The following is a 72,089-nucleotide window of genomic DNA, read 5'->3' as shown; positions in this document are numbered from 1 at the left end:
CTTAAACACCACTCTCTTGTCCATGTCTCTTAGTCTCGTTTCTATGTCCCACCAATGTATGGAATCCTGCAGTTCTTGTTTTTTTCTGATTTACCTATTTCACTCCGTATAATGTTATCAAGATCCCACCATTTTGTTGTAAGTGATCCAATGTCATCATTTCTTATGGCTGAATAGTATACCATGGTGTATATGTGCCACATCTTCTTTATCCAGTCTTCTATTTTTTTTTTTTTTTACAGTGATTAAAGCCTTTAAGCAAACTCTTGGCCAATACAGCAAGAATGTACCACTCCTTTTTAATCCACTCGTCCACTGATGGACACTAGGGCTGGTTCCAGGTCTTGATTATTATAAACAATGCTGCAATAAACATGAGGGTGCATATCTTCTTTTGAGTCAGTGATTTGGTATTCTTAAGATATATTCCTAAAAGTGGGATACGTGGCTTAAAAGGCAGTTCCATTTTTAATTTTTTGAGGAAACCCCATAAAGTTCTCCACAGTGACTGCACAAGTCTGCATTCCCACCAGCAGTGCAGGAGGGTTCCCTTTTCTCTATACCCTTGCCAGCACTTATTGTGTGTTGATATGTTAATGAGCACCATTCTGACAGGTGTGAAGTGGTATTTCATTGTGGTTTTAGTTTGCATTTCTCTGATGATTAGTGACGTTGAACTTTTTTTCATATGCCTATTGGCCATTTGTATGTCCTCTTTGGAGAAGTGTCTATTCATTTCTTTTGCCCATTTTTTGATTGACCTTCATAGTGTCTTGCTGTGCAAAAGCTTTTTAGTTTGGTAGAGTCCCATTTGTTTATTTTGTCCTTAAAAAAAATCTTTATGTTTTCAAGCTAACCTTTTTTTTCTTTCTTTTTAAAAATATTTTATTTATTCATTTTAGAGAGAGGAGACAGAAAGAGAGAGAGAGAGACAGAGATGCAGAAGGGGAAGAAGCAGAAAGCATCAACTCCCATATGTGCCTTGACTAGGTGTTGGGCAGATAAAATGTATTATGCTCACTTTGTTAAAGAGGCCGTTGCCCAGGTGATATTAATGTGTGTTGGGGGTGGGCTAAAGGCAGGCAGAATCCTTGTAGCCTGGGGCTTGGTTTTGGGATTAAGCCTTTCCTACCCTTTTTGATGTAGGCCGGTACAATCCTATCATACCTCAGAGGGTGACTTTGTATTAGAGACTTCCTTGTTTTGTATATTGGATTAAAGGCTATGGCCCACCAGTTTTTGGCTCCATGGTTTCTTTACCGACTGTCCGAATCCAATGCGAACCTACATGGGCCGGGCTGCTGTGTTGGCAGCCCTGGCTTCTGGCTTTACATTTGGCGTAGTCTGTGGCAGGATTCGATACAGATCGGCAAGGAGCCTTTGAGCGGTGGAGTAGAGGACTGGCTAGTGTTAGGGTTCCCCATGGCTATCCTTTTGGGGATCGTAGGCTGGCTGACTTTTACAGCCATGCATGAGGAAACTGAGGGCTGCTGTGATAGTGGCCCCGGCCCTGCCTGCTGGCTTTACATATACCTTTGTAATTGTTGAAACTGTATGATTTTTGCTGTTGTGATTTGTGTAATGTTCTAATTTCCTTGCACAGGGATGCCGGTGGTATAAATTGTGGGTAGTAAAGTGAGCATAGGGGTGGATTGTTGGGCAGATAAAATGTATTATGCTCACTTTGTTAAAGAGGCCGTTGCCCAGGTGATATTAATGTGTGTTGGGGGTGGGCTAAAGGCAGGCAGAATCCTTGTAGCCTGGGGCTTGGTTTTGGGATTAAGCCTTTCCTACCCTTTTTGATGTAGGCCGGTACAATCCTATCATGCCTCAGAGGGTGACTTTGTATTAGAGACTTCCTTGTTTTGTATATTGGATTAAAGGTTGTGAAGCTACACTATAAAATGGGGGCAGAACAGGACTTGACGTTTGGTTCCTGAGGTTAGCATGAGAGAGCAGAGAGAATAGAGCCAGCAGCGGGAGGAGGCCACGTGGAGAAGGCCAGGAGAAGCAGCCAAGATGGCGGAGTGCTGAGTGAGATGCCAGTTTGTGTAGAGTTTGTATCTGGAATAAGGAAGGAGATGGGGAACTGAGAAGAATAAGTCTGGTGAGCTAGAAACCTTTGATTCTAGGAAACTCAGATAAGTCAGTGGCTTTGTGAGCACTGAGTGTGATTGGGTTTTGGAGCCCAGTGTGTATTTTTACTTGCCCGCCGGGTGCAAGGTAGGATTAAAGGCTATGGCCCACCAGTTTTTGGCTCCATGGTTTCTTTACCGACTGTCCGAATCCAATGCGAACCTACATGGGCCGGGCTGCTGTGTTGGCAGCCCTGGCTTCTGGCTTTACACTAGGCAAGCCCAGGGTTTCAAACCGGCGACCTCAGCATTCCAGGTTGACGTTTTACCCACTATGCCACTGCAGGTCATGTTGTTTATTTTGTCCCTTATTTCACTTGCCCATGGAGATATATCAGCAAAAATATTGCTACAAGAGATATCGGAGAGTTTACTGCCTACGTTTTCTTCCGAGATGTTTATAGTTTCACGACTAACATTTAAGTCTTTTAAACATTTTGTTTATGAATGTGAATGGTATAAGTTGGTGGTCTAGTTTTATTTTTTTGCATGTACCTGTCTAATTTTACCAACTCCATTTATTAAAGCGACTGTATGCTCTTACCTCCTTTGTCAAATATCAATTGACCATAAAGGTGTGGGTTTATTTCTGGGTTCTCTGTTCTGTTCCATTGATCTGTATGACTGTTATTATGCTAGTACCACGCTGTTTTGATTACAATGGTCTTGTAGTATAACTTGATATCAGGAAGTGTGAAAACTCCCACTTTATTCTTCATTTTCAAGATTGCTGAGGCTATTTGTGTTCTTTTTTGGTTCCATATAAAGTTTTGGAATATTTATTCTATATCTTTGAAGTATCCCATTGGTATTTTGATAAGCATTGCCTTGAATTTATAGATTGCTTTGGATAATTTAGACATTTTGATGATGTTTATTCTTCCTATCCATGAACATGGTATAATCTTCTAGTTGTTTGTATCTTCCTTGATTTCTTTTATCAATGTTTTATAATTTTCTGAGTACAAGTCTTTTGCCTGCTTGGTTAAATTTACTCCTAGGTACTTTATTTATTATTATTATTATTATTTTTTTGTATTTTTCTGAAGCTGGAAACAGGGAGGCAGTCAGACAGACTCCCGCATGCGCCTGATCGGGATCCACCTGGCACACCCACCACGGGGCGATGCTCTGCCCATCCAGGGCGTCGCTCTGTCGCCACCAGAGCCACTCTAGTGCCTGGGGCAGAGGCCAAGGAGCCATCCCCAGTGCCCGGGCCATCTTTTGCTCCAATGGAGCCTCGGCTGTGGGAGGGGAAGAGAGAGACAGAGAGGAAGGAGAGGGGGAGGGGTGGAGAAGCAGATGGGTGCCTCTCCTGTGTGCCCTGGCCGGGAATCAAACCCGGGACTTCCGCATGCCAGGCCGACGCTCTACCACTGAGCCAACCTGCCAGGGCTGGTATTTTACTTTTTTTATTGTAACAGTGAAGAGGATTGTTTCCTTAATTTCTCTTTCAGATCGTTTATTGTTGGTGTATAAAAATGCCACTGATTTCTGAATATTAGTTTTATATCCTGCCACCTTGCCGAATTCATTTATCAAGTCTAGTAGTTTTTTGACTGAGACTTTAGGGTTTTCTATGTACAGTATCATGTCATCAGCAAGTAATGACAGTTTTACTTTTTCTTTTTCAATTTAAATGCCTTTTATTTCTTCTTCTTGTCTGCTTGCTGTGGCTAGGATTTCCAGAACTATGTTGAATAAGAGTGGTGAAAGAGGACACCCGTGCCTTGTTCCTGATTATAAGGAGATTGCTTTTAATTATTTCTCATTGAGTGTGATGTTGGCTGTGGGTTTGTCATAGATGGCCTTTATTATGTTGAGGTATGTTCCTTGTATTTCCACTTTGCTGAGAGTTTTAATCATGAACTGGTGCTGGATTTTATCAAATGCTTTTTCTGCATCTATTGATATGATCATGTGATTTTAATCCTTCCTTTTGTTTATGTGATGAATAATATTGATTTGTAAATATTGTACCAAGCTTTTCCTCCCCAGAATAAATCCCACTTGATCATGCATGATGTATGATTTTTTCCATGTATCGCTGGATCCGGTTTGTTAATATTTTGTTTAGAATTTTAGCATCTAAGTTCATTAAGGATATTGGCCTATAGTTTTCTTTCTTTGTAGTGTCTTTACCTGCTTTTGGAATGAGGATAATACCTGCATCATAAAAGGAGCTTGGAAGACTTCCCTCCCCTTGAATTTTTTGAAATAGCCTGAGAAGGCTGAGTGTTAGTTCTTCTTTGAATGTTTGGTAACATTTGCCAATGAAGTCCTCTGGTCCAGGATTTTTGTTTGCTGGGAGGTTTTTGATAACTGTTTCAATTTCATTTGTTGTAGTTGGTCTGTTTAAATTTTCTGATTCTTCCAGATTGAGTTTTGGAAGATTGTATGTTTCTAGGAATTTACCCAATTCATCTAGGTGCCGCGGACAAGCACGGCTCCAAATAATGGTGCGGAATTGAGGAAACACACTTGTCAAAACAAAACCGATGGGACCGGGAGGACTCTTCAAACTGCCTGGCAGTATCTGAGTGCCTCACAGCCCCAGTTCGCTTTATTATATAGTTATATGCAAATCAAGGACCCTGATACAAAGTTGCACATCAAAGGCTAACACAGGAACTCTCCCAAGGCAAAAACAGGATACATTAGTGAAATTTACAAACATCTGAAACAAACAAAGAGTCAGAGGAAGGGTATGTATATTGCTTCCTGCAACCCAAGGAAGGAAGTGGAGTGGGTGCAAATACTCAGCATCAAAGCCAAATATGGAGATGGAGGGGGTAGAACTTAGCCCCCTGCCAAGCCTCGAATCTATAATGGCTTTTTGCCATTAACGGTCCACAACATCTAGGTAGTCAAATTTTTTGGCATATAGGTTTTCATAGTATTTTCTTACAATATCTTGTATTTCTGAGGTGTCAGTTGTTACTTCTCCACTTTCATTTCTAATTTTATTTATTTGAGTCTTCTCTCTTTTTTTCTTGATGAGTTTGGTTAAAAGTTCTTCAATTTTGTTTACCTTTTCAAAGAACCAGCTCTTGGTTTCATTGATCTTTTGTATTATTTTTTTAGCCTCTATGTTATTTATTTCCACTCTGATCTTTATTATTTCCTTTCTTCTACTTCCTCTGGGCTTTATTTGTTGTTCTTTTTTTAGTTCTTTAAGATGCAGGTTTAAGCTGTTTATTTGAGTTTTTTCTTGCTTCTTAAAGGTATGGTAAACTTCCCTCTCAGGACTGCTTTTGTTTGTCCCATATATTTTGACTTATTGTATGTTCATATTTATTTGTTTCAAGGAAATTTTTTATTTCTTCCTTGATCTCATTGTTAACCCATTTATTATTTAATAACATGCTATTTAGCCTTCAAGTGTATGAATATTGTAGTTGATTTCTAGTTTCATGCCATTGTGATCAGAAAAGATGCTTGATATGATTTCAATCTTCTTAAATTTATTGAGGCTTGTTTTGTGTCCTAACATGTGGTCTGTTCTAGAGAATGTACCCATGAGCACTTGAAAAGAATGTACATTCTGATGCTTTCGGTGAAAGGTTCTGAAGATGTCAGTTGAATCCAGTTGATCTAGTGTGTCATTTAAGGCTGCTGATTTTTTTGTTAATTTTCTGTCTGGAGGACCTATTCATTGATATTAGTGGGTTATTACACCCCCTACTATTGTAGTACTGCTCTCGATCTCACCCTTTATGTCCATCAAAATCTACTTTATATATTTAGGTGCTCCTATATTAGGGGCATGAGTATTTACAATGGTTATATTCTTCTGTTGATTACTCCCATTATCATTACGTAGTGACCTTCTTTATCCCTTACTATTTAGCCTTTGTTTTATTTTTTTTGTTTATTTTATTTTATTTTTTTATTTTTCTGAAGCTGGAAACGGAGAGAGACAGTCAGACAGACTCCCGCATGCGCCCGACCGGGATCCACCCAGTACGCCCACCAGGGGCGACGCTCTGCCCACCAGGGGGCGATGCTCTGCCCCTCCGGGGTGTCGCTCTGCTGCGACCAGAGCCACTCTAGCGCCTGGGGCAGAGGCCAAGGAGCCATCCCCAGCACCCGTAGCCTTTGTTTTAAAGTCTATTTTTTCAGATATAAGCATTGCTACTCCAGGTTTATTTTCATTTTCATTTTTGTGAAATACTTTTTTCTACCTCTTCACTTTCAGTCTGTGTATCTCTTTTTTTCTGAGGTGGGTTTCTTATAGACAGTATATGTACAGACCCTGTTTTTTTTTTATCCATGCCACTACCCTAAGTCTTTTGATAGGAGCATTTAATCCATTTACATTTAAGGTTATTATTGACATGTACTTATTTATTGCCATTTTATTCTTTAAATCTATATTCCTTTTTTTCTTGATTTTCTTCTTTCCTTTTTGCTCTTTTTACAGCAGGCTCCTTAACATATCTTGTAGTACTGGTTTGGTTGTAATGAATTCCTTGAATTTTTTTTTTTTTTTGTCTGGGAAGCTTTTTATTTCTCCTTCAATTTTATACAATAGCCTTGCTGCATAAAGTAGTCTTGGTTGTATGTTCTTGTTTTGCATCACTTTGGATATTTTTTGCCAATCCCTTTGGGCCTCAAGTGTTTCTGTTGAGAAGTCAGATGTCATCCTTATGGGGGATTTTCTGTAGGTAATTAACTGCTTTTCTCTTGCAGCCTTTAGTATTCTTTCTTTGTTTCTTAACTTTGGCATTTTACTTATGATGTGTCTTGGTGTAGGCCTCCTTTGGTTCATCTTTATTGGGACTGTTTGTGCTTCTTGAGCTTGTGTGATTTTTTCCTTCATCAGTTTAGGAAAATTTTCAACTGATTTCTTCAAACAGGTTCTCTATCCTTTGTTTACTCTCTTCTCCTTTAGGAACCCCTGTGATGCAGATGTTGTTTCTCTTCATGTTGTCACAGAGCTCTCTTAGAGTTTCCTCAGTTTTATTTGTGCCTCTTTTCATTTTGCTGCTCGACTTCTGAGCTTATGTTTATCTTGTCTTCGAAATCAGTGGTCCCCAACCCCTGAGCTGCGGACCGGTACCAGTCCGTGGGCCATTTGGTACTGGTCTGCAGAGAAAGAATAAATAACTTACATTATTTCCATTTTATTTATATTTAAGTCTGAATGATGTTTTATTTTAAAAAAATGACCAGATTCCCTCTGTTACATCCATCTAAGACTCACTCTTGATGCTTGTCTTGGTCACGTGATACATTTATCCGTCCCACCCTAAAGGCCAGTCCGTGAAAATATTTTCTGACATTAAACCAGTCCATGGCCCAAAAAAGGTTGGGGACCACTGTTCTGAATCACTGAATCAATCCTCTGTTTCATTCAGCCAGCTATTGATTCTTTCTAGTGCAGTCATCATTTCTAATATTATATTTGTCATTTATGACTGGTTCCTTTTTTATGATTTCAATGTCCTTTTTGATGTTCACTATCTCTTTATTTAGTTGCTCATTATGTCCATCCACTGTTGCTCCAAGATCCTTGAGCATTCTAAAAATTATTATTTTGAAATTTGTATCTGATAGTTTGGTTACTTACATTTCAGTTAATTCTTTTTCTGGGAATTTCTCTTGTTGATTGATTTGAATCACATTTCTTTGTCTACCCATTTTGTCTGTGTATAGACTCCTCTTTGGGTGTGCTGCTTGTGCAGCTACCTGAGTCTAGGGTTGGTGCTCTCTGCTACCTGCTACCAGTTGTATTTGTTCTAGATCTTCTTGGGTTGGTGCCAGCTGTTGTTTGTAACCTTCTGTGGGCTACTTGTCTGCAGCTACTGCTCTTTTTGCTGTTTGTGTCAGCATTTTCTGTGCCTGAGTAGTGTGGTAGGGGCTAACCTGTGTATAAGGATCAACTTCCTCCTGCTTAGAGATGGCAGCAGCTCTGTAAAAGCCCCAAGCTCTGTAATATTTGCCTCTACTTTCAGCTGCTCCTCCTCCTCTTGCAGCTGCCTGGTCTTCCCAGAATCTTCTGTAGAAAGACTTTAGTGTGGGCCCAGATTGGCCTCCCCCAACCAACCCCTCTACAGGTTGCAAGTTTGTTGGGTTAGGCCAGCTGAGGTTGGGAATACAACATTAGTGGTACCCCCTACTTTAGAGGTCTCTTGGGCAGTAGCTCAGTACAGGGATTGTGGCCCCTACTCCAGAGCCTAATCCCTCAGCCACTGCTGGATACTCAAATTTTTTCTCCCCAACAAGTTGAACAGCAGTTTCAGAGCAGGTGGGGCTGACAGTCCTCTCTGCAGAAGTCCTTACAGCTGATGAGACCCTGTTCTCAGGGAGGAAGACTGAGAGAGTCCTCTCCTGGGGCTGACTGTGCCCCCCAAGAAAGTGGCTAAGCCCCTTGACCAGATCCACCAATAGGCTTACAGGGACCCACACTTTGAATGTCCATGGTCCAAGCTTCTCTCCCTTCCCACCTTGAAATCTAGCCCAGCAGGGTAGGATACCCAGCACCCAGGCCAGCTGACTGTGTAGCTCTACCCTATCCAATGCACATGAGCTGCTGTACTGGTGCTGATCATAACGAGCACAACTCACTTCAGCTGGGCCAGGTTTGAAGTGCGCTTTCTTAGAATACCATTCTAGCAAGTGTTGTTAGGTCCTGAACTCATGCTCTCCGCAGCTGGCCAGTGGATGTGCCAGTCATGAACCTCCTTGGCAGGAACCTTGTGCAGACCAGTGGGAGACACTGCCTGTGAGTGGCCCTCAGCAACCTTCTTGGAGCTACAAGCAATTCAGAGTTTGTGGCTCCTTCTGGTGTGCCCAGGTGCACATGGAAATACCAAGCTGCACACTCAGCTGGCTTTTACCCACTCTGGGCCTGTGGCAAGGTCCGCTTAAAATGCCAAGGTTCCCTGAGTCCTGCCTCCTGCAGCCTCTGTCTGCTGGCTGCTTGTTGGACTCAGGCACTGAAAAAACTTCTGCTAGAGTATAGAGCAGTGGTAGTCAACCTGGTCCTTACCATCCACTAGTGGGCATTTCAGCTTTCATGGTGGGTGGTAGCGGAGCAACCAAAGTATAAATAAAAAGATAGATTTAACTATAGTAAGTTGTTTTGTAAAGATTTATTCTGCCAAACTTAGCAAAAATCTGACATAAAGTACTTGTTAAGTAATTATTATTATATGCTTTAACTTGCTGTAACTCTGCTTTATAAATTTTATAAAGTAAAGTTACTTCTCTACTTTATAAATCACCATTACTGTGGAACTGGTGGGCGGTTAGAAAACTTTACTACATACAAAAAGTGGGTGGTAGGTATAAAAAGGTTGTCTACCCCTGGTCTAGTTAGCCTGTGGCAATTCAGGGATTAGGAAGGGTGGTGGGTGTGGCTCCGCCCCTCAGCCCCAGGTGTCAGTCTGTCCAGACTTTTTTCACAGACCTCAGTAGCGTTTGTCTCCAGGAGTCTGGTAAGTGTGGACTCTGAGACCCAGAGATGTGGTCTGCCTGCACTCTGGACAGTTTTAACGGAGTTTCCCTTGAGGTGGAAACATCAGTCTTAGAGTTGGGAGTTTGTGAAAAAAAGCTTTGGCCTCAACACCAGAAAACTGAGTCACTGACATGCTCCCTGATTCCTGGCCTCTTGGAACGACCCTTTGCCATGACTGGGGTAGGAGAGACTCTCGAGGGTGGAACAGTTGCTTTTCCCCAGGCTGATGTCACTCAGAGGGGATTGTTCCACCCAAGAAAGATGGAGACTGCAGTACTGGAGAATGATTCAGCACAAGGGTTCTGGTGGCTGTCCCCCATAGTGTCTCTCCCTAGGCCTCCAGCTTTACACTCTCCTCATGCAACTCCAGTCCTCTCAGCTCTTCCTGTCCTGGAGCCCTGGGTAAGTGGCTGTGAATGAGATTTTCTGCACGGGCCCTTTAGGATAGAACCTGCATCTTTGAGAGCTCTGTCTCTTTCTTGGAGACAGAAACCTGGCTCTTTTCACCTCCAAATGCTGTTTGGATGCCTCTTCTAGGCTCTGGGCCTGTAGGCTGAGGCTCTGGGTCTTGGGCTGAGGCCCACACCTCTCAGGTGAGCTTCCCCCCCAGTGAGAGTCCCTCTGGACTCTCTGCTGCCGCTTGCTCCTAGGCACTGGGCAGCCTTTTCTGCGTCTCTGCCCTTTTTACCAGTCTCGGTGTGGTTTCTTCTGTGATCCTTGGTTATATATAGACTGCTCTTTGTTTAGTCCAAAGTTGGTTTTTCAAGATGATTGTTCTTTTTTTTTTTTTTTTAAATTTTTTTAAAAAATTTATTCATCTTACAGAGGAGAGGGAGAGAGAGAGAGAGAGAGAGAGAGAGAGAGAGAGAGAGAGAGAGAAGAGGGGAGGAGCTGGAAGCATCAACTCCCATATGTGCCTTGACCAGGAAAGCCCAGGGTTTCGAACCGGCGACCTCAGCATTTCCAGGTCGACGCTTTATCCACTGCGCCACCACAGGTCAAGATGATTGTTCTTAAATTAAGTTGTAATCCAGTTTGGTCCTTGGAGGTGGCCGTTGGAACGTCCTCCTACTCCGTTGCCATCTTGGTATTCTAAGATTTCTTTTTTTTAAGTTCTATTTATTCATTTTAGAGAAAGGAAAGAGAGAGAGAGAGAGAGAGAGAGAAGGGGTGTGGTGGAGCAGGAAGCATCAACTCTCTTATGTGCCTTGACCAGACAAGCCCAGGGTTTTGAACCAGCAGCCCCAGCATTCCAGGTTGAAGCTTAATTCACTGTACCATCACATGTCAGGCAGGATAAGATTCGATCTGAAGCATAAATTGATGATATAAAAAGTTCTTTATTATGGGGTTTGCCTCAACTTCTGGTCCCTGCCTCTGGCTAACCAGCTTCTTTCTGCACAGTCTGTACTATAAAGAACATATCATTAATAAGCCCAAATCAGGAATAATTTAAGTATCGTATGAACAGAGGCTAAACATATTTATACAAAATGATGTCAAGAACTGGAGCAAGTTTCTAGATAATTCTTTAAGAAAATATCAAATTTTCCATTTGTACATTATAAGGGAAGTACATAGACATTTTAAGTCTGGCATTATCATCATAATTGCTTCAATTGTCTATTCCTGCATGACATAAGTATGGTCAGAGTTCATTTGAATTATTGCTATAGAACTTTTTTCTCAGAAGACATTTTATTTACCAGTTGTGCCCAAATTGCTCATGTGAGCCTGTCTGAACAGGCTGCAGCACACCACTTCCTGAAGCTCATCTTTATAGTAAGATACTGTATTTACTCAATTTATGTTTTTTGGGTAGTGGGAGGGGAGAGGCTGTAGTGATGGAGATGATTAAGGTTGTGTGTATAAAATATTCTTAAGTTATCCCTTGGTCCTTCCCCTCTCTTATGGCCAAAACTTAGGAGAAATTGAGCCAAAGCAATCTTGAGAAAGATCTTGCTACACAATTTCAAACCACACTACAAAGCTATAGTAATCAAAAGAGAATGGGCTGGCACAAAAATCACAAACACACCAATCAATGGAATAAATAAAGAGCCCAGAAATAAACGTGTGCTAATATGGTCACTTAATCTATAACAAAAGAGTTTAAGAATTCACAATGAGGTAAAGACAGTCTCTCAATAAATGGTGCTGGGAAAACTGGACAGATACATGCAAAACAAAGAAAGAAAGAAAAAAGAAAAGAAACTGGATCATTTTGTGACACCATATACAATAATAAACTCCACATGGATTAAAGACTTAAATGTAAGATTAGAAAACATGGAACCCCAGGAAGGAGATATAAGCAGTTGACTTTTTGACATGGGTCTAAACCAGTGGTAGTCAACCTGGTCCCTACCGCCCACTAGTGGGCATTCCAGCTTTCATGGTGGGCGGTAGCGGAGCAACCAAAGTATAAATAAAAAGATAGATTTAACTATAGTAAGTTGTTTTATAAAGATTTATTCTGCCAATCTTAACAAAAATCTGACATAAAGTACTTGTTAAGTAATTATTATTATATGCTTTAACTTGCTATAACTCTGCTTTATAAATTTTATAAAGTAAAGTTACTTCTCTACTTTATAAATCACCATTACTGTGGAACCGGTGGGCAGTTAGAAAATTTTACTACTAACAGGGATACAAAAGTGGGCAGTAGGTATAAAAAGGTTGACTACCCCTGGTCTAAAGAATGTTTTTTGGATTTGTCCAGGCAGGGGCACCAGAAGTAAAAATAAACAAATACGATTACATTACACTAAAAAGCTTTTGCACAGCAAAGGAAACCATCAACAAAATGAAAAGGAACCTATTGAATGGCAGAAGATATTAACAGATGATATATCTAATAAAGTCTTAATATTCAAAATATGTAAAGAACTCATATAATTTAACATAAATAAAGATTTAAAAAAAGACAGAGATGGCCTTGGCCAGGTATCTTAGTTACTTCAAGCTATGTTTTTTAACCTCCAGTCTGCAGACGGGGTTTGGTCCTCCAGAAATTTTGTGCTGGTCTGTGGTGATTCAGTCAGCTGTTTTTTTCCCTTCTCTTAGCCCCATGCCCCGACAGCCCTCTGCTCTAGCCTCAAGAATCCCCATATTCTTTCTTGAATATGCATTGCTCCTTACTGCCACTGTGCCCTTTTTCTCTCTATCTGGGAATATTATTCTCTCAGTGTGAGCCTGACTCATGCCAACAGGGGGGCTTCTCATTCAGGCTCTCCCCTTACCCCATTCTCATTGTCCCTTTTTTTTGTGTGTGACAGAGACAGAGAGACAGAGAGAGGGACAGATAGGGACAGACAGACAGGAAGGGAGAGAGATGAGAAGCATCAATTCTTCATTATAGCTCCTTAGTTGTTCATTGATTGCATTCTCATATGTGCCTTGACTGGAGGGCTACAGCAGAGCGAGTGACCCCTTGCTCAAGCTAGCGACTCTGGGTCCAAGCTGGTGAGCTTTGCTCAAATCAGATGAGCCGGTGCCCAAGCAGGCGACCTTGGGGTTTTGAACCTGGATCCTCTGTGTCTCAGTGCGATGCTTTATCCACTGCGCCACTGCCTGGTCTGGCTTATTGTCCTTTGTACCGCAGTATATCTGCCATGTCTGAGTGCCTTGTGTGTTACCTGGACAAGGGTTTGTCTTCTTCATTAAGGTCAAGTATCTGAGCAGCAAGGACTTGGCCGTGTTTATTTACCTGTGTACCTCCCAGCACCTAGCACTGGGCTGGTTAAGTGTTGATTGAGTGCTCAATCTAACCTGAACCGATTTAGCATATGAGAGGCACACGGAATCTGCAAAGGGAATGTTGTTCTTCTCTGTACTTGGGAAGGAGCTGCCTAAGGAGTTTGACATTTTGGCATGAGCCATCACTTGGGAAACCTAAGGAACAAACCATCTGTGCTCCATGAACTGCAGTGGTGGTGGTATGTGGGTGACTGGCCAGTTGGCTTATATTTGTGAACAGCAGTGAAATTTGCAAGGCTACCCTTAGCAACACAAAGGCAAATAATTATCTCTTTTTATTAAAAGGAAAAAAAAAAATGTCTGCATGCCCAGAGTATTTTAGGTGGAGGACGATCTTAGTTTTCCCTACTCAGCTTTACAAAGAATCTCAGTCTCAATTGTCAGTAATGCCTGAGTGGCAGGTCCTTAATCTTTCCTTTTTCGGATTTCCTTCAAAAGATGGTTAAGGAGTCTTTAATTAACTATTAACACGGGTGTTCCAACATGGAGGACAAGATTTAGAAAATCCCTTTAATTACTGGAACTAGATTTTCTCCTGATTTATAAATACCAGTTTACTCCTCAACCAAATTAGGCTTTAATTAAACGGAGGTGGGAGGGTGGGGGGTGGCTAACTACTGAGGAGTGCCTTAATTTGCATCAGCAACCCCCATCAATGAAGTTGACTTAAGGGTGGGGATGAGAGACTCCTATGGTTTATTGTTTAAACTGGAAAATCAGGCAAAATGGGATTTGCTTTCCATACAGGAACTCAGGGAATTAGACACACCCCTGCCACCTCTGATTTATTCAAATACCATTGCGATAGGATTACCACGGGGTCCTGCAGTAGAATGAGTTTATGAACCAGCCATGCATTTCTTTCTTTCTTCTTCTCCCCCTCTGGATACATGAATCAGGCAAAACTAGGCTTTTGGTTGTAATGACAAGGAAAGAAAAACCGGAGCTTGCTCTACCCCTCCCTCAATTTAATGTTTATTATTCAATATGGTGCACAGTTTGTTGAGAAAATAAGGTACATGTTTTGTCATTCCCCTTATGGATTTCAGTCAACACATGGAGGTGTTTGAAATGATCTACTAATCCAGTTTCCTTTCTTGAACCATCTGGTTTGAATTCTACCTGCTTGGAGTGCACCAGTCTCGGCTGCATGTGCATATAAGGAAGTCACAACTCATGAACTGTTTAGGGAAAATCCCTGTGGAAATATACAACTTTCCTATTGTGGTAGGTTTCCTCTTGGGAGCAAATTAGATAAGACTTTGATGTAAACCAAAGAAACCTGAGGGGGTTTTGTACCACGTGAGTGCTTCTAAAAAATTAAACTAACTTAAAAGTTCTTATTTTAAATGGGAATGAAGTTATTGCATACCATTGGCTCACAAACACCATCACCTAACTACAAGTGGTCAAGTGTAGTGATGAGCAGATGTGGCTTTACTAGCTTCAAGAGGGTGCCCTTGATCTAATTTCAGGAGTGAGATTCTAGTAAAAATAAAATTAATGGATAATAACTGTGTCGCCAGTGCTTATCATTGGCTCAAGCAATAGACCCTGTTCAATCTTCTTGTTGCCTCCATTTTTTGAGGCTGGAAAAGCTTAACTCTCTTTTCCATCCTTCCTTAAAGGTAGGCATGTCTATGTTCCATGGTTTTGGCCAATGAGTTGTAAGGTAACGCTTGCTGGGCGCTTCTGGAAACTAGTTTTCTGATAAAAGGGAAAATCATCATTGGACCTAAGTCCTTCTCCTTCTTCTTAAACCCTAAAAAAACAAAAAAGATTGCATGTAGATGTGAAGCCTACAGCAGGCAATTATCTTATGCCCATAAGGAAAGCCTATAAAACTTGAGGATATCAGCCCTCTGGTAAGGTATTGGACCAAACCAGTAGCTGTCTCTCTCTAGACTTTGTCCTACCTATTTAAACAGCTTTATTGGTTACTTGCAACCGAGAGCAATTCTAACCAATGGGTATAAATCCTATACACTTGTATGCGCCCTGAGAAAGGTCTTCCTGAGTCGAGTAATTCAATCAACCTTCCTTCCTCCACTGTGGCACGCCGAGCCTCCAGTGGGTTGGGCTTCTGTGCAAGTCTGGGAAGTAGGGTTTGGGCCTGCACAGAGGTGAATGATGTAGTGTGAGTTGAAGTGACAAGTCAAAGACCCAAGGAGAAAGATGAAAGATTATTTCCCAGCTTCCACCACACACATGGGTAATACAGTAAGAATGTTGCAGTCTATCTTATATGTTGAAGTGAAAATGAGAAGTCAGTTCTTTCTATGGTGTTTGTAGCCCTGCCCCCACCACGGACCTTTTCTCTGGTTTACTCAGATAACCTCTTTCCCTCTACTTCTTCTCACTTCTTCCTTCACCACCAACTGGATCTCCTGACTCAGTCAATGTGATGATTTATTTTCTTATTTGTTTATATGTTTTGGCTGAACTTTGATGCCAGTTGAAACCCCTTCTCAATCCCCTTCATCTTTCCTTTTTTTTTTTAAACAGAGACAGAGAGAGTCAGAGAGAGGGATAGATAGGGACAGACAGACAGGAACAGAGAGAGATGAGAAGCATCAATCATCAGTTTTTCGTTGCAACACCTTAGTTCATTGATTGCTTTCTCACATGTGCCTTGACCGTGGGCCTTCAGCAGACCGAGTGATCCCTTGCTCAAGCCAGCAACCTTGGGTCCAAGCTGGTGAGCTTTGCTCAAACCAGATGAGCCCACGCTCAAGCTGGCGACCTTGGGGTCTTAAACCTGGGTCCTCCGCATCCTAGTCCAATGCTCTATCCACTGCGCCACGGCCTGGTCAGGCACCTTTCTATTTTTTTTTTAAAGCACTTTCCCTAAACCCCTTGTCTGATCTTACACAAAGTTAGTTCAAAGGTACATGCAAATGTGTATCTTACATTTTAGTCAAAAGAAACAAAGAAACAAACACCTTTGGTGATGAGGAAATAAAGAGAATCCTTAGGAGCAGGTGCAAATGTTGCATTTCCTGATTTAAAATAGGATATAGTATCAGAGCAAAAAGCTGTTATAAACATTTTTACTTTTCATGACCTGTGTTTTGTTTTGTTTTTTAAAGAGTGCTTTCTCTTGATCTAATATATTGAGTAAAATAGAAAATAAGGCTACAAAAATCTGTTTGTTTTTTAACTGTTTGTGTACTGCTCAAGGACAAAGAATCTTTTCTAAGAGGAGTTTTTCCTCTGTCCTGGAAAATTCAAAACACAGACCCCTAATTCAGTAGGTCAAAGTCCCACTTCACCAAAGGCAGGGCTTGGGCAGGAAATGGTGGATTTCCTCTTCACTAGGAACCTCAACCAGAGAAGGGCAGATTTGGAGGGGGAGGCAGCTGATTTTGACCACTCAAATTTAGAATTTAAATTGGGAGTGAGAGGTGAGATCCTGTCTAGAATTTGATGGGGATGGGAGAAAGCACTTCCTCTTTTACTAAAAATCTGGGAGGCTCCAGTAAGTCTGCAGGGCAATATTGGAAAGCCCTGACAACAGCATCTCCCAAAATGCCGTTGGTGTTTCATAAGACCATAAGATCGTAATTAGAGCTTTGCAAAAGGAACTTTCCTTGGCCAAATAAATTTGGGGGAAATACTGACTTAAACAACTTTCTTCACTACTGTGATTCTCTAAAAGGGGGTTTAGTATCCAGTATTCCTCAAATTTTCTTGATGGTGTTGTGGAGGAAAAATAATATTCCTTCTACCCTTCTGAATTCTTCTGGATGGTCAATAATCAAATCAATTTGAGACAGATTAATGGAGAAGATAACGGAACTTATTACATATGTAATAAGGGGTCCCACAAGGATGTAAGATCCCAGGGAACACTGGACAGTTGAGGCTTCTGTGCCATTCTGGACTAAGGAGAGGGAAGTGGGGATCTGGGACTTGGAAGGGAAAGTAGACAATTCACAGAGAGATGAGAAAGAGCAAATATTTGGTGAACGAATTCTTACCGGGGCCACCCAGAAACAATGGGATACAGAGGGGAATCTATTAAACAGTTGCTAGATTCCTTCCTGTCTACACCACTTAGTTCATACTATACTAAGGTGATAGCATCTTTCCTTCAAACTGGTCTTTCTGTCTGAATTCCTATGGGCAAGTACGGGGGAAGGTCAAAGATTCTTTGAGTCTTTTGTTTCTTAAAAATAATCAATGTCCTAAAGGTATATTGTGGGATGGCAGACTCAGCTTCCCCTCAGTGGCCAGCTTTACTGTTTTTGTTTTTCTTTTCTTTTCTTTTTTTTTTTTTTGTATTTTTCTGAAGCTGGAAACGGGGAGAGACAGTCAGACAGACTCCCGCATGCGCCCAACCGGGATCCACCCGGCACGCCCACCAGGGGCGACGCTCTGCCCACCAGGGGGCGATGCTCTGCCCCTCCGGGGGGTCGCTCTGCCATGACCAGAGCCACTCTAGCGCCTGGGGCAGAGGCCAAGGAGCCATCCCCAGCGCCCGGGCCATCTTTGCTCCAATGGAGCCTTGGCTGCGGGAGGGGAAGAGAGAGACAGAGAGGAAGGAGGGGGGGGGGTGGAGAAGCAAATGGGCGCTTCTCCTATGTGCCCTGGCCGGGAATCGAACCCGGGTCCCCCGCACTCCAGGCCGACGCTCTACCGCTGAGCCAACCGGCCAGGGCTTGTTTTTGTTTTTGTTTTTGTTTTTGGTGAAATAGCAAAATGTTCCTGAAACAGAGGCAGACAGTTTCCACAAGGCAGGAAAAAGCTACAATGAGAAATCTGTTGCTAGGATCCACCTACCTCCCCCTGCTCAGTCTTCATCAGCTACATAAGTCATATCAGTCACCCATATTTGGCCACTTGTACTGAGCATGTTCCTAACTCAGTTCTCCAGTGAATAAGTAACCAATTAATTGCATATCTGAAGACTTACCGGAAAGAATTTGGAGACCAAGTACATTGTTCTGCCCCCCACTTACCGACAAAACCAAGTTTAACTTTTTGAAGGGGGGAAAGCTCCAGAGAATATGGTACTATTCACACGGACATAGGAAATGATGGCCATACTGCAGAGGTACTGTTCATAGCCCCATGAATTACCCATTGCATTCGTGTAGAAAGCCAATAGCTTCCCCCTTTTTGTTTGGTCTTGAAACAAACCCTTGACTAATTCCTTTGTTGGGAGAGAAAAGAATTTGAAAATGAAATTCCTTTTAAAAAAGAAATGACTATTTTATTCTTTTTTTTGTCAGCTGGGATGATCCATGATTAAGATCTCTATTCTTTCTCATATCCTTGAAACACTAGATATGCTGACAGCTTGCAGACTGAACTCTCCACTCCAGAACGTTCCTTTTGAGCTCCAAACCAAGGTCTACAACCACCCACTGAACAGCCATTGCAGGATGTCCTAGAGCAGGCGTGGCCAACAGTTTTTGCTCCTGGGCCAGATTAGAAAGAAAACTTTTTTCACGGGCCGAAGAAATATTAAAATTAAAAAATGTTAAATACAAAAACAATTCGTTTAAGTAAACAAAATTTTATTATGTAATTTGTTTATGAATAAATGTGAGTGAAAAAATTAATATACAATATTATTTTAATAAAAATATTTTTAATAATATATTTTAATAAAAATATTTTAATAAAAATATATTTTAATAAAATATAATTACATATTGTATAAATATCCAAACTATCACAATCAATCAAAACAATATTTAATTAATAGAATGAGCTTGAAGGGGTTATATCACAAATAAAGCAATTATTTCATTTTACAAACAACCTGGACACGTTTTCAGTTATCAACTGCAGCTATTGTCTATGCTACAATGCCACTTGATTCAGCACACCTGGCCACAAAAATAACGAATTGTTTGACCTTGGGTGTGCACTGGCAAACTCAGCCTAAGAGAATGTGGGTTTCACATCACTGCTAAATGTCAAACAGTTCATATCAAGTACAGAAGAGTACAAAAGTTGTAAATCTTTATAATGAAATTTTTTTCTTTTTTCTTTTTCTATAATGGAATTTTTAAAAAAATAAAGAAATATCGTGAATCCATTAGACCAATGATTGGAAGTTAACCCTAGATTAGTCACACGCAGAATTCTTTTCCACATATCACTATCTTCTTAAATATCTTGATTTCCAATAATCAAAGACGCTTCTGCTTCTGAGTAGCTGAGATTTTAAAGTAGCAGAGAATATTAAAAATTTAATCGCAGGCCGCATAAACTCATTACATGGGCTGTATGTTGGCCTAGAGGCACCACAAATTCCCTGCTGTGACTCATGTTCTCCTCTGACTGTACCCCCATCCTGACTATTGGCACTGCTGTCAGAGCCCAAACCTGGGACTTCTCTCTCTCTTTCTCTCTCACTCGCTGACTTTTGCATCCATTGTCAAGTCTACTTCAGAATAGCTCTAAAAAATATCTGCTCTCCACCACTGTCTTTCCCTTAGTTTGGAAAAGACAGCCCCTGGTTTCTTCTTATCCTTAGAGATCTGACTCTTCCAGCCCTACCTCCCCATATACTCTGTCTCACCCTAGTTTCTGGACAGTTCTCCAGACTTGCCCAATTGTTTCACATTGCTCTGCCCTTTACCTGCTATTTCCATTTCTTTAAGTGCCACCTGCCCTTGCCAAGTGGACTTCTTCCCCATGTCTGAGGTTTGAGACCTCCACCAAGAGCTTTTCTTTTCAGAGTCTTCCCTGAGCTCCCTGAACAAAAGTGGCCACGCCTGTCTTTGTGCCACCACTGTTTTCATCAGAATTCTTGATTTTTACTTGGGTACGCAGAATTGTGAGAAATAATCCATGCTGTTTGTTTTGGGGTGAATTGGTATGCAGCAAAAGCAAGCTGATGCAGCCTGGCATACAATAGGTGCTTAATAAGTGTTCAGTGAATAAGCAAGTTTTGAAGACCTGAGAGTATTTTATTCTCCTCTACAAGATGAGAGAAAAGAAGATAATGCTTGTGATCAAGTTGTCAAACTTAGAAGTTGACTAATGGAGCAGTCATTGGGTGAGTGCCAGAGAGTTAGTAATTCTTTCTTGACCGTGTTGGAAAGTTCAGTGGACAGATGGCAGTGGGCTGCCTGCTGTCAGGACCCTTCTGCACAAGATGCCTTGAACTCCAGTTTCACAGAATTGGGACCAGATCTCACCCAGCTGGCATCCCACCTCCTGTAGCCAGTTGGGCATGTGAAAATTTTAAGCGATCCAGTGAGTGTTACATTTCCTAGTACAAAGCCTAACATAGAACATGCACTGACTAAGTATGAGTTTTCTTGTTTGCCATTTTCTTTGTTTTTAAAAAATGTTTATTTATTGATTTTAGCAAGAGAAGAAGGGAGAGAGAGAGAGAGAGAGAGGGAGAGAGAGAGAGACACACACACACAGAGACACAGAGAGAGAGACAGACAAACAGAGAGAGAAAGAGACAGGAACATCAATCTGTTCCTGTATGTGCCCTGACTGGGAATCGAACCAGCAATCTCTGTGCTTCGGGACGATGCTACAACCAACTGAGCTATCTGGCCAGGGCATGTCTTCCTGTTTTTTAAAAGGAAAAAATACAAAACTAAGTTGTTTTTTTTTGAAAATATATGAATAAGATGTGGGGAGAGGATGATGGCCAAGGTGCCGAATGTTTTATAATATGTTTGTCCCTCTTTCTCAGGCAAGTCGTCCCTCCATCCACACCATTCCTCTTGCTCTTGCACCCTGAGCCTCTCCCACTTCCCTGGCTCCCACTGCTTTGCTATGCAGAAGCCCAAGGTTCTCTTATTGTAGAGAACCCTCCTTGGTTCTGCTCTGTACCCACTCAGGCTACTTTCACCAAGACCTAAAAACAGGTCTCCTTTAGGGTCCTCTGACTCTTGTTCCTGTACTGTCCACTGCATACTGATTTCCATCCTAGCTACTCCACTTGTTTCTCCTGCTGTGGCCAACTCTGACCATATTGCTAAATTCAATGAAAGCTCAGTCCTTATCGAATTTATTGAGTCTGCTGCCACTGAAACTCTTCTGTTTCTCTCTTTGAAGCCTCATCTCCCCTTGGCTGTTGTGCCATCGCCCTGTCTCAGTCCTCTTCTTACCTCGCTGACAGTGTCTTCTCACATTGTTTCCCTTTTTCTCTACTCAAATGTTGTCCCATTTCTAAACTTACTGATTGTAACTTAATTATTCTAATAGTATGATTTTATATTAATGTTATTATTCTAATATTATTTCCAGATGAAATCAATATCTTTATCTCACCATATTTGTGAATAGATATTTAAGAGGTTTAAGAGGTGGCTGGGAGATGAGGCAGGGAGTTGGTTTGCTCATCTTTTTTATTCCTTTCCAGCCACTATCACATTTCCTGTACCTGATATTGCTCTTACTCATGATAATGCATTCTGTATCATTCAGTTCGATTTAGTTCATGAAGGTCAGTTCAGTTCACCGAAGCAGCCATGGTGAGTCTTCTATTGAGTGTCAGTGGTTGTATCAGGCTCAGAGACGCACCAATGAATGAGGCTCAATCTTTGCCCTTGAACTCTGAGTCAGGCTAAAGCTGGCTTGGGTAAGAACTACCAAGCCTTCACACTGAATTTGAGATTTAGGCTTGCAGACTACAGAATGGCCAGTCCAATGACATTTGGTGCATTGAAGGGATAATTCACTGTGGCCATAGTGACAGGATCTAGCATTATGACAGCTGAAAGCTCTGAGGTGACTGAGTTCTGCTCACACCAGTGAGATTGTTGGAGTGTGCTTTGTGTCCTAAGATCCCCTGCTTCTTCATGAGCACAAGGCTGATTCTGGTGGCCATAACTAGCTGTACTCTCCTATGAAGTTTGAAGAACATGTCCCCAGATGTCTCTTTCCTAAGTGATGAAAGAGAGTTTCAACTGGGTGACCTCTGTAGTCTCTTCTGACCTGAAAACTCTGTGATGGTACAGAAGGGCCAGAGGTCTGAGTTCTGGTGGCAGCATTTGTGTTGGCCTGTTTGGCTTGCTTGTGTTAGTCAGTAAATAGTTGCTAAGACAATATTTGAGAGGTGAATTCTAGTGAATTAAGATGGAGGTTGGTAAAAGAAAGTGTACTCTGAGGAGAACAATAGTTACAAGAACACATAAAATAAGCCAAGCTCATCAAGCACCTCTCTTGTCCCAGAAGCCTTTCATCCTTTAGAGCAGTGATTTTCAACTGGTGCATCTTAATGTTGAAAGCATGTGGTACCTGACTATTCAGTCAAGGGCACTGACCTCTTTCCCTTAAATTGTCAAATTAAAAAAAAAATGACAACAGCAAGCATAACAATAGCAACACGGATGAGAATGAGTCAAAATTATACCAAAATTTTTTTTGTCACATTGGCAAAAAATCTATTTTTTGGTGTGTTGCAGAATTTTTTTTTAATTTTTTTTACAGAGACAGAGAGAGAGAGTCAGAGAGAGGGATAAATAGGGACAGACAGACAGGAACGGAGAGAGATGAGAAGCATCAATCATCAGTTTTTCATTGCGACACCTTAGTTGTTCATCGATTGCTTTCTCATATGTGCCTTGACCGTGGGCCTTCAGCAGACTGAGTGACCCCTTGCTCGATCCAGCAACCTTGGGTCCAAGCTAGTGAGCTTTGCTCAAACCAGATGAGCACACGCTCAAGCTGGTGACCTCGGGGGTCTTGAACCTGGGTCCTCCGCATCCCAGTCCGATGCTCTATCCATTGCGCTATTGCCTGGTCAGGCTGTGTGTTGCAGAAAGTTAGTAATTAGTTTGTGTGCCAAGAAATGAAAGAGTTTGCAAATCACTGCTCTCTTGGCCCTTGGCTGCTATAGCCACTGGCCTTTATAAACTATTCTGGACTTAGAACAGGATAAGCCTCTGACCACATGGCTTCTCTCTCTCTCAAAATGGTACATATTTATTTTGTAACCCCCAAAGAGATTTTAATCTCCTTGAAATTAGGGGCTGTGTCTCACACATTTTTGGGAAATGCCCATAGTTTCGTAGTGGAGACAAAGTATGTGTTTCCTAAGAGCATGATTAACAGTGGGAAAATGAATGTTTCCAGGGACAGTAGCTTCAGCCTTCTGTGCTGGGCAGGCAGGCATGCTGCAGCTCCCCCCAGAGTTCCAGCTCCTGAGAGGGATCTTAGAGATGACCTGTGCTAGAGTTAGGTGATCACAGCAGTGCTTTCTCCAAAACTTGGGGGCCATCACATCCAATGCTAAGTATTGTTTTCTTCCCATGTGTAAATCAGTGACTCTTTACATGCATGATTATCCCCAGTTTACAGATGGAGAAATTGAGATGCTGAGTGATTAAGAACTTACCTGAGGGTAATGGCGAATAAGCAGCAAAACTAGCACTTAAACACAGGCAACCTGGTATGTTACTGATGCTGTGCTTCTCTTCAAAGTGTCCAGCTTTCCAAAAAGACTCTCCAAGAAGGTTGGAATGATAACTTTGGCCTCAATGGTCTCTAGGCACAGGGCTCACTCATGCCACTGCTGGGCTAGTAGGCTCTTTCTTGACCCCTGATGAGGAAGGTGAGAAGTTTGGGGGAAACCAGAGTCTTATTCCAGGCATGTTCAGGCTGTCCAAGTCTATTTAACTCCTGGGGCATCTGTGTCGAGCACCTAGTATCGGATGAATAATCAGAAAGAATCAAAGTCTGGTGATCTCCTGACTTATATTTCCCTTGTTTAGTATACTGCTCACAAAAATTAGGGGATATTTCAAAATGAATATGAAGCGATAAAAAAAGAAGCATTTGATTTTTAATTAATTAAATAAGAACATCAGAAAAGCAAACGACAAGTCAAAGAAAAGTTGTTTGATTATGCAAATGAGATGCAAAACCAACTTTTATTTCACTGGTGAAAATGCATTATACAAAAGGCTGAAAGTCCTGCAGTATCTGCATGTTCCCTGATCCCCTCCTTTTTGTAAGCAGTGTATATATTCCCAGGCAAGCTAATTTTTAGGAAATCAAAACAAAATGGAAATCAGAAAATGCAAATGTGATTAAAAGTCTCACAAGCAGAGGTGTTGTAGAACCTAAAATACAATTTAGCTAATGGCCTATGCCTTCCAAATAAAAATCCTTTTTAATATTAAAAGTCGATTATTTAAAAGATCCTGAAGTACAGTAATACCAAAACCCTGTCCATAAAACAAGTTTTGCAAGATTTACAGATGAGTAAATGGAAAGAGTTCTGTAAAGGCCATAAATGTTTACTAATGTCTAAATTCCGGAAAAGCCCTCAGGATGCTGCTGCTTTAACAACCTCTGTAAAAGGCCAAGATAACCGAGAATATTCTTTTTGCTTTTTGTAAAATGCTTTGCTGAGCACTCTCTCCCTAGATTGTTCCAATGATAATTGAAAGCCTGTTTTGCTTCTGTAAAACTGCTTTGGCTAGGTGCTCACCCCCTCCCCTCACTTCTTTTTACCTTTAAAAGCAAACCCCTGAGTTTGTTGGGGCCACATGATTTGGTAACTATAGTCCTTGCACATTTGCTAGCATTAAAATAAAGACTCCTTAATTTGGCTACTTAATTGTGTGGCAGAACATTTGTTTCCTTGCTGTCCAGATATAACAATCCAATCTTAAATAATTGATTGAGAGACCCCTCCCACACACATACTTTATAAACCACCCACTTCCTCCAGCCACACAAACAAATCAACAGAAGACACCAAGGTTGACAGGGCAAGCAAATTGCCCACTAATCTATCTAATAAGCTTTGAGGCTTAAGCAAATACTTGTACCTATTCTTTGGTGAAACCAGCTTTGCCACAACCTGAGTAAACACGCTCTTCTGATGTTGACACTGCTCTCCAGACCATGGGCTGCAGCAAAATGCACCAAGGCTGTGGCCCAAAGGGTGGGCTTTCCCACTGGCTTCCAGTCAAAGAGCTGTGGAGCTGAGGGCTGGGTTGGTGGTAGATTCTAGCTGACACTGAATTGATGCCTTTCTGGAATCCAAGGCCCCGAGGCTTTCTATCCTGGCCGGGGATATTCTCACGAAGCTGGAAATCCCCCTGCTTGCCCTCACTTTCCTTTTGCTCCCACTCCCTCTCCCCTAGGTGTGGCATTCCCACAGAGCCCTCTGTGGACCTGAAGCAATGTGAGAGTCCGGTCCAACCTCCCATGGCTAGCCTGACTTCTTGCTTCTGCCTTTGGCCCAATGGGCTATCCTAACAAGATTAAAAGTAGATTGTAGAACAGCAAAATGACTGAACCATTTCTTAAAGAAGACAATTAAAAATGAAGACGATTGCATTTCTTGAATAATTGTTATAATATAGTGTATTTTGAATTTGACATTATCTATTGTTCGGAAAAACTGTGGTCATTATCATGCACTTGCGATGGAAGGTAGGATACTTTTATGGATGATGATCTTTTCCTTTGTAAACTCTATGGCCTACCACTCACATACATTATGTCACGTAGTCTTTACAAGTGACCTGTGAGGTAAGCAGAACAGTGTCCTTATCACTATGTCACAGGCAGGAATCTGTGAGGCTGTGACCTTGCTAAGACCAATACCAGTTAGGTATAAATGGAAACTCAAATTCAGATCTATTACTGGATTCTGCATTCTTCCTAACAGTGCATCATCACACCAATGGTTGCTTTTCTAGTTGTTCCCTAGAATTCTTTGTGCCCAGGGGAAATCAAAAGTTTGTCCTATTGTAGTTTAAAATGTCAGAGCTTTCATTTGTCACAGAATTCTGGGGGTACAGGGTGGAATGGATGAGCAGGAGGCCTTATTTGCCATACCGAATGTCACACCCTCTCGCTCCCAGAGTAATCTTTAACTAGCAAGGAGTGAAGTAGAGTCACTAGGTCATTAATTCCAGTAACATCTCATTCCTGTGCCAGGAACTTAAGTAATGGAAATGAATTATGCGATTCAATTATACTTAGCGTAAGTAATTATAGTCAACTTCTGTCCTTTGTAATCTTTTCAACGTTGTGGTATTTCCTGACTCTAGCATAGTTTGGTGTGATTATATCTATCAGCTGGGATGATGACTAATTTCTTTAAGCTATTTTCTGTTTGTTCTTATTTGTGATGGGGGAACTATCTCTTTGTAAATCTGCACCAAAAAGACCAATTATTATTATTACTTTTATTGCTATAGCTTAACACAGTGCCTAGAACATAGTTAGTGCCCAATAAATGGTGGTTATAATAATAAAAATTCAAGATTTGCTCAGGAACCTGCTGAGCAGGTGATTTTTGAAGCACTAAAGTTACATAATAACTTAGGAAATCCATGGAAGCTTTTCATATGTGGCCACGTCAGAAATCCAAGGAAAAGCAGACACATAAAAGGTTAGCCATAGCATCTTTTTATTTATCCCTTTCATTTCTTCAATTCTTCCATGAAAAAGGCACATAAGGACTTTCCACATTCACTTTACAAATAGCACCTTTAGAATGATAATGTGAGCATACTTGCTGGGTTGGAAGAACTTTGACAGGCTTCCACTCATTATCTGTTATAAGTAAACCCCTCCTGAAAGACCATTCCAAGGACTTCAGATTAAAGAAACTTTCTCTAGAGGCCTGCCTTGAGCACTTGGTCCTGAGCTGTCTGAACCGAACCTGGCAGAAAATTAAACTTTCAATTCTTTTTCTTTGTTAGTTTTACTTTTCAATTATAATTCACAGTCAATATTATTTTGTGTTAGTTTTAGATATCCAGCGTTATGGGTAGAGAATCACTTTACAAAGTATTCCTTCAATTTTTCCAGTACCTCCTGACACTATACATAGTTATTACAATATTATTGACTATATTTTCTATACTGTACTTTGCATCCCCATGACTACTTGTAACTACCGATTTGTACTTCTTAATCCTTTCACCTTTTTTCACCCAGTCCTCCAACCCCCATCCCCTCTGGCAACCATTAGTCTGTGCTCTCTTCTGTGAGTCTGTTTCCATTTTGTTTGTCCATTTATTTCATTCTTTAGATTTCATATATAAGGGAAATCATATAGTATTTGTCTTTCTCTAACTTACTTCACTTAGCGTAATACCTTCTAGGTCCATTCATGTTGTTGCAAATGATAAGATTGTATTTATTTTTTATGGCTGAGTAAATATTGCATTGTGTGTGTGTGTGTGTTTCCTTTAAATTTTTATTGATTTTATAGAGAGAGGAAAGGAGAGAGAGAAAAAAGGGAAACATCAATCTGTTGTTTCACTTATTTGTGCATTCATAGATTGTTTCTTATGTGTAGCCTGACCAGTGATTGAACCCACAACCTTGGAATATTTAGATGATGCTCTAACCAACTGAATTATCTGGCCAGGGCCATCCAACTGTCTTTTGACGAGCACTTGGGCTGCTTCCATATCTTGGCTACTATAAGTAACACTGCAATGAACGTAGGTGTGCATACATTCTTTCAAATTACTGTTTTGGGTTTCTTTAAATATATTTACAGAAGTGAAATCACTGGGTTATAAGGTAGTTTCATATTTAATTTTTTTAAAATAATTTTATTTTTAATGGGGCGACATCAATAAATCAGGATACATATATTCAAAGATAACAAGTCCAGGTTATCTTGTCGTTCACTTATGTTGCATACCCATCACCCAAAGTCAGATTGTCTTCTGTCACCTTCTATCTAGTTTTCTTTGTGCCCCTCCCCCTCCCCCTTTCCCTTTCCCTTTCCCCCCTCCCCCCATAACCACCACACTCTTATCAATGTCTATTAGTTTCACTTTTATGTCCCACCTACGTATGGAATAATGCAGTTCCTGGTTTTTCTGATTTACTTATTTCACTTCGTATCATGTTATCAAGATCCCACCATTTTGCTGTAAATGATCCGATGTCATCATTTCTTATGGCTGAGTAGTATTCCATAGTGTATATGTGCCACATCTTCTTTATCCAGTCATCTATTGATGGGCTTTTAGGTTGTTTCCATGTCCTGGCCACTGTGAACAATGCTGCAATGAACATGGGGCTGCATGTGTCTTTATGTATCAATGTTTCTGAATTTTTGTTGTATATACCCAGTAGAGGGATTGCTGGGTCATAAGGTAGTTAGTTCTATTTTCAGTTTTTTGAGGAACCACCATACTTTCTTCCATAATGGTTGTACTACTTTACATTCCCACCAACAGTGTATGAGGGTTCCTTTTTCTCCACAGCCTCTCCAACATTTGCTATTACCTGTCTTGTTAATAATAGCTAATCTAACAGGTGTGAGGTGGTATCTCATTGCAGTTTTGATTTGCATTTCTCTAATAATTAAGAAGATGAGCATCTTTTCATATATCTGTTGGCCATTTGTATTTCTTCCTGGGAGAAGTGTCTATTCATGTCCTCTTCCCATTTTTTTTATTGGATTGTTTGTTTGTTTGTTGTTGAGTTTTATGAATTCTTTGTATATTTTGGATATTAGGCCCTTATCTGAGCTGTTGTTTGAAAATATCATTTCCCATTTAGTTGGCTGTCTGTTTATTTTGTTATCAGTTTCTCTTGCTGAGCAAAAACTTCTTAGTCTGATGTAGTCCCATTCATTAATTTTTGCCTTCACTTCTCTTGCCTGTGGAGTCAAATTCATAAAATGCTCTTTAAAACCCAGGTCCATGAGTTTAGTACCTATGTCTTCTTCTATGTACTTTATTGTTTCAGGTCTTATGTTTAGATCTTTGATCCATTTTGAGTTAATTTTAGTACAGGGGGACAGACTGTAGTCCAGTTTCATTCTTTTGCATGTGGCTTTTCAGTTTTCCCAGCACCATTTATTGAAGAGGCTTTCTTTTCTCCATTTTGTGTTGTTGGCCCCTTTATCAAAAATTATTTGACTATATATATGTGGTTTTATTTCTGGGTTTTCTATTCTGTTCCATTGGTCTGAGTGTCTATTTTTCTGCCAATACCATGCTGTTTTGATTGTCGTGGCCCTATAATATAGTTTGAAGTCAGGTATTGTAATGCCCCCAGCTTCATTCTTTTTCTTTAGGATTGCTTTGGCTATTTGGGATTTTTTATAGTTCCATATAAATCTGATGATTTTTTGCTCCATTTCTTTAAAAAATGTCATTGGAATTTTGATGGGAATTGCATTAAATTTGTATATTGCTTTGGGTAATATGGCCATCTTGATTATATTTATTCTTCCTAACCAAGAACAAGGAATATTCTTCCATCTCATTATATCTTTTTCGATTTCCCTTAACAATGGTTTATAGTTTTCATTATATAAGTCCTTTACATTCTTTGTTATGTTTATTCCTAAGTATTTTATTTTTTTTTGTTGTAATCGTGAAGGGGATTATTCTTTTGAGTTCGTTCTCAAATGTTTCATTGTTGGCATATAGAAAGGCTATTGACTTCTGTATGTTAATTTTGTATCCTGCGACCTTACTGTATTGGCTTATTGTTTCTAGTAGTCTTTTTGTGGATTCTTTGGGGTTTTCGATGTATAGGATCATATCATCTGCAAAAAGTGATACCTTTACTTCTTCTTTTCCGATATGGATGCCTTTTATTTCTTTGTCTTGTCTGATTGCTCTGGCTAGAACCTCTAGTACCACATTAAATAAGAGTGGAGAGAGTGGACAACCCTGTCTTGTTCCTGATTTAAGGGGGAAAGCCTTCAGTTTAGTGCCATTTAATATGATGTTAGCTGATGGTTTATCATATATGGCCTTTATCATGTTGAGATATTTTCCTTCTATACCCATTTTGTTGAGAGTCTTAAACATAAAATTGTGTTGTATTTTATCGAAAGCCTTTTCTGCATCTATTGATAAGATCATGTGGTTTTTGTTCTTTGTTTTGTTGATATGGTGTATTACGTTAACTGTTTTACGTATGTTGAACCATGTTGAGATTCTGGGATGAATCCCACTTGATCATGATGTATTATCCTTTTAATATGTTGTTGTATTCGATTTGCCAGTATTTTGTTTAGTATTTTAGCATTTGTATTCATTAGAGATATTGGTCTGTAGTTTTTTTTTTTTTGTGCCATCCTTGCCTGGTTTTGGTATGAGGGTTATGTTGGCCTCATAAAATGTGTTTGGAAGTATTTCTTCTTCTTCAATTTTTTGGAAGACTTTCAGTAGAATAGGAACCAAGTCTTCTTTGAATGTTTGATAAAATTCGCTGGTATAGCCGTCTGGGCCTGGACTTTTATTTTTGGGGAGGTTTTTAATGGTTTTTTCTATTTCTTCTCTACTAATAGGCCTGTTTAGGCTTTCTGCTTCTTCTTGACTCAGTCTAGGAAGGTTGTATTGTTCTAGGAATTTATCCATTTCTTCTAGGTTGTTGAATTTAGTGGCATAAAATTTTTCATAGTATTCTACAATAATTCTTTGTATATCTACGGTGTCCGTGGTGATTTCTCCTCTTTCATTTTGTATTTTGTTTATATGAGTTCTTTCTCCTTTTTCCTTGGTAAGTCTTGCCAAGGGTTTGTCAATTTTGTTGATCTTTTCAAAGAACCAGCTCCTTGTTCTATTAATTTTTTCTATAGTTTTTCTGTTCTCTATTTCATTTATTTCTGCTCTGATTTTTATTATCTCCTTTCTTCGGCTGGTTTTGGGTTGTCTTTGTTCTTCTTTTTCTAGTTCCTTAAGGTGTGAAGTTAAGTGGTTCACTTGGGCTCTCCCTTGTTTGTTCATATACGCCTGAAGTGATATGAACTTCCCTCTTATCACTGCTTTTGCTGCATCCCATAGATTCTGATATGTCGTATTGTCATTTTCATTAGTCTGTATATATCTTTTGATCTCTGCACTTATTTCTTCTTTGACCCATTCGTTTTTTAAAAGTATGTTGTTTAGTTTCCACATTTTTGTGGGATTTTTTTCCTCTTTTTTTGCAGTTAAATTCTAGTTTCAAGGCTTTATGATCAGAAAATATGCTTGGTACAACTTCGATTTTTCTGAATTTGCTGATGTTGTTTTTGTGGCCCAACATATGGTCAATTCTTGAGAATGATCCATGTACACTGGAGAAAAATGTATACTCAGTCACTTTGGGATGAAATGTCCTGTAGATGTCTATCATATCCAGGTGCTCTAGTGTTTTGTTTAAGGCCACTATATCTTTGTTGATTCTCTGTTTGGATGACTGATCTAGAGCCTTCAGCGGTGTATTGAGGTCTCCAAGTATGATTGTATTTTTGTCAGTTTTTGTTTTAAGGTCAATAAGTAGCTGTCTTATATATTTTGGTGCTCCTTGGTTTGGTGCATATATATTAAGAATTGTTATGTCTTCTTGATTCAGTGTCCCCTTAGCCATTATGAAATGGCCATTTTTGTCTCTGAGTACTTTTGCTGTCTTGTAGTCAGCATTATCAGATATGAGTATTGCTACGCCTGCTTTTTTTTGGATGTTATTTGCTTGGAGTATTGTTTTCCAGCCTTTCACTTTGAATTTGTTTTTATCTTTGTTACTTAGATGAGTTTCTTGTAGGCAGCATACAGTTGGATATTCTTTTTTAATCCATTCTGCTACTCTGTGCCTTTTTATTGGTGAGTTTAATCCATTTACATTTAGTGTAATTATTGACACTTGTGAGTTCCCTATTGCCATTTTATAGATTGCTGTCTGTTAGTTTTGTGTCTTGTTTGATCCTTCTCTTTCATTTTTCTATCTTTTGTTTTTATTTGGTTGTATTCCATACATCTTTCCTCTGTTGCTATCTTTTTTTAAATCATGTGCTTCTGTGGTGGTTTTTTCAATGGTGGTTACCTTTAAGTAATGAAAAGGGTTCCTACCCTGTTCATTGTAGTGCACTATTTTTTTTTTTTTTTTTCTGAAGCTGGAAACAGGGAGAGACAGTCAGACAGACTCCCGCATGCCCCCAACCGGGATCCACCCTGCACGCCCACCAGGGGCGATGCTCTGCCCATCCTGGGCATCGCCATGTTGCGACCAGAGCCACTCTAGCGCCTGAGGCAGAGGCCACAGAGCCATCCCCAGCGCCCGGGCCATCTTTGCTCCAATGGAGCCTTGGCTGCGGGAGGGGAAGAGAGAGACAGAGAGGAAAGCGCGGCGGAGTGGTGGAGAAGCAAATGGGCGCTTCTCCTGTGTGCCGTGGCCGGGAATCGAACCCGGGTCCTCCGCACGCTAGGCCGACGCTCTACCGCTGAGCCAACCGGCCAGGGCTAGTGCACTATTTTGTGAGTACTTTTGCAATCCATCGTCCTTTGCTACTGTTAATCTCCATCCTCTCCCCCCATTTCTTTTTGTTGTTGTCACAGTTTAAATGTGGTTTTGTGTTCTTCTTGGAGCTTTTACTTGTGGCTTTGTTTTTTTTTTGTTTGTTTGTTTTTTTGTTCTTTGTATCTGATTGGAGAACCCTCTTTAGTAATTCCTGGAGTGTGGGTTTTCTGATGATAAATTCCCTCATCTTTTCTGTATCTGTGAATGTTTTTATTTCTCCTTCATATTTGAAGGATAGCTTTGATGGGTATAGTATTCATGGGTGAAAGTTCCTCTCTTTCAGGACTTTAAATATTGGGGTCCACTCTTTTCTAGCTTGTAGAGTTTCTGCTGAGAAATCTGATGATAATCTAATGGGCCTTCCTTTATATGTTGTATTCTTTTCCCTGGCTGCCTTGAGAATTTTTTTCTTTGCCGTTGGTTTGTCCCAATTTCATTATGATATACCTTGGAGTAGGTTTGTTGGGGTTAAGAAAACTCGGAGTTCTGTTTGCTTCTTGAATTTGAGGCTTTAGTTCTTTCCACAGGCTTGGGAAGTTCTCATCTATTATTTGAGTATGTTCTCCATTCCATTTTCTCTCTCTTCTCCCTCTGATATACCTATTATTCTTATGTTATTCTTTTTGATGGAGTCAGATAATTCTTGTAGGGCTATCTCATTTTTTTAAATTTTTGAGTCTCTTTCTTCTTCTCTCTGTTGTGCCTCAAGTTGCTTGTCTTCTATTTCACTAATCCTCTCTTCTATCTGGCCTGTTCTATTAGTTAAGCTTGTTACCTCGTTTTTCAGCTCGTGAATTGAGTTTTTCATCTGTGTTTGATTTGTTTTTATAGTTTCAGTTTCCTTGGAAATATATTCTTTGTGTTCGTCAAGTTGTTTTCTGAGCTCCCTAAATTGCCTTTCTGTGTTTTCTTGTATATCTTGGAGGATTTTTAGGATTTCTATCTTGAATTCTCTGTCATTTAGCTCCAAGGTTTCCAATATATTAAATTTTTTCTCCATAGATTTTTCCTCATCTATCTGTGTTACGTCTCTTTCTTTTGTATCCATGATATTTGATTTTCTCTTCCTTAATGGCATCTGAGGGTGGTTTTGTTGATAGTATTAATGAGATTTAATAAAGAATAAAAAGTTAAAAAAATAAAAAATCGAAAAGAGTTGTTTTTTTAAAAAAAATTAATAATGAAATAAAGAAAAATAAAATAAAATAAAAATTAAAAAAAAGGAAATTATTCCCCCCTCCCTCTTTTTTTTCCTCTCCTCTCCTCTCCCCTCTTTCTTGAGAAAATCTTGTTGTGAACTATGAATTATATTGTACTAAATAGAACAAACAATGCCTGTAATAGAGGGCCTGAATTGGGGAGAAGTAATAAAGGGGCAAAAAATTAAAATAAAATAAAAGGGTGTATGGACCCGCAAATAAGAAAAAAATTTGTGTCAAGAATAAAATGATTTGCTTTTAGGTGTTGGTTGACTAAGAGTTATGATGAGAGGAATAAGAGGGAAACAGGAAAATGGGGGGAAAAATTAAAAAATTACTATTGTATTTAGTGGAACAAGAACTAGATAAAATGGAGAGCCAGGGATGGGAGCACTGCTAGTGTGTTAAAAAGGTGAGGTAAAAACTCCCCAAAATGCCACAAATATAAGTTTGAGTCCCAGATAAGATATTGTTCGTTATTGAGGTTTGAATGAGAGGAGACGTAAAGGAGAAAGGAAGAAACTAATATAGAGGGAGAAAAGAAAGAGAGAGAGAGAGATAAAAGAGGGAACCACTAAAAGAAGAAAAAAGAAAAAAGAGGAGAGAGAGAGAGAGAGTTAAGGGTTTTGGAGTGCAACCCTCATAGAGATAAAGGAAGAGGAAAGAAAAGATAATGGGAGATGTAATACTTATGGGTAGTGTAGTTCAAGGAGAGGAAAGAGTAAGACCGGCAGAGAGTTAAATGACCAAATTGGAGGAGGAATAAAAAATATCAAGAATGAAGATAAGAGAAACAAACGAACAAATATAATAAAATGGGTTAGGCTATAAAGTCTGCGTATTATTCTTGATTTTGAGAGGTTATCTTCTTGCTTTTTCTTTTCTCTCCCCCTTCCTGGTCGGTGACTCTGTACCTCAGGTTCTACCCCTTTGGCACGCTCAGGTAGAGGTTTGCAGTTGATAAGTCTCTATGGCGATGTCATGTATTGTGCTTCAGTCTCGTTGGCAGTTGAGGCTCATTAGCATTTATAGGCTCCGCCAGTGAGAGAGTCCGTGTTCCTGGAGCCTTTCTCCTAGTCTTTCCTTCCTCAATTAGTAGCCTGATAATCCAGCTATGGGGTTGCTGCTGCCTCTGCCTGGATAGTAAGAGGCTCAAAGAGCTGGCAACTCCCCACTCTATTCCCACTCAGCACAGGGCTCTGGGTAAGGCTCAGTCAGTCAGAGCTGCTAGGATAATCAGGCGGGGTTTCCGCCCACTCAAAGACCTCTGGCTCTGCCACTCTGTGGGATAACACGGGCGCGCACTGCCGAGGCTCTTGGAGGAATCTCTCGCCCACTATCTGTGCATGCAGACCAGGATATCAGGCTGGCCGCCTCACCCTCTGAGTGAAACCCCCGCCTGCACAGAAAAGTTCCAGCGTTGGAATTGGCTCTCGCTCTGTCCCTGAGCATGGCTTTTTCAAGGCGCTGGGGCAGCCCGAAAGTTTGCTTTTGGCCCACACAAAGGCTCCTGACTCTGCCCCTCTGTGGGATAACATGGGCAGGCACTGCTGAGGCACTTGGAGGAATCTCACGCTCACTATCTGCGCGCAGACCAGGATATCAGGCCGGCCGCCTCACCTTCTGAGTGAAACCCCCACCCGCATGGAAAAGTTCCGGCATTGGAATTGGCTCTTGCTCTGTCCCCGTGTGTGACTTTCCCAGGGCGCTGGGGCGGTCTGGAGATTCCGCCTTCGGCCCACACAAAGGCCTCTGACTCTGCCCGTCTGTGGGGTAACACCGGCGCCCACTCCTGAGGCACTCGGAGGAATCTCTCGCTCACTCTTCGTACGTGCAGACCAGGATATCAGGCTGGCTGCCTCACCCTCTGAGTGAATCCCCCTCCCGCACGGAAAAGTTCCAGCGTTGGAATTGGCTCTCACTCCCTCCCCGTGCGTGGCTCCCTCAGGGCGCTGGGGCAGCCCGGAGATTCCGCTTTCGGCCCACACAAAGGCCTCTGACTCTGCCTGTCTGTGGGATAACACGGGCGCCTACTCCCGGGGCTTTGGAAGGAATCTCTTGCCCACTATCTGTGCGCGGACCCGGAGATCAGGGAAAATGGCTGCCCCGCTTGTCTTTCTTTGTCTGGGTTTGGCATGAGTGTTAGCTTGTATTGCTCGTGTTGCGACAGGAACAGTTTTTCCTTGGCTTGGATCTCTGTGCCACAGCCTGGTTCGGCCGTTTGTGCCGCGGCCTGGATCTATTCACCCCCTTTGCCCGCCTTAGTTTCTATATTCTCAGTTCTCAGTGAAAGCCGCCCTGTTTAGGTTAGTGAGGAAGGCGGAGCATTTCTTACTCCCTATTTCCTTCAGGGTTTGATTATATATTTAGCCAATTTTTCACTCTACCATACCTTCGGGTGTATTGCGAAACATCTGGAGGCTCCAAGGATAGGTTTTTCTGTTTCTGGTTGAAGATGTTGTTGAGTTTTGGGGGAGATTTATCAGTATCGCTTCCTACCGCGCCATTACTCTGATGTCATCCTTCATATTTAATTTTTTGAGGTAACTCCATACTCAGAGACAGATTAAGGTCGGTTGAGGCCCTAGGTGCAGAAGAAAACATTGGGCACCTTAAAAAAAAAGAGAGAGATGGGGAAAATAAAAATACATGTTAACCATATTTTTAAATAAATAAAAAGTATTATGTACTATTAATGTTAAAATTGCACATATGAAACCAAACTTGATGTCATTAGAAAAAGTATAAAGTTGGGGTTTTGCGGGGCCCTTCAGAAGTCGGGGCCCAGGGTATGCGCCCGGTGTGCCTGCCTTTAAACCTGCCTCTGTCTATACTGTTTTCCATAGTGGTTACACCAGTCTGCATTCCCATCAGCAGTACTTGTGGGTTACCTTTTCTCCACATCCTCTCCAACACTTGTTTGTTGATGTATTGGTATGGCCATTCTAATAGGTGTGAGGTGATATCTCATTGTGGTTTAAATTTGCATTTCTCTGATGCTCGTCTTTTTTTCATATAAACATTAACTTCTTATGAGCTGGAAAGGAGTGGAGTCAGTCCTGAGTGCCTGATGAGCTGTAGCCTTCCCAAATCCCATTGAAATGTCCAGTTTCTGATTCAGACTCTATTTCCCCTATCTTGAAACCGAGAGATTTCTGTAGCTGTGCTCTTTTCATCAAAATAAACAATATTAGCCTAAAACGAGCCCACACAGTTGCAATTTAAGGGCAGGGCAGTGGAAGCAATTCCCCCAGGGTGCAAAAAGTAAATTCTAAACAATAGACTTTTAATAATCTTAATAATAAAAATAAGCACATTTTTATTGTCCTTTAATACACATTATAATATAATTGTGATGCACATTTTATTATTGACCTTTAATATACATTTCATGAAAATGTAATTTAATTCTGAGGACTTCTAGTTACACAATTGACCTGCAACACAGTTGGAATCAGACATATGTTTGTTTCCCGAATTTGCAATGAGTCGGAATCCTTTGAGCCCTAAGGGTACAAGTTAGTGTCTCCAAACCCGATGGTACCTGCATTTAAACAGTAGATTCAAAATAAAAATGATGGCACAGTGATTGTAAACATGAAGAAATATGATCGCTTTATTTTAATTTGTGCTTAAAATTTTATCCAGTGAAATGGTACAAACTGCGAGATCCATTACTGGATGTGAAATGAGTTGTTCTTTTTACCAGAAAATACATTGACGTTAGAAAGAAAAAATGCATTAGAAAGTAATAACACATGAATTTTCCCCTTTGATATACTTTAATGTATTTTTATTATTTTCTATTTCTGCAGGCATAAATAAAAGAACATTTTCATTCTCTTTGTTTCTTTTCTGGCCATTGTTATGATTAGATTTATTTCATAATTATTACTAAAAATAATTTTGTTGTTTGGAGAAGAGAGAAGGTGTTAAAAATTATTCACTCAGGGTGTCAAGTGTTCCAGATATGAGACTGGCTCTGAGTTTGCTGTGCTCTTTAAACACTACAATTTGGACTGTAGGATATCTTTTTCCCCAAGGGACCTATTCCATCATCTAGCTAACTTAGTTCTTTTATTTTTAGCATCTTTCCCTGCTGCAGTACCAGCATATCTTGCATCAGAACTACTATCAGGGTTTTGACACTTGAAATGTCAATGATCACATCTCCCTCACAGAATACGTCCAGATGAAAAGAAAATTCCAGTTAATCATCTAGATCTTCTGTTTATTCAAAGACAGACAAGTGGTTGATGGGACATTTTTATTGGTGTAATGATATGGTCAATGCCATTCTGGTGTTATTTTATCTTTCAAGTACATCAAGGGATAGCAATAATGTAGTTGTTATCCTGATAAGAGTAGGCAAAGTCGGCAAAAATGGGTCTCTGTATCAAATGGGGCTCTTGTCAGTCATTAGTACAGGATCCTATTTGAGCGTTGTTTTTCTACTACTGGTTTCAAGGATAACTTGATAATAACTGAGGCCTCATGTGGCCCACTCTCAAGGGTGGTTTAAAGAAATAGTTGTTCAACAGAAAGATATAACTAATACCAACTTTATTTTGAACTTATGTCTGGAGCATCTGCAAAAGGACACAGAAATATACCCTTAATTTATGCTAAATACTTTCAAAGTCTTCTCTTGTCATTTCAGCTGCTCTTAGGTTGCTTTTGTAGAAAGTGTGGTCCTTCTCCATCTCTTTCCCTGACTCTTAATTCCTAACCAAGAAAACAAACAAAAAATCCCAAAACACAAAATACCCCCAAACACCAACAAACAAACCTCCCACACCCAGCTGGTCCAGCCCCTTTCTCTTCCTTTGTTTCCTGTCTCCTCCATTCTCTTCTTTCCAGTTCTCTATGGATTTCCCTCCTTCTGTATCATAAAAGCACAGAGACAGACCAGAGTTGGATGAGCAAAGACCACTTCTTTTTTATTTTATTTTATTCAGTGAGAGGATGGAGAGCAGAGACAGATTCCTGCATGTGCTCTGACCAAATCCACCTGGCAAGCCCCCTGGGGGGTGATGCTCTGCCCATGTGGGGTGTTGCTCCATTGCTCAGCAACAGAGCTCTTCTCTGCACATTAGGTGGAGGCCATGGAGCCATCCTCAGTGCCCGGAGCCAACTTGCTCCAATCAAGCCATGGCTGCAGGAGGGGGGGGGGGGGAAGAGAGATAGAGAAAAGTGAAGGGAAGGGGTGCAGAAAAAGATGGGCACTTATCTTGTGTGCCCTGATCAGGAATCGAACCCAGGACTTCCACATGCTGGGCTGACACTCTACCACTGAGCCAATCAGCCAGGGCCAAAAAGACCACTTCTTTTTAAACCTGTAGGAAAGAAAGGGATCTGTGAGCAAATATGTAATGGCTTTGTCTCATAAAGTTTCCTAGATGGGCTGCTGCAGAAATTACAACTATTGAATACATGAGTGATACATTGTTTGAATAGCACTATATAATATATATTTACTTTTGGCCCCTTGGTATTTCTAATGTGCTGAAAAGAAAAGCTTGAATTTGAACATGTAGCAGTGATGAGAAACCATCAAAAGGCCCAGGTTTGAGAATGATGGCAGCCTATGCTGCCTTACCAAGTCACTTGATTCAAGCCTAATTCAGCCCCAAGTCATTTTCCCTTCATGGTTGCTCAGAGGTCTGGGCAAAGTTGTTTGCTGGTCTTTGTCTGGTCATTGGTGACCAACTGTTCATGACCAGTGGCCCCATTGTCTGGAAAGTGTTGCTTGCTGAACTGTGTTAAATCCCCTTTCCTGGTACTCTTCTGAATATTAGTTCAGGTATTGCCTGGCGGTTAAGGAAGAAGTTTGGGAGAGGAAAGGGCATTTTACAATGTGATATTACTGTTGGCTCTTGCTTGTTTTTGCCCCAGGGGACCAGAAAAACAAGTTCAACCAGTGTCAAACTCCAAGAAGTGTGTGAAGCTGCATGTTGATGGCTTGGGCTGGGTGTAATAAATTGCCAAGAACAGGGCTTTTCCAGGTTGTTGTGGGTCAGAGGGAAAGTGGCATTTTATAGCCTCCTGATTATTCTGAGCTGGAGAACTTTTCAGACGTTCTAAGGGGATATACAACTACACTTTCTGCAAGGCTAATCTTTCCTAAAGGGTGTCCAGTGTCATGTCTGGAGACGTTTAATCGTAATAGCTGTGACAGCTTTTTGATCAGTGAACTTCTTTTTCCGTTTTCTCCAATTTCATGACCCAGTTTACTAGTTCACTACCTATTGTTTATCCACTCTGTCGAATGCAGTTTCAGATGGCTGGCACTTTGTCTTGATCAAAGCTAAAGAGAATTTTATGTTTGCTATGTTTCCTGGTTGCAAGACAATGGCATAATTTTCAGGGGCTCACAGAGACCCAGCCAAATATGCAATTCGTTACTTACTTGGAGACCAGGAACTAAATTGTGTGGACCACAGGAAGTCCCAGTGCAGAAATTATAAAAAGAATATGAATTGAATATAAGACTCAAGACAAAACAATAAAACTTATTCCAAAGCTAGTGTGTGTGTATAACATATATACTATTAATAAATTCTTTAGTAAACCAATAAGATATTTTATATCCAGAATCAAAATGTTGTTAACACTTTTGACATAGTAAATTCCATTTCTGAGAATTTATCCATAAGATATTCTATATCCAAAATAAAAATGTTGTTAACACTTTTGACATAGTAAATTCTACTTCTGAGAATTCATCCTGAGGAAATAATCCAAAAGAAAGAAAGGAGGTAATGGGCATAACGATTCTGTATTATTCAGTGGAATATATGTAGTAAGGTCTCTGTATCTCCATAACAACATGAAAATTAAAGCTAGTATATTCTTTCTGGAAGCAGAACATCACCTAGTAACTTACTTTAGCAAAAATCAGATAAAATGCAGAGTAGATTTGCCTCCCATTTTCTCACTTTTATTTTCTCCAGCGTTAGTCACCTGCAAGCTCCTTTAGGATCCCAGAGTTGGAGGGACCCAGAGGCCGCGGTTGAGGTGCCCCCTTCTTCTTGAGAGAATCTCTCAAGTCAATAACCTTTTATTTCTGACCTTTTAACTGGCTCTAGTGGGCCATGAAAACCTACATGTGATTTCTTTTGGATTCTTGGGAAGCTTTGAGTCTCTTGAATCTAATTCTCTAAGGGAGTTTTACTCCCATATATTCAGGTCATTGATCCCGCAATAACAGCCTCAAGTCATTTGTGATAGTCATTTCTCCCTGAATAGGAGGAGAGTGATGTCATTAGATAACAATGGTACTCTCCAAAGCCAGGAAGCTCACATTTCTAAGGTCTGGGAGACTGAATAAGCATTACTAATAGGGATGTGGATTGTCATTTTGGTGGAAAAGTTGGAACAATTAATAATGTCCAGTTGCTGCTTAGCCTGAGACTTCCTGGAGAGCCTGTGGGCAGCACATGGCTCTTACAATAAGAAAGCAGGCAGTACTCACTTTGTGATGGGCTTCTGGTGCCCACATGTCCTACCTTGAAATAGTTTGCATGGAAACATCATGGGCTATGATGATTGTTTGCTGGAATTAATTAAAACAGCTTGAAGCCGCAGCACAGACCTGACGAACAAGAACATAGCTCAGAATGGGGCAATCCATCCACTTCTTATTTATTTATTTATTTATTTAAATGGGGTGACATTGATCAATCAGGGTACATATATTCAAAGAAAACATCTCCAGGTTATTTTGACATTTGATTATGTTGCATACCCATTACCCAAAGTCAAATTGTCTTTCATCACTTTCTATCTGGTTTTCTTTGTGCCCCTCCTCCCCCCCCTTCCTTCCCCCCCCCCCCAACACCACACTCTTGTCCATGTCCCTGAGTCTCATTTTTATGTCCCACTTACGTATGGAATCATATAGTTCTTAGTTTTTTCTGATTTACTTATTTCACCCAGTATAATGTTATCAAGGTCCATCCATGTTGTTGTAAATGATCCGATGTCATCATTTCTTATGGCTGAGTAGTATTCGATAGTATATATGTGCTACATCTTCTTTATCCAGTTATCTATTGAAGGGCTTTTTGGTTGTTTCCATGTCTTGGCCACTGTGAACAATGCCGCAATGAACATCCATCCACTCCTCTTTACACGTCGCTGAAGGCCTGTGCTAAGCAAGAGGTCGTTTTATAGGACTTAACTAAATGATCAGTCATGTCATTTTAAAGAATAAGAGTCATTTTCCAGTTAGGAACTTGATACTTTACTTAAGCATTTTCAAGACTGTGATTGAGAGTCACCATACTTGGTGACTTAGCTCTAGCCCATGTCGTTATTTAGCCATCAGATATTGGACTCAAATCTATCACACTTTCTGCATCTGCACAATGGGAACATTATTATTTGCTTGGTTACCTAATAGGGTGGTTGTATTAACAGCAGTAAATGTTAAAGTACTTCTGAAATAATGAAGGTAATTATGCCCATTGTGTCCTCAGAATTTATTTAGACTTTTCTTGACAACAGTCTGGGTAAATGAGCTTCAAAAGTGTGCTACTCACCACAGAACTGATGCTTTCTCACTTCCTACTTTCCTTGGAGGGGGTTGGAAAGGCTCAGCTTTGTGTCTTTCAGACTTTGATGTGAACTCGATACAGAATGCCTCTAACATTTTATTTATCAAGAAGAGTTATCTTTGAAAATATTTGAGTGTTTGCAGCTTGAATGGCTGAAAAATAAGCTACTCAACAGAAACGCTGCAATCCAACAAGAGTAACACTGCAATCCAATAAGAGTTAGCTCTGTGATAACAGCTTCCATCATCCTTTTCCTTTTACTGTACTCCATAACAGGGTATTGAATGAGCAGTGCAGAGTTTATGAAAACCGTACTGAATTGCTCATCTTCCCTCCTGGAGTGACCCTGGAGTGTGAGCTGTTTCTTGCACTCCTTGCTTCCACTTGATTCAGGTAAGAGAACAGGAGAAGCGTTCGGTAAAGGCATTGTTAGCGGGGGAGCCGTGATTGGGGTTGCATCACTGCTGGGACTGACAAATTCATCTTTGCCTGCATGGTCGGTAGATTCGAATTTGGTAAATGATTTGTGACTCTCAGTAGGTGATGAGCTATCTATAATTTGATCAGATGGTTAAACCTGAATTCCCTAAAATATGTGACTCTCTGATTCCTTTAAATCTCTGCCTCAGGCTTTTCTTCTCTGCCGAACAAAGTGGTCTCCTGGCTGTTGAAAAGGCTGGGAAACGCCAAGAGGACTCTCCTGCTGTAAGTGACATGGTGTCGAGGCACAGTACACTACTCACAAAAGTTAGGGGGTCAGGGAACGTGCTTTCAGTTCTTTCAGCTTTTTTTATAGTGCATTTTCACCAATGAAATAAATGTTGGTTTTGCATCTCATTTGCAAAATTAAACAACTTTCTTTGACTTGTTATTTGCTTTTCTGATGTTCTCGTTTAATAAAAAAAAATCAAATGCTTCTTTTTATTATTGCTTCACATTCATTTTGAAATGTCCTCTAATTTTTGTGAGCAGTATATTTTCATCCACCTGAGACTATATAGTTAAATTTCCTAATAACACCTTTAAAAAAAGAAATCCACATTTAAATACATTCTTATGTAAAATAATCAAGTAATACAGGAAAATCAAAGCCCTCCTGCCAGATTGTACTATCCTCCTTTCTCCAGTGAATCAGACCCCTTTCCCCTCTTTTCTCTGTGCATTTACATTTATACGTATATATGAGCATATAAAAATACATTTTGCTTTTGTTTGGTGTATGTATATACATATTTTAACACAAATGGGGTTATATTTATTCAATAACTTGCTTTTTTTCTTACATGTTGTAACTGTCTTTCCAAGTCACTATATAAAACTCTGTATCAAGCTTTCAAACTACTAGATGGTATTTTAAAATATGGTGCAGATGAGCACCAGTATAGCCCCTGTATAATAGTTGATTATAATTTACTCAGACTTCTTCTAATTTTTTACCACTAGAAATAATACTACAATGAATATCTCTATACATGCCAAAGTTGTAAGTGGAAATTTTGTATAGACAGGCATGAAGATATTTATTTTTGGGGATCAAGTTTAAGGTTACGTATAATATTTGCCATGGTGATGACTATCTATTTTGTTTGTGATAAAAGAGATTCTGGTTTCCATTTATGTTTTCATAATCATGTCCTGAGTTCCCCTCAGGGCTATACTGGTGCTCATCTGCACCTGAAGAATACTTCACTGCTCAAAATAATTTTATTCCAGGAGCATATGGGCTACAAGGTCTTGGATACTCAACAGTAAAGACATCAAGTAACATACAGAGATGTGCAAATGAATGGTTCCTATGGAAATAAAGGTCTTTTAAATAAAATTACCTTAGACTTGGAGAAAGCCAGAGAATGTTTTGCTTTCCCCATTCTGAGTTGGCAGAAGTGTCTGAGGACAAGGAAATGGTGGGACAAGTCAGGTATAATCATAGGAGCTAATCAGGCCTACATGATGACAGGCACAGTTCTGCTCCCTGGCTCCTGGGAAGCATGGAAATTCTACTCAGAAATATTTTTCTATGGCCTCCGTGCCACTGGGTGCAACACCCAAGTCTCATGGGAACCAGCCAAGTGGGTAGTAAGGTTTCTATTCCTTTAGAGGAAAAAGGTGATCTCTTGAGTTGTAATATCTTGACAAAAATATTCCTTAAGTTCAACTCTCTTACCAATGATTATGCAAACCAATAAGCTTTTGCAATTATTTTGGTTTTCCTGCTGGGAACAGAAGGTTCTAAGAGCTTGACAAGAAAAGTTCAGTCGTGTTGGCCATTATGTTTATCACTAAAGTAATAACCAGAATTTCGGATTGCTGGACAATGTGCTGTGAACTTGATGATGACTCTGACATGGCAAGCATCCAGAGCAAGGAGAGAACAGAGAATGGGTTGTAGGGAACACGCTTTCTCTTTGACTTGAAACATAGGAGAGCCTGTAGCCAGGGTCTTCCTGGTCTTGAAAAGAAGAACAGGCTGTCGATGGGCCTGGGGGCTGAGCAGCTTCCCCGGTGGGCTGCTCTGCTTCTCTGGGTTGGACTTGGACAGTGACTCTGCAGTCACCTACCAGCTTGTGCTTCAGTTTCATGTGTATTTAAATTTATTTCCATTTCTTTCCACCCACTATTTTGAATCCCTTTGACCTCTTGCTATTTGTAGAGGACCTGAATAATCACATGTAAAAATAACATTTCTGTAAGTCTCCTGCTCACGGAGATGCCACATTCAGACGTGGAAGCTGCACATGACTAATGGCTCCAGACTCGTTTCAAGGGCCTCAGCATCCATTGTTCATTTGTAAAAACTGACTCTCCTGGCAGTTTCCTGCCAGAACCTATGTAAATCAATGTGTCAGTGTCTGGACTGAAATAACTTTTTTTTTTTTCCCTTCTGCAAAAAGAAGTCTTCAGATGGAGTCTGCCCGAAACTCTTTGTGCCCCTGAGGAGGTATAACAGCAGTGGGCACTCTGACAAGGTGGGAAGAGATAATGGCTCCTCCCCCTGCCACAGCCCCTCCTGAATCCCTGGCTTGACCACATCCACAACTGCGGGGAGTAGAGACGCAAGCAGCCGGAGAAGGGCTCCAGCGGCACACACTGGAAAAAGCCAGGGTCTGGCCAGGGCGACCTGGTTTCTTATTCCTTTCCGTAGAGTCTCCCAGTGTGTGCACATTTACACACACACTTCTCTAAGTAGGACTCAAGGCCGCATTTATACTGGTGTCATGTAAAATAAAGCAACTTTATCTTTCTCTTCTAACCTAGGTAAGCCTTCATAATCCTGACTTCTCTTCAGCACAGGGAATAGATACACACAGGCTGTAGTTTATCTTAGTTGAGCCAGCAAGTTATTAAAGATCTCTCAAGCACATGCCAATGTCAAGTCACATTGGCAAGAAAATAAGTATTTTTTTTTTTTTCAAGTATGAGAAAATTGCTGGTCTAATTCACCCCCCCACCCCCCATTTATCATTTGGTTTTATCACAAGTCCCAAAAAAGAAGCAGGACCACATTGAATCTTTCAGTTGACCATTTCTTTGCAATTCCTTCAAGCCTTAACAATTTCTCATTATGCCATCCTTACCAAGATAAATGAAGGTGAATAACAAGCGGGCGGGGGGAGTAGTCTGGGAGCTGAGAGGGGGTGGGAAGAGGGAGCTGAAAATGAGCAATGCTGAGCGTGCAGACTAACCTCTGGGCCTGGTCTCAGATTTAACAGCCAGTTGCTATGATTTACAATCGAAAATCTCAGCCCTTGTATCCTATATCCTCAAGACATGAAGAATGGAAGGAATGAAAATGTCATTTATTTCTTACATCGATGACTTATAAGTTTTTAAGGAGGTTCTCTTGGACATCACAGCAAGCCGCCCTTGATAGATGACTTTGCTACTGTATTTGATTTCACGTTTCCACCAAGGAGTGCCAAACAAAATCTGTAATGTTTTAAATTGTCATATAATTTCTGCCCCCTTCCCTCTATTCTACCACACGTTTAACCAACAAATAAATCATGTCAAAATCTCTTAACCATACACTCTAAAATGAAGCAAGCACAAGGGACATTTTCAAACCGACATCTGGACCCATTATTCAGGGAGAACTTTACCAGATAATGTTAAATTTTTCTTGAAAGATCCCAGCATCCTGTCCCTTTGGGAGAGCATTCTAGCTGGTCTGAGGCAGGGCTTCCTTTTACATCTGCTGTAGACAAATGACCCTGTGCTGGCACAAAAGGCTTTAAAAACTCCCTAGTCACCCCCTGAGTCAATTGAATCATCAAGCAAGGGTGCTGCTGCACCAAATGGTCCTGGTCCAGACAAGCAGCTTACCGAAATACCCTGCTGAACCCAAGGAGTCTGAGGACAAAAAGAGAAAGAAGACACATTTTGAAAATAGGCTTAGTTCTTTCTCTCTTGAAGTTCTGCGTTAGTGAATCTGAGGAAAGCATTTTCAGGAAAAACATAGTCTTATGTCTAAAAGTTATGTAAGATAGTTAATTAGGAGGTAATTTTTTTCTTTCTTTTTTCTCTTTCCTTTCCTCCTCCTTTCCCTTCCCTCTGTTCTCTCTCCCCTTTTTCTCCCTTCCCTTCTCTTTCATTCCATTCCCTCCTTCTTCCCTTCTTCCCTCTCCCCCTCCCTTGTTTGTCTCTATTCCTCATTTTCTCTCTTTCATTTTTTTCAGAACATAAGATAGTTCTGGGTACACAGAAGGTACCACATTGATACATTGATCACTCTGGGCTATCGCAGATGTGTGGATTACCCCTTTGAGGGACCATTTTGCTGTTTGTTTGCCTGAGAGGCAGTTTACCCTGCCTGTGTGCTTGTCCACCATTGTGAGACTTTATTAAACAGAATGGCCCAAACCTTTCTGGCTCCGCGGTTTTTCTACCGTCTGCATGAATCCAGTGTGGACCAGCCTGGCCTCAGCCACTGGCATTTCACGGCTTCAGAGGAGAAGCTATTTTGAACATAAAATTCATAACCAGATCTCAGTTTGTTCCTGTTTAGAGTGCACTGCCCACAGGGCCTTGTGTCTGACAATAACAGTACTAAACTTTTTAAAGTTTTTCTGAAATTAATCAGTTGGCTATAACATCCGGCAGGCCTTGGGCACATGGTAATTAGAAGTGAGGAAAAAATGTTGATGTGACCAATCTTTTTAAGGCATGATAGGGGGTCTCCACCTCGTTCCCAGCTTCCCCTTTCTCTGAAGACAAAGAGTTCGATGTTTAATGTTTCAGAGACACTACGAACATGTGATGACACCGACATGCTTATATTGGTTTCCTGGCCTCAAGGAATGGGTTCTTGGGAGTCAAAAGTCAGCTTTCTTAGGAGTCTCTAGGAAAGAAGATGCCTGTGGTATTTAAAAACTTTTTATTATAGAAAATGTCAAGCACACACACAAGGAGAGCATTGTACGCTGACCCTGTTCTCCCACCCCCAGAATCAGCTATTATTAGTACCGGGTTGACTGTATTTCATTCACACTCCATCCCCCCACCCCCACTACCTCCCCACAACAGGATTATCTTGACAAAGATCTCAGACATTATATGTTTTTATTTGGAAATATTTCAATGTGTGTCTCTGAGAGCTTAAGCTCTCTCCCTTTCTCTTTCTTAAATATACCCACAATATCATTATCATACCTAAGACATCCCAACCATAACTCCTTAATGACATGTAAATTTCCTGGACTTTTCATTTGCCTGGTTTGGGAACTTTCAGGCTGGTGGAGGCTCCTCAGTGGGTCATTGGTCACTATGTCAATGCCTCTATTATGTGGTGTCCACAGGTAGAGGTAGGCCTATGACCTTTTCAGATTTAGACAGCAACTAATAAAAATGCAGAGCAACATGGAAAAAAGAAAGCCCTATTTAACAATTTCCCTCAGGCATCCTTTTTCCCTCTGTTATCTCATAATCAGTTACTATTTTGCAATTCTCCCAAACCGTCCTTGTTCCTGTGCTGTCTAATCACAGATGTTGATGGCACTGTGGTGATTCTAAGAAAATACTTTTATATTTCTAAGTCTGTCCCTTAGGTGAGAGTCACTGGACTTTGGGAACTTTTCCGGTTGGGTTTTAATTGTGGTGTAGGCAAGTGGCTAAGATGCCAAAGTAACCCCGGTTTCTGAGAGTGCAGGGGAGACAAGTGAGCACAGGAGGCCTTTGTTTCTGGCATAGAATTGCTTTAGCACTAAAAAAAAAAAAAGTCAAAATGTCTCCTAAGTCTAGAACTTTCTTCAGCATCTCTCAGAGAAGTTAACTCTGCTTACGAGAGGAGTAAATTTTTTTACTTCCAGTCTTTATAAGAGATGTTGATCACTCTGACTGTTGTTTGTTGGTCCATATGGAGTGCTCTGAACTACAGCAATCAATCAAAAAGCTCTTTGGACCACTGTTTGTGGGTTCATTTGTTTATTTTCTCCAATTTTTAGGCATAGCCGCTGACAACTAAGAGCAAACATTGTGATAGGAATTAAAGTGACCCAGCAACTGCTCTTTGTTGTAAAATATTAAGTTGAAATAATGTCCTCAAATCTCTTTCCCTTTCATCAGTGGATCTACATGGCTTGAGAGGGGTCCCTCTATCTCCCTAATCCATTAGGAGCGTGATCATACAATTACATTCCTGCCACAGACTCGTTCTAGGCCCATCCCCCTGAGGTAAAGGCAGGGGAGAATTTCTTTTTGTGCCCCATGCTGGGCCAGGCAGGCTCCTCAGTGGTACCCAGCTCAGTTTGCTCGCCTCAGGAACTGGACATAGGGTGGAACATGCCCCTTTTTGCATAAAATTGCACCAGTTTGTTGCATTTCCTTAAACCTCTGCTCTCTGCTTGCAGATACTTAATGCAGATCAATTCAGCAAACTTAATGGCCATTTTCTACTAAATACAAGGTCTGTAGTTATATATGAGGAACAAAGAAATAAGTAACATACTGATTTTTGTCTTCAAGGACTGAGACCAATCCACAGATAACCTAATACAATCCGATACAATGTCTTATTGACTCTGTCTCTTAGATACCACTTAAATCTCTGTCCACATTTCTCCTAGCCATCCTAGCCACTCTCTGAACCAAGCCGCCCTCCTTCCCATGGGTACTTGCGATAACCTCCATCTGGTCTCTGTGCACATCTGCCCTGCCTCTCTACAGTCCCACATTCTCCCCGCGGATGAAGCTACCTTTTCCATGTGGAAACAGTGGTTAGTCATCCCTCTGCTTAAAGGCCAAAGATAAAAATTCTTAACAAGATTTTCAAGACCCCACCTGCCTCTCTCCCCCACCACAGCCATTCACTGTGTCCTGTGGCTGCTGTGCCACGATCAGCCTTCCATGCCACCATCAGCCTTCCCCTCCAAGCTGCCTCCTGCCACAGCTCTGCCTTGTGCAGGAGCCTCCCCTCTGCCTGGTGAACTCTTCCTTTCCGTCTAAATGCTCCCTGCAACCGTCACTTCTGTTCAAACCTCGCTTCTCAGGACCCCCCAGGGATCCACAGAGCATCATCCCCCTTTTGCAGGACCCATCACAGTATTCATTTTCATTTCACTCTGTGGTTATTTGATGTTTGTTTGTGTGTCTCTCCATACTCACTGGACGAGAGCAACATGAAGCAGGAAGACAGGGACCAGGGCTCTTTTGTTCACTGTGGTATTGTGATTGCCTGCTCGGCCACCAGCCAATAGTTGGTAGAATAAATGAATAAAGCAAATGCCCTGGCTCAGAGGGAGAAGTCACCCTGGGAAAGGTGGTGGATGGGATTGTTAAAAAATAAGCTGAAGCATATTAAAAATTTAAGAATTTATTTGAGCAAAAGTTGATTTGAAGCAGGCAGTGACAAACTAGAAGAGGTGAGGAGCACTCCATGGACCAGCGTTAGGGGAAAGAGATTTTTATGGAGGAAAAGGGGAAGGAAGCAAAGCAAGAAAATCTTTTGATTGGCTAGAGCTTAGGCAGTTGCCTTATTTGGGAAAGCTTGGTTGGCTGTTTGTGATTGGTTGTCCATAGGTTTCTATTTCCTAACTTCAGAGACATTTACAGCTTAGGTTTTGGGTTGCTTATGTCATAGCTACTAGCAAACATATTAGAGCCACCTCAGTCTAAGGATATCCTTGTTTAATTAATTTAACAGGAGAGAAGGAAAGGAGACAAGAGACCTTGCGGGGGCAAAATTACATGACTTGGAAAGTGGCAAAGGTAAGAGGGACTTGAAGATGATTACCAGTTCTCAGGCTTTGTGACTGTTTTCCAGAATTTGTTCCTCAGCACACTTATCTCAAGCTGTTCCATAAAAGAAGAAAAGAGTTCCATGGACAAACACATCTGAAAAGTGCTGTGGTCTTTATCTCTCTTTTGGAGCCGCACAATACAAATGATCATATTAAAGAGTCTTAAAGGTTACATAAAGAAAATCTGTTTGAGTTGAAAAAGAAGTCAGAAGGAAGAGCTGCTTGGTTGGTAGGGAGCAATGGCAGGATAATTACCCTTTCTGATCTGTTGAGTGAAAATGCCAGCAAGTTTGCAACTGGGGAGGTTAAACAGGTCACTGCAGCTGTGGGTCTAGAGATGAGAGAAGAGATATATGAAAACGCTCTAAAATACAGCACAATTATTATTCTGCTGAACATGCCATTTGTAAGGCCAGAGGCCGCTGCCGTGGCCATGCAGGTTCTCATTGGATTCGGACAGACAGTAAAGGAACTGTGGAGCCAGAAAATGATGGGCCATTCCATTTATTATAGTCTCATAAGGGCAGATGAGCAAACCGGCAGGGCTCCCAAGCCCTTCAGCATTCCGGTCTCACAACCCGACTCACAGGCTACCACCAGCCTCAGCACTCTCCAGCCAAAACTGGCTTGGGGAAAAGCCCCTTCTCCAGCAAACAATAGAAAACAATGGCCCCTCCCAAGCAGGATGGCATCTGCAATGTGCAGTCTGCTGCCCTGAGGGCAAGCACCCACAGCCTTCCATAGTCTATACACACATGGTGCTGCTCCAATACAAATGAGCAAACCTAAAAAACACTTGTTACAAACCTTGTTTGCCCAACACCATTCTTACAGGAAGGAGATTTCTGGAGACACAATCCTTTAACTCACAGACACACTGTTTTGGAAAAATGTTCAGACAGGAGAGCAGATGGGATCATTTTGGGAAAAGCGGGCACTTTGATAAGGCACTATTCAGCGGAGGGGCATGGTCTATGGGTTGCCAACCCAATATTCTCGCTCTCTTTTTATTTGGAAAGTATATTATTTGGGATAGAAAATGTGCCCACATAATAGTCTACTTTCTCCAAAATCTCTTGCAGTTAAGGGTGGCCAGTCAAGTTCTTTAAAAGAGATCTAGTTGATATGCCTGTGTTCATAGCAGCATTATTATTAATAGCCCAAATTGGAAACAACCCAAATTTCCATTGACATGACTAGATAAACAAAATATCGTCTATACATACAATGGAATATAATTCAGCCTTACAAAGGAAGGACATTCTGACACACACAACAACACGACTGGACACTGAGGCGTTATGTTAAGTGAACTATGCCAGCCACAAGAGGACAGATATTGTATGACTCTACTTAGGTGAGGTTCCTAGAGCAGTCAGATTCATAGAGAAAGAAGAATGGTGGTTGCCAGGGGCAAGGGGGAGGGAAGATGGAGGGTCAGCATTTAACGAGTACAGAGTTGCAGTTTTACAAGATCAGGAACATTTATGAGATGGATGGGGTAATGGTTGCACAACATTATAAATGTATTCTGCTCACAAAAATTAGAGGATATTTCAAAATTAATATGAAGTGATAAGAAAGAAAGCATTTGACTTTTTAAAATTAAACAAGAACATCAGAAGAGCAAACAACAAATCAAAGAAAGTTGTTCAGTTATGCAAATGAGATGCAAAACTAACTTTTATTTCATTGGTGAAAATATACTATCCAAAAGGCTGAAAGTACTGGAGTATCTGCATGTTCCTGGATCCCCTAAGTTTTTTTTAAAAAATTATTTATTTATTTATTTATTCATTTTAGAGGAGAGAGAGAGAGAGAGAGAGAGGGAGAGGGAGAAAGAGAGAGAAGTGGGGGAGGGAGCAGAAAGCATCAACTCCCATATGTGCCTTGACCGGGCAAGCCCAGGGTTTCAAACCGGTGACCTCAGCGTTCCAGGTCGACGCTTTATCCACTGCGCCACCACAGGTCAGGCCTGGATGCCCTAAGTTTTGTGAGCAGTATATATAATGCCACTGAACTATATACCTAAAAATGGTTAAAATGATAAATTTTATGAACTATCTATGCCTATATTTATAACTATCTATTTACCTATATCTTACCACAATAAAAAGGAAAGAAAAAAGATTAAAAAATACTTAAATTTAAAAAGAAATACTTGGCTGGGTGGGGTGCATTTCCCCCTCATCATTCTGCCTCCTCACAGACTCGAAGGCTGTGCTCTGGCAGCCACCTCTGGTTTGGAGGCAACCTCCAGCGCAGAAGGATGTGGAGAAAGATAAAACAAGCCTGGTCCCTGGTGGCTGTGGAACTCTCATATTAGTCAGGTTTTCTTACCTTTCTTTTGGGTAAACAAGATACCCTTTCTTTTGGGTATCTTGTTTGAACCTCTTGTTTTGGTTTTCAGTATGTACAGCTGAACCTAATCTTAATGACTACAGTAGGCAAACTTGATTTGTTGACTTATTATTTCACCAAATATTTATTGAGTTCCTACTATGTTTGAGGCACTGGGGATATGAGATGAAAAGAGATAATTCCTGTTCTAAAAACCCTGGTTTCCTAAAGGGAAGAGAAATAGCTGAACAGCCATGCACAGGCCAGTGAGGTCTGGCTGCTTCTTATTTGATAAGCAGAATTATACGTTTCCTATCATTCTTTTTAGGTAAAACCTCTTAGTAAAAAATTCAACAACATAGTAACTTTTAAGGATGAGACTTTGCCAAGTTCTTGACTACAACACATGGTTGAGTATTAGTTGCACTCTGTGATTGGGCTAATTGTATGTTCCCTACAATGTATGTATATTTATTTATATCATCTTACATTTATATTTGAGTCCCACTTTGCACTTGAGTGAGCAGCAAGGGAACAATAGGCTCAACTGAAGCAACAGTGATGGATCTTATTGCAAACCATAAGCTTTTAAAATTCCTCATTAAATGCAGAGTCTTCATAGAGGAAAGAAACTAAGATCCCTATTGATAAATACCGACACCATGATGAACTCATTGCCTCTGCCTCCCTCCACCCACCACAGTGTCTCTCAAGGTGCCCTGGGTAATTGTGACACTAATAGGCTTCTTTGTAGATCAGTCATTCATTTTAATTTAAAAAACGTCTTGGGATTGCACTGAGCTCATCGTTAGAAGAATGAACCACCTGCTACTAAGAGTGATTGAGGGGTAAGTGAAGAGGAATGCGGAAGTGACCTTGGGCGAATCTCTTCTCTGCAAAACCTCTGTTCCTGATCTGTAAAATAAAAGTGTTGGAAGAGTTTATTTCAGAAACCTTTTGGAGCAGGTATTCTGTGATGCTACTTATTGAGCTGCTGAAGTTAAACGGCTTAGTAGGAATTTCGCGACTGTGCCTGCCAGTAATGCCAGAGCCCTGAGTCAGAATAGTCAATTATTCCTTTCCTCATTCATACTTTCATCCACAGAGCATTCATCAAGTGCTTACTGTATGCTTGTTCTCTAGATAGATATGAAATAGTTCTTTCCTGGAAGAACTCAGGGTTTACCTGGCAAGGCACTGAAATCCTATCAGGTGACAGAAATTTTAGAAAAGGTAGAAAAAGGATGTCATTGAATTGGCGGTGTGAGAGATTCTCCCAATCTCTCCCCTTGAAATTTCAACAAATTTAACAACTAGACACAGAGAAAAAGAAACAACCTTAGGAGAACCTGAAATCTACACACACCAGACAAAGGTATGATTGGGTGAAAAAGTGGCTGAATATATAAGACGAAGGATGGGGCATTTTGCTTTTTGTGCTGATCTGAGGTAGGGGCAGTTTTGTTCGGAGCCAGGCAAAGAAGAGAGGCTGAGCAAATAGATATGGAACAGAGGTAGGGCAGGCGCCCAAACAAAGGAAAAAACACATCGGCTCTGCCTGAGATGGCAGACACTGGGTGCACACAGGGGCGGTGGGATCCACCCAAAATTACCAGCACAGGGTGTCTGCATGGGCTGGCATAAGCATCTTTGTGTATTACCAGCTCCACAATCACTGGCACAGCACTAGCGGCTCCACCTAGCATTACCAGCACTGGGAGCAAGTGGGCACGTGTGCAGGCCAAGGTTCTTTGCCTGAGATTAACAACGTTGGGCACCTGTGTGAGTACCAGCATTTTGGGGCATTCCCAGCTCCAGAATCCTTAGTACAGGGCACCTGTGGGGGAACCAGCATTTTTGCTCATTACCGGCTCCATGATCTCTAGCACCAGGTGTGCACATGGGCTAAGACTCTTGGCCTGAGAATGCCTGGCTGGGTGTCTGAAGGCGGCTGCAACCGTCGGTGTGCAGTCGTGGAAGTTGGACACACACGCAGCCTGTCCCGGGCTACCAAGCAGTGCAAGCAGAAAAAGCCCATAGAGATTAAAACTGAAGAGCGTTGAGGCATGCCAGATATACCCGCTGGCCAATCGACTTTTGCCTGTGTGTAATAGAAAGGAACTCGGCCCTTGGTCAGTGCCCTGCCCTGCCTGCTCCCGCTGGTGGCTCTGGTTCCCATTTCTTTCCCCAGAACTGTGCTTTCGGTGGAGCTGGAGGAGGGACCTGGATGTGCATAGTTTCCCTTGCTATGATGACAGTAGCTGAGGGAGACTCCACAGCTAAATCTCCAGGCTGCTAGCTCCAGTGGGAGGGATGTGCGGAGAGGCGCCTGGAAAACTGAGACTCCCATTACTAGAGCCAGATAATTGCAAAGATCTAACAAGCCCCAACAGCCAATGGGACTAAGGCCTAGCCTACATCATTGCCACAGCAACACACGAGCAGACTTCTGCCCAAGAGCTGCACAGAGGCAAAACTTGTAGTACAGTGCCACCTGCCAAAAAAATGGAAAGAAACTATCTCTCAACACCAGAAAAAAATTACTTTTTCTTAACACATTTTTGTCATTTTTACTTCTTTCCTTTTTCTTTTTTCTATTTTTATTATTTTCCTTTTGAACTACACTATCCATAGTTGTTACATTTTTCAGTCTTGTTTTTTGTGAGGGTTTTATTTCAGATACTTTTACTTCTGTTTTTTTTTCTTTCTTTTGTTTTTTCTTTTTCTTTGTTTTGTATTTTATTTTTTGTCCTTTCTTTCTCATTATTCTTCCTCTCGTTTTTTCTCTTTTCTCTTTTTTCTTTTTCTTCTTTTTTTCTCTCATCTGATCATCATTTATCATCAAATTATTATATTTTGAACTCATATTTTTCTTTGTAACATTTTGCTTGTTCTCTATTTTATTTTTTCTCTATTTTATCATCTCTCCTAAGTTCCTACTCCTTGCCCTCTGAAGATTCTGTTCTACTTATCATTATAGAATTTTCATTATTTTAACTTTTATTTTACCTTCTTAATTATCTCTTATTAGTGTTATTAACAATACCATTCTCAAATGCCATTAAGGGAAAAGAAATCAAATACCATAGATACAAAAGACAGAGACATAGCTCAGATAGATGATAAAAAATCTCTAGAAAAAAAATTCAATTATGTGGAAACCTTGGAGTTAAATGACAGGGAATTCAAAATTAAAGTCCTAAAAATACTCAGTGAAATACAAGAAGGCTCTAAAAGGCAATTTTGTGAGCTTAAAAAAATAATTTAGTGAACAGAAGGAATACTTCATCAAGGAAATTGAAACTATAAAAAGGAACCAAACAGGCCCTGGCCGGTTGGCTCAGTGGTAGAGCATCGGCCTGGCGTGCAGAAGTCCCGGGTTCGATTCCCGGCCAGGGCACACAGGAGAAGTGCCCATCTGCTTCTCCACCCCTCCCCCTCTCCTTCCTCTCTGTCTCTCTCTTCCCCTCCTGCAGCGAGGCTCCATTGGAGCAAAGATGGCCCGGGCGCTGGGGATGGCTCCTTGGCCTCTGCCCCAGGTGCTGGAGTGGCTCTGGTCACAACAGAGCGAGGCCCCGGATGGGCAGAGCATCGCCTCCTGGTGGGCAGAGCATCGCCCCTGGTGGGCGTGCTAGGTGGATCCCGGTCGGGCACATGCGGGAGTCTGTCTGACTGTCTCTCCCCATTTCCAGCTTCAGAAAAATACAAAAAAAAAAAAAAAAAAAAAGGAACCAAACAGAGATGAAAAACTTAATATATGAACTAAAAAATGAGGCTACAAGCTTAGCTAATAGAACAGGCCAGATAGAAGAAAGCATTAGTGACAGAAGACAGGCAACTACAGATACTACACAGAGAAGAAGAGAGACTCACAAATTAAAAAAATGAGAAAGCCCTACAAGAATTGTCTGACTCCACCAGAAAGAACAATATAAGAATAATGGGTCTATTAGAAGGAGAAGAGAGAGAAAAAGAAATGGAGAACATATTCAAACAAATAATCAATGAGAATTCCCCAAGCCTGTGGAAAGAATTAAAGCCTCAAATCTAAGATGCAAACAGAACACCAAGTTACCTTAACCCAAACAGACCTACTCCAAGGCTCATTGTAATGAAATTATCACAAATCAATGACAAAGAAAAAATCCTCAAGGCAGCCAGGGAAAAGAAGACTACAACATATAAAGTAAAGCCCATTAGATTATCATCAGATTTCCCAGCAGAAACTCTGCAAGCTAGAAGAGAGTGAACCCCAATATTTAAAGTACTGAAAGAGAGAAACTTCCAGCCAAGAATACCATATCTATCAAAGCTTTCCTTCAAATATGAAGGGGAAATAAAAACATTCACAGATATAGAGAAGATGAGAGATTTTATCACCAGAAAAACCCCACTTCAAGAAATACTAAAGGGGGTTATCTGACCGGATACAAAGAACAAAACAAAACAAAATCACAAGTAAAAGTTCCAACAAGATAACAATAAAAACAAGAATAATCTGTGACAACAATAACAAAAAAGGGGAGAAGACAAAAATTTGCAGTAACAAAGGAGGATGGAGTACAGAAGCACTCATGAGATAATGGACTACAATGAATATGATATATATTCTTTTAATTACCTAATGGTAACCACCCCTGAAAATACCACTACAGAAACACATGGCTTAAAAAAAGAAGAAACAGAAGAAAGAAGTATGGAATACAAGCAAATAAAAACAAATGACAGAAAAACAAAAAAGAACCAAACAAGAAAGACAGCTATTAGAAAGCATTATATAAAATGGCAATAGGAAACCCTCAAGTGTCAATAATCACATTAAATGTAAATGGATTGAACTCACCAATAAAAAGACACAGAGTAGCAGAATGGATCAAAAGTGAAAATCCAACTGTATGCTGCCTTCAAGAAACATATCTAAGCTACAAGGATAAAAATAGACTCAAAGTGAAAAGTTGGAAAATGATTCTCTAAGCAAATATAACCAAAGAAAAGCAGATGTAGCCATACTCATATCTAACAATGCTGACTACAAGACAACTGAGGTAATCAGAGACAAAGATGGTCATTTCATAATGATAAAAGGGACATTGAATCAAGAAGATATAACATTATGCACCAAACCAAGGAGCACCAAAGTATATAAGACATCTACTAACTGATTTAAAAATAAAAACCGACAAAAATACTATCATACTTGGAGACCTCAACACACCACTGACAGCTCTAGATCATTCATCCAAACAGAAAATCAATAATGAAATATCAGCCTTAAATGAAACACTAGAAAAATTGGATATGATAGACATTTATAGGATATTTCATCCCAAAACATCAGAGTATACATTTTTCCCAGTGTATATGGTACATTATCAAGAATTGATCATATGTTGGGCCACAAAACTAACATCAACAAATTCAGAAAGATTCAAATTATACCAGGCATATTCTCTTATCATAAAGCTTTGAAACTAGAATTCAACTACAAAAAAGAAGTAAACAAACCCACAAAAATGTGGAAATTAAACCACATACTTCTAAAAAATGACTGGGTCAAAGAAGAAATAAAAGCAGAGATCAAATGATACATACAGACAAACAAAAATAACAACATGACATATCAGAATCTCTGGGATGCAGCAAAAGCAGTTCAACATACATAAGAGGGAAGTTCATATCATTATAGGCTTATATGAACAAACAAGAGAGAACCCCAGTAAACAGCTTAACATCACATCTGAAGGAACTAGAAAAAGAAGAACAAAGACAACCCAAAATCAGCAGAATAAAGAAAATAATAAAAATTAGATTAGAAATAAATGAAATAGAGAATAGAAAAACTATAGAAGGAATCAATAAAATAAGGAGTTGGTTCTTTGAAAAGATCAATAAAATTGATAAATCCTTGGCAAGACTCACTAAGGAAAGAAGAGAAAGGACTCATATAAACAAAATCCAAAATGAAAGAGGAGAAATTACCACAGATATTATAGATATACAAAGGATTATTGTAGAATACTATAAAAAACTATATGCCACCAAATTTAATAATCTAGAAGAAATGGATAAATTCCTAGAACAATATAAACTTCCTAGACTGAATCATGAAGAAGTAGAAAGCCTTAACAGACTCATAAGCAGGGAGGAAATAGAAACAACTATCAAAAACCTCCCAAAAAGTAAAAGTCCAGGGTCAGATGGCTATACTAGTGAATTCTATGAAACATTCAAAGAAGATTTGGTTCTTATCCTACTCAAAGTCTTCAAAAAAATTGAAGAAGAAGCAATACTTCCAGACACATTTTATGAGGCCAACATAACCCTCATACCAAAACCTGACAAGGACGACACAAAAAGAAAAGTATAGACCAATATCTTTAATGAATACAGATGCAAAAATCCTGAACAAAATACTAGCAAACCAAGTACAACAACACATTAAAGAAATATTCACCATGTTCAAATGGGGTTCATCCCAGAATCACAAGGATAGTTCAACCTACATAAAACAATTAATGTAATGCACCATATCAACAAAACAAAGAACAAAAACCATATGATCCTATCAATAGATGCAGAAAAGACATTTGATAAAATACATCATTTTATGTTTGAAACACTCAACAAAATGGGTATAGAAGGAAAATATCTCAACATAATAAAGGCCATTTATGACAAACCATCAGCTAACATCATATTGAATGGCAGAAAATGGAAGACATTTTCTCGAAAATCAGAAACAAGACAAGGCTGCCCACTCTCTCCACTCCTATTCAATGTAGTGCTGGAAGTTCTAGCCAGAGCAATCATACAAGAGAGAAAAATAAAAGGCATTCATATTGGGAAAGAAGAAGTAAAGGTTTCACTTTTTGCAGATGATATGATCCTGTATATAGAAAACCCCAAAGACTCCACAGAAAGACTATTAGAAACAATAAACCAATACAGTGAGGTCACAGGTTACAAAATTAATATACAGAAGTCAATTCCTTTCTTATATGCCAACAATAAAACTTCAGAAAATGAACTAAAGAATATTTTACGATTGCAACAACAAAAAATATACCTAGGAATAAATATAACAAAGAATAAAAAGGACCTATATAATGAAAATTATAAAGCATTGTTAAAGAAAATTGAAAAAGACACAATGAAATGGGAAAATATTCCTTGTTCTTGGATAGGAAGAATAAATACAGTAAAAATGACCATATCACCCAAAGCAATATAAAAATTTAATGCAATTCCCATCAAAATTCCAATGTCATTTTTTAAAGAAATGGAACAAAAAATCATCAGGTTTATATGGAACCTAAAAAAATTCCAAATAGCTGAAGTAATCCTAAGGAAAAAAAAATGAAGCTGAGGGCATTACAATGCCTGACTTCAAATTATACTACAGAGCCACGATAATCAAAACAGCATGGCATTGGCAGAAAAATAGACACTCAGACCAATAAACAGAATAGAGAGCTCAGTAATAAAACCACATATATATGGTAAAATAATCTCTGATGAAGGAGCCAAAAACACACAATGGAGAAAAGAAAGCCCCCTCAATAAATGGTGCTGGGAAAACTGTAAAGCCACATGCAAAAAAATGAAACTCGACTATGGTTTGTCTCCTTGTTCAAAAATTAATTCTAAATGGATCAAAGACCTAAATATAAAATCTGAAACAATAAAATACATAGAAGAAAACATAGGTACTAAACTTATGGATCTTGGCCATAGCGAACATTTTATGAATTTGACTCCAAAGGCAAGGGAAGTGAAGGGAAAGATAAATGAATGGGACTACATCAGACTAAGAAGCTTTTACCCAGCAAAAAACTGACAACAAAACAGACAGCCAACTAAATGGGAGATGATATTTTTGAACAACAGCTCAGATAAGGGGCTAATATCCAAAATATATAAAGAACTCACAAAACTCAACAACAAAAAAGCAAACAATCCAATAAAAAAATGGGAAGAGGACATGAACAGACACTTCTGCTAAGAAGAAATACAAATTGCCTATATATGAAAAAATGCTCATCTTCATTAGCTATTAGAGAAATGCAAATCAAAACTACAATGAGATATCACCTCACACCTGTTAGATTAGCTGTTATCAACGAGACAGGTAACAACAGTGTTGGAGAGGCTGTGGAGAAAAAGGAACCCTCATCCACTGTTGGTGGGAATGTAAAGTAGTACAACCATTATGGAAGAAAGTATGGTGGTTCCTCAAAAAACTGAAAATAGAACTACCTTATGACCCAGCAATCCCTCTACTGGGTATATACCCCCAAAACTCAGAAACATTGATACGTAAAGACACATGCAGCCCCATGTTCATCGCAGCATTGTTCACGGTGGCCAAGACATGGAAACAACCAAAAAGCCCTTCAATAGAAGATTGGATAAAGAAGAGTGGTACATATACACAATAGAATACTACTTACTCAGCCATAAGAAATGATGACACAGGATCATTTACGACAACGTGGATGGACCTTGATAACATTATGAGTGAAATAAGTAAATCAGAAAAAGTAAGAACTGTATGATTCCATACATAAGTGGGACACAAAATTGAGACTCATGGAATTAGATAAGAGTGCAGTGGTTACCAGGGGGAGGGGAATGGAGGAGAGAGAGGGAGTTGTGGGAAGGGAGGGGCATAAAGAAAACCAAATGAAGGGTGATGGAGATCGATTTGACTTTGGGTGATGGGTATACAACATGATCGAATGTCAAAATGATCTGGAGATGTTTTCTCCAAGTCTATGTGCTCTAGTAGTTGATCAATGTCACCCCATTAAAATTAATTGTCTAAATAAAACTATTAAAAAATAAATAAAATAAAATTTAAAAGCAAAAATAAACAAACAAATAAATTAATTAATTAAATTTAAAAGGTGAGAGCACAAAGGAGGAAATGCCTGAAGTAGGTGGGGAAAGCTTTTAAGATTTGCTTTTTCAATTTTCAAGCCAATGAAATGTGAAGATGTGGTCATGAAAAAGGAATGGTGTGCTCCTGGTTGGAGCTAGAGAGAGGATGAAAGTGGTGAGGTCATAAGCAATCAGCTGGGTTAAGAATTTTGGTCATTTTCTGGTTCAGACTAACCAAGGAAATAAACAAGGATAATAATCAAATAAACAAAGGAATAATCAAAAGTGACTGTAAAAGCATCTTTTTTAAAGGAGAACTTAGAATATTATTTTTAGTTGCGAACAGTGGTACAGTGCTTGCAGCAGCGATAGAGGATCCTATACAATTTATTATCTGACCCATCACAGGAAAAGTTTGGAAAGCTACACAGATCCCTGCTAAATGAACTATGTTCATGTTTTGTTTTTGGTTTTTTTTTCTTGTTTCTGTGTAAAATAATGACGCTTCCTTAAAATAAGGGGGGGGGGGGTGTTTGTGATACAAAAAGGTTGCCAGTGCTATCCCCATCAGGGCACATACAAAAACAGATCGATGTTTCTGTCTCTCTCTCCTTTCCTCCCTCTCTCAAATCAATAAAATAAAGTTTAAGGAAACAAAGGAAAACTCAGAAAGAGAAAAATTCAAGAAGTTTTTCATATTCACAACCTGGTGGAGTGTGACAGCAGAAACTGTAACAGGCGTCTCAAGAAGGTTCCATGAGGCTCAACAGATAATTAATCACTCCTCCATGTCTCCTGCCATTACTTTAACATAGTAACATGATTTGACATGTCATTATCCCATGTTAAAATGTTCACTTAGGTCCTTCTCTTCAGTGGTGCCAGAATGCAATAGCAGAGCTTTGAATTTAGACCTAGGTCAAATCCCCATTCCATATAACCTTAGGCTAGTTATTTCACCTCTCTGAATTCCCATTTACTGGTCTGTAAAATGAAGATAATACTGTTTATCTTTTAGGGTTATGAGAATCAAATAAGTCAATGAGTAAAGTATTTAGAATTTGCTATTACTTATTTGCAATTATATACTTATATTTGTGATATTAAATATTAAAATCTTCTTCCCCTCTAGACTAGAAGTTTTGGGGGGCAAAATCTCTGTTTTTACCTGTCCTGATACCTATAGTGTCTAGCACAGTGCCTGGCTTATGTTAATCAGTGATGATGATGATGATGGTAAGGATGATGATGTTTTCTTGTAAAATATATGAGGTGACAAGAGTGAAAAATCTGTTTAGGATTTCCTGCTATAGTTTTTGTCAACCCTAAAGACAAATGCAATAGTTCATTCTTTTGTACAGACCTCATTGCTAGGCTCTATTCTGCCATCAAGCTACTGAAAAGATGTCAGTTGGGTTAGGCAGTTACTCACAGAAGATTAGATTCACAGTGCCAGCAGGAAGAGAGAGTCCTGAGGTGGCTGGTTCATTTCCTCAGTTAAATGTAGCCGTTCATTATCATCCTTGCTGTCAGTGTCAGAGTTTTTGAATGATGCTCCTTCAGTCATGCCTTCATTTTCCTTGGTGTCGGTATCACAGAAATTTTTTATTTTTTTAAATTGAAATATATTTGACACATATAAAATTGTGTAAATTTAAGGTATGTAACATGTTGATTTAATACATTTATATATTTTAAGATGGCCATTGTAATAATAATCAGCACCTCTATCACTTCATGTAATTATAATTTCTTTTTGTGTTTGAAATAATTAAAAGCTAGTCTCTTAGAAAGTTTGATGCTTATAATACAATACTGTTGTCTACATTCACTATACTGTGTGGTAGATCTCCAGAATTTATTTACTACTTGTAGCAAGTTTCTACCCTTACCCACATCTATCCAGTCCCTCCAACCTCCACCCTAGTAACCAACAATTTACTATCTATTTTTACCAGTTTGACTTTTTTTTAGATTGAACATATAAGTGATCTATAGTATTTGTTTCTCTTCACCTGATTTATCTCTCCTAATATAATATTCTCAAGGTCCATCTATGTTGTTTTACTACAGTTTTCTAAAATGAATAATGTTAAAGTTTAAATACTTCTGGTGCTTGGGATAAATATCATGTCAAGATAAACTTCTCCGTCAGATTAGAAAGTCACAAATACATCTGTATTGGATCATTTCAAAATAGAAATTTGGGTATTCTAGGCTTTATTCTCACTAGGATATGCACAGGGCAGTATCTCTTATAGGCATAATCTTTTGTTTGGCTTTTCCTTCCTGAATATGGAAGGAAGTGGCCCTTTCCCATTTTTTCCTCCAAGATTGGTCCTTCACCTAGACTTTTCTGGGACAACCTCAAGATTATGGTGTCTTACAAAAAACATGGACTTTAGAGTTAGATCTTAGTTGCAATCTGGGCTTGCTACTTACCAATTGCAAAAATGTGGACAGGGGCCTTAGCTTTATTGTGTTTCAGATTCATCATCTACAAAGTGGGAATAATAATATTTACTGCAGAGGGTTATTATGAATATCACAAAATGCAGAACATTATATTTGTTTCAATTTCTCTTAATAGGGGACACTATGCTTATTTACAAGAAATACTTGGATAAACCACTCTGGGTCATGAATGAGACCCCCTGAGGGCAAGCTCAGGATACCTAATGTGATTGATAGACTGAATTGTGTGAAATAAGAGGGAAGACTGAGAAGAGAAATGAGGAAGAGAGAGTGGAGATGGTGAGGTGGTGGAGGGCTCTATATTATTCAATTAGGCATAACCTAAAACCTCTTTCCTCACCCCCTAGCAAACTTGTACATGTGATTAAACCAACAGATTGGTGTGGAAACAAGTGGAGGGGCTGGATTTCAGTTTGGGCCCAGAGAAGACAGCATGTGTGAACGTGGAAACCAGATACAAAAAGATTAGACTCTAAAGCTCCACGAATTCTTAGAAATTAAAGGGAGGGCTTTGAACTTCCAGAGTTTTTAGAATTGGGAGGTTTAAGCCAAATTTCCTTAAGGTCAAGGGACAAGGAAATTCCACAAGGTAGTTGGGTGTGTGAGAATTTGAGTTAATGTACCTAAAAACTGCCCACCATAGAGTGTCCAGCTAAGCACTGATGGCTGCTATCTTTGGCTACCCCCAAATCCAAAGCTGCTTGAATTGGCATCTTAGTGCTGGAGCTGAGTCCAGATCTAGAAATTAGATAAATGGAGAGAGGCCTTTGTTTAATTTAAAGAAGGGTGGGGGACGGGAGTAAAGGGATAGAAGGAGAGAGCAGAGACACCTAATGCCAAAAATAGCCTGTCCAGTCCTTTGCTTGTTGTGAGAAGCATCTGCCCCGAGTTCTCATTTTTACTCTCTCAGGAACTAGCTGTGGAGCCTTTGGCATGTCTTCCAATCTCTCCACCTCAGTTTTCTCTCTTTGTAAATGAGTTTCCCAACATTGGTCTCAAAGCAACATTGTCAGGTTGAATGAAATGCTGGAATGCGAAAGTCCTTTTCCAACTATAAAGTGTTATAGAAGAGCAATGGCAAGTGTTACCCTGGCCACTTCGACCTCCCACCCCGTATGCTGTGTGAGGGCATAGGCTTGTCCACAGCCACCTCTCTTTGCCTGAGGCAATGCTCAGAAAATCTTTATCGAATGAACAAATGACTTGCGTTTAGCACTTCTCACTTGTCACATAACTGTCATATCCGAAAGCTTATTCTCTGCACTGTCTCTGTAGCACCTATGCCCACGCTTCTCTCTTCCTCTGACCCCACTTCCGTTTCTTCTCTTTCAGCCAGTGACTTCATCCATTGCCTCACAGAACCCTAAAAATACAGCAGGCATGCCATCCTTCTCTTTGAATCAATTCTGTGCACCTGGGGTTTTCTATTTTCTTACCCACAAACCCAAGCAATCTGGTTTCTTTCTCACCACTCAACTGAAATTGTTCCCAGTAGTTGATGTGAATTCACTGATTGGAAAGCCCAATTACGTTTTCTTAGACTTTATGCTCCATAACATCCTTGCAACACAAGACACTCTGGTCACATCTGGTCTCTTGGAAGTTTTATCCCTTGGCCGCTTGACTCTACCATACTGGATCTTCTGACCACATACACTTGATTATCTTTGTTGGTTTCTTCCCATCTAATATGTGTCCCCACTTGTGGTCTAAATTCTCATTCCCTCCTCACCTGGTTGTATTTGGTTTCTGCTTTTTCAGCCTGTCTGACACACAGGCACTAGCATTTGAATTATCTTCCCATGTTGACACTGTTTCCCTGGAGCTCCAACTTGCTGCTCAGTTCTTCAGGGAGGACATTCTGTATTCTTGGTGCTTGGAATCCACCTCTACCTCTAGGCTGAACTGGCTGGCAGTAGCTGAGGGGAGAGACATTGGGACTGTCTCTTTAATCTTCCTTTCTCTTGAAATATATCACAATGTCCTCTACTATTTCTGTTTAGATGACTTGCAGACCCATTTCTTTGGCTTTAATCTCACTTTCAGATACCAGTCCACACCTCCCGTGGCTTTCTAGAGATTTCCATTAGAAGGCCCTGACACCTTCTCAGACCAACGCTACTAAAATCTGATCCACTTTCCCACACAATCTAGATCATCCTTTTTACAATCAATGGTACCACCATTGCCCCCTAATCTTTTAAGTTCATCTTTGATTTTTGGTTTTCAAATTCATCTTTGATTCCTCCTGCTAATTCTAATTTATGTTTGCTCAATTTAATTATGCTAAAATAACTTGCCTGTTTGTCTCTTCCCTATAATGTCCATCTCATTTTCCCTTCTTTCTATTCCCACTCCAACTCTACTCTGGCTTAGGTCATCACCTCAAGTCTGAATAAATATAGTATTCCCCAGCTTATTAGTAGTGTGTGGGGTTTTGTTTCATATTTGGAGTTGGGATGTCTGAGTTTGTGTCAAGGCCTTACTATTTCTTACTATGTTTGAAAGAGCTTGCCCTTGTGCCAGATTCCAGGCTGGAAATGCATGGCCTGCTCCCTTTCACCGCTCAACTCCTAATCTTTCCTCATGGCCCAGCTTGTCTCACCTCCTCCATGCAGCCTTCCTGAGTCAACCAGCTCACATTGCTTTCTTTCTCCTCTGAAATGCATTAGCTGTTTTGTATTTTCAGTATCATTTCCTAGTTAGGAAAACTTATATTGTACTACATTAATTAATTCATTCAGTAAATATTTCCTGAGCACATTTTAGACACAGTGGAAATAGTGTGGAATAAGGCCTATAATAAAGCTTGTATTCTAATTGTGTGTGTGTGTGTGTGTGTGTGTGTGTGTGAAAGAAGTAGTTAGCAATTGAATAAATAAATCAGCCATCAAGAAAAATTTAGTGATAAGTACTATGGTGAAAATTAAACAGTGATGGGTTTGAAAGTGTTTCATGGGCTCTTTAGAACTGGCAGTGTAGAAAAGGATATTCTGAGGAGGGGACATTTAAGCTGAGGTCTGAGTCATAACAAGAGTCAATCGTGGATGATCCAAGGCAAGAATGTTTCTAGGTCAGCGATTTTCAATCTTTATCATATCATGGCACAAGTAAACTAATTACTAAACTTTTGTGGCACACCAAAAAGTATGTTCTATTTTTGCCCATCTGACAAATAAAATAAGTATAATTTTGATTTATTCATACTGGATGACTATTATTGTGTTGGCTATTGTAATTTTTAAAATTTGATAGTCTAAGGGAAAGAGGTCAGTGCCCCTGACTAAATAGTCAGCAACTACATGTTTTAAAAATTCTTGTGGCTCACCAGTGTGCCATGGCACATCATTAAAAACTGCTGTTCTAGAAGAGAACAGTAAATTCAATGCCCCAAGAACAGAACAAGCTTAGTGGCTGGAAGGACAGACAGAAGTCCATTTACCTGTTTGGTGCAGAGGGAGGTGGATAAGTAAGAGCAGCCATAACAGCTGTACATAGGCCCTGGATAAGGCCCAGCTTTGTAGCTCAGATTAGAAGTGTAGGTGAAATGGGAAGACATTTGAGGATAGTAAGCAGAAGAATGATATACTCCAATTTATTTTAAAAATGTCACTCTGGCTACTGTGTGGAAAAATAGTGAAGGAACAACCAAAGGAAAGCAGAAAGAGGCTGGTCGAGGCCATTGCAAAAGTCCCTGAAAGTGCTTGCCCAGGTGGTGATGCAGTGGATAGAGCATCAGCCCCAGACACTGAAGACCCAGGTTTGAAACCCTGAGGTCGCTTGCTGGAGAGCTGGCTCAGCAGCTTTAGTGTGGGGTTACAGGTTGCTGGCTTGAAGCCCAAGGTCACTGGCTTCAACCCAAGGTCACTGGCTTCAGGCCAAGGTTGCTGGCTTGAGCAAAGGGTCACTGACTTAGCTGGAGCCCCCCAGTCAAGGCACATATGAGAAAGCAATTAATGAACAACTAAGGTGCCTCAACTATGAGTTGATGCTTCTCATCTCTCTCTCTTCCTGTCTGTCTGCCTGTCTGTCTGCCTCTCTCTCTCTCTTTTGTCTCTCACTAAAAAAAAAAAGTCCTTGAAAGTGATGGTGGTAGAAGCAGTGATTTGTTGATAGAATGATGTCCATCCAGAGGGGAAGAGAGAGACCAAGGTTGATCTCAGCTTGAGAGGTTGGGTGGTAAAAGTTGCTGTTTACTAAGGTGAGAATGACAGTAGTCACCTTAGTAAACAGCAATCTCTGCTCCCTCTGTAGGGGGAGCAGAGATTGAAGTGTTTTCTAAGAAGGAGAAGTCAGTATGGGCAGGAGGGGTACATGAAGGGGGAAGCCCAGCGGAGACTTGAAGGATGACATGGAGAGTAGTGAAAAGGACGAGTGGAGATCCTGGGGAAAACAAGGGTGTATTTTGAACAAGTTAGTTAAAATTCAAAATGCTTTTTGGTCCTTCATGTGTGGATGGCGTCAGGCAGATGGATGTGGGTCTGAATTATTTCATTCATTTTTCAATGTGTGCATTTCTTGTTTTACAACCTAGTGATCAAGCCACTCAGGGTCAAGGATCTAATATTTTTGCATCTCTCCCAATGCTATGACAAATTCCCATGTACAGTATGGCTTTCAATATTTTAGAATGAATGGGTATATTTGGTGAGAATGCTAAGGATGGAGAGACTAAATATATGAAAACAAAGTATTTTCTTATTAGCTCTAATGATTTTTCTAAACTCAAATTCACTAGGCTCTGGCAGTCCATAGCCCATGCAGCTGGGTGGTTAGTATTGGGAAGGGGGAAACACAGAGATCTGAAGAGCAGAATCCAACAGCAGAGGAACTTTTGCTACAGTCTCTGACCTACCATCCCTCAGACTTCCAAAGACTCACCTTTTCTATTCATAATTGTGCTGGTGTTGTTGTAAAGTGACCAGCGAGAACCAAAGAGGCACCAGAGTTACAGGAAAATTTCCAGAGGAGATTTATTAATCCAGCTGGTTGCATGCAGCTCACAGGCTCAAATCATGCAGTCCTGAGGGGTCGGTGTTCAGGGTTTATAAAGGCAGAAGACACAGGATTCAGTTAAGGAAGTTTTAGCAAGAGCAAAAAAGCTATTTCGCAGAAGCAGAAATTGCAGTTAGTTTATCAAACAGTCCCTTTTGCAGAATTTCCTGACTGTTGTTGACAGTTCGACTCGTGGTCTAGCTCAGTTTGCAAGTTTGCCCAGAAACACAAAAATTTTCCAAATGGGGGTTACAGAAAGCATACAAAAAAAAAAAAAAAAAAAGGCATTTACTTATGCTAACAGTTTTACAATTTTCTGGCACCATGTCACAGTGTTATGTTTGTCTGACTTGTCTTCTTGTTTTCAATGGCACCCCTGTTTCTGCCCCACCCTGGGGCTGGCTTGTTTAATACTTCTCATCTCACTGATCTACTGTCTACATTGCCCAAGGAATTCTCTTTCATCATCAAAAGCATTTAATCAGGCACCTGTTTAGCACCCTGCTGTATATTAGGAACTAAACATGTTCTTAAATTCCTTCTGTATTGTGCCTTTTTGCAGAAATTACCATGACCATCTTAGTCTTCGTCATCATCTTCAGAGCGTTGGTGAGGTGACAGTAGGCATTGTTTAAGACCTGTAGTGTGTGCTCAGATATGAGTGTTAATCAGAGACAGTGCAAACTTTCTGGGCTCTCTGCGCTTTACTGAAGTGTTGAGCACTGCTTGTTAGTCAGAGCAGGGTTTGAATTCTGCCACTTTCTAGCTGTGTGATTTGAGTGACTATAAATTTGCCTAAACCTCAGTTTTCTTATTTGTAAATAGGCTGTTAAATGCCTACTTTGTAATGTTGTTAAGATGCAAATGAGCTAACAATGTCTGTAAAGCCCTCTGCACAGTGGCTTCTGTTATTGTTGATAAAGTGACAACATGTAAAGCATTAACAAGGGAATGAAAAATGGACACATACAACAAGAAAGTAGTTGGTCAAATAAATTTGTAAAATATGATTTTTTTGATTAATTTTAATGGGGTGATGTTGATAAATCAGGGTACATATGTTCAGAGAAAACATCTCTAGGTTATTTTGACATTTGATTATGCTGCATTCCCATCACCCAAAGTCCAATTGTCTTCCGTCACCTTCTAACTGGTTTTCTTTGTGCCCCTCCTCTCCCCCAACCCCCTCCCTCTCCTCCCCCCACCCTGTAACCCCCACACTCTTGTCCATGTCTCTGAGTCTCATTTTTATGTCCCACTTATGTATGGAATCATATAATTCTTAGTTTTTTCTGATTTACTTATTTCGCTCAGTATAATGTTATCAAGGTCCATCCATGTTGTTGTAAATGATCCAATGTCATCGTTTCTTATAGCTGAGTAGTATTCCATAGTATATATGTACAAAGCTTTTTAATCCACTCATCCTCTGACAGAAACTTGGGCTGTTTCCAGATCTTCTCTATTGTGAACAATGCTGCCATAAACATGGGAGTGCATTTCTTCTTTTCAAACAGTGCCATGGTGTTCTTGGGGTATATTCCTAACAGTGGTATAGCTGGGTCAAAAGGCAGTTCGATTTTTAATTTCTTGAGGAATCTCCATACTGTTTTCTACAGTGGCTGCACCAGTCTGCATTCCCACTAGCAGTGCAGGAGGATTCCCTTTTCTCCACATCCTCGCCACCACTCATTCTGTGTTGTTTTATTGATGAGCGCTATTCTGACTGGTGTGGGGTGATATCTTATTGTGTTTTAATTTGCATTTCTCTAATGATTAGTGATGTTGAGCATTTTTTCATATGTCTATTGACCAGGGGTCCCCAAACTACGGCCCGCGGGCCGCATGTGGCCCCCTGAGGCCATTTATCCGCCCCCCCCCCCCGCCGCACTTCCGGAAGGGGCACCTCTTTCATTGGTGGTCAGTGAGAGGAGCATAGTTCTCATTGAAATACTGGTCAGTTTGTTGATTTAAATTTACCTGTTCTTTATTTTAAATATTGGATTTGTTCCTGTTTTGTTTTTTTACTTTTAAAATAAGATGTGCAGTGTGCATAGGGATTTGTTCATAGTTTTTTTTATAGTCCGGCCCTCCAACAGTCTGAGGGACAGTTAACTGGCCCCCTGTGTAAAAAGTTTGGGGACCCCTGCTATTGACCATCTGTATGTCCTCTTTGGAGAAGTGTCTATTCATTTCTTTTGCTCATTTTTCCATTTTTTGATTGGATTTTTTGTCTTCCTGGTATTAAGTTTTACAAGTTCTTTATAAATTTTGGTTATTAACCCCTTATCAGATGCATTGTCAAATATATTCTCCCATTGTGTAGTTTGTCTTTTTATTCTGTTCTTATTGTCTTTAGCTGTGCAGAAGATTTTTAGTTTGATCAAGTCCTATTTGTTTAACCTGTCTTTTATTTCACTTGCCTGTGGAGACAAATCGGCAAATATATTGCTTCGAGAGATGTCAGAGAGCTTACTGCCTATGTTTTGTTTTAAGATGCTTATGGTTTTACGGCTAACATTTAAGTCTTTTATCCATTTTGAGTTTATTTTTGTGAATGGTTTAAGTTGGTAGTCTAGTTTCATTTCTTTGCAGGTAGCTGTCCAATTTTCCCAACACCATTTGTTGAAGAGGCTGTCTTTACTCCAATGTATGCTCTTACCTCCTTTGTCAAATATCAGTTGTCCATAAAGGTCTGGGTTTATTTCTGGATTCTCAGTTCTGTTCCATTGATCTATATGCCTGTTCTTATGCCAGTACCAGGCTGTTTTGAGTACAATGGCCTTATAATATAACTTGATATCCGGAAGTGTGATACCTCCTATTTTATTCTTCTT

This window comes from Saccopteryx leptura, chromosome 1 (assembly GCF_036850995.1).
Source record: "Saccopteryx leptura isolate mSacLep1 chromosome 1, mSacLep1_pri_phased_curated, whole genome shotgun sequence".
In the NCBI taxonomy this organism is placed as follows: domain Eukaryota; kingdom Metazoa; phylum Chordata; class Mammalia; order Chiroptera; family Emballonuridae; genus Saccopteryx; species Saccopteryx leptura.
This window is presented reverse-complemented; position numbering follows the sequence as displayed.